The 72,089-nt window shown below is 39.0% G+C and overlaps 1 protein-coding gene across 1 annotated transcript; it reads right to left on the bottom strand.

Annotated features, from left to right (window-relative positions):
• Positions 1–23,403: 23,403 nt before the first annotated feature.
• Positions 23,404–51,219, bottom strand: GPR26 (G protein-coupled receptor 26). Its single transcript, XM_063306152.1, has 3 exons — positions 50,299–51,219; positions 32,591–32,704; positions 23,404–23,832 (listed from the first exon to the last, which is right to left on the bottom strand). The coding sequence occupies exons 1-3, from the start codon at positions 51,015–51,017 to the stop codon at positions 23,601–23,603; spliced, it is 1,065 nt and encodes a 354-aa protein (XP_063162222.1). The 5' UTR covers positions 51,018–51,219; the 3' UTR covers positions 23,404–23,600.
• Positions 51,220–72,089: the final 20,870 nt, after the last annotated feature.

Below are 72,089 nucleotides of genomic sequence, written 5' to 3'. Positions count from 1 at the left end.
GCTTGGGCAGCTTTTGGTCTAACCAAACATTAAAGGAATTTGTTTCTTCATACAATGATAATAATAAAATCCTGAGTCAGTGTGCATATACATACTGCTAGTCATTTTGATCCAGTTAGGGAAAATACATATGTAGGAACAGTAGAATCAAATTTTCATTATAATTTACTTTATAAATTTACCAAATTTATAAAGTAGTTACTTTTTTTGTTTCTTGGCAGTGTCTCGAAATAAAGGCTAAATATTAAGGAACAATGAATAAATAAACAAAGGCAGGGTTGGGTGGGTGGGGAATGTTCCTGGACATGATGGAAGACACATGTTCCTAGACATCTGCCACAGTGTTACCCTTGGAATGCAGGATGCAGTTTGCAACACTAATTAGATTAAATTATGTCTGATTTTTTTTAAAAAAATAATGAAATAAGACTAATGTCAATTTAGGACAGAGAAGCAACAGCTACTTTACTTTTGAAAACATACAAGCCAACAGTTGCTTGATCTGCCTTTAACACTTATCAGAACTTGTGGGTCCATTGTAAAGCAGAAAAGAAGAATAAAAATGGTAGTATATAATCCTGATACTACAATCTGAAGAGTAACTCTGGAAGCAAAATGGAGTCATATTATCTGTTCACTGAAGATCTTTTTTTTCCTGCTTTCTTTTGTTCTATATAGAAAGAATTATATCAGCATTATATCACATGCTGAATTGCTTACATTTTTCCTCACCACATTGACAGGAAACAGGGTTTCATCTAGTAGCTATTATTGGACTCACCTATGTCATGTTTGGCAGAAGTTGTAAAAGTCTTTACTTGCAGACCTCAGATGTACGTAGGTCTGGTTTACATGGCTCCTGGATATTTGCTAATGCAAATGAAATGTTTATAGCCATAGATTTCTCCCTGCTGGATCACAAGTGTGTGTGGGCAGGGCAATCAGCCAGAGGCAGATTCCTTTCTGCTCTCCACTTGTACAATTGTTCAGGCTGTAAAAAAACAATTATATAATATAATTTTTAAGGGTATTGGCTTGGGTGAAATTATTTTTAAGAATATTTCACTAGTCCTATTCAAAGCTACTCACACAGGGAAATTAATCCCAAGAAGTGCAATCAAAAAATGAGTACAATGAATAATTTGGCTGCAGATCCACTTAGCTAACCTGATTGGACAGATCCCATATGTTTTTTACCTTCCTATCCATCCAATGTTTAAATGAATTAGAGCTCAAAGGCAAAAAGAGGTGAATTTTAAAAGCATTATTATGCTACAATTTTCTGTAGAATAAAATCGAGATTCAGTTCAAATCCATGAAGATTTTCATTGCTTTCATTAGAGCTGAATTTCTTCCAGCTAAGTCTGATCTGCTATGAAAGCCAAGAGATGTAATCTTTAGCACTTGAATAGAAATTAGTTTTAATATAAAAAGAAAATGTGTTGGGGGGGAAGATCTTACCTCAAGGGCAAAAACTGAAGAATACCATGCCATAGCAGTTTTAATTAGGAAGGAATGGGATCCATCAAATGTAAATACATTGCATGCAAATGCAGATGTTAAAAAAAATAAAATATGCAAAATTAATTTGCAGATACTTAAGTAAGCTCTAATGATGGCATCTATATGAATATTCACCAGGAAAGCCTTTGTCAGCATTTAAATTTACATAAGGGATGGCAAATTCAGTGACAGTAATGTTTTTCTAGGAAAGATAAAAACATCATCATGGGATGAAAGGAGTTATGATCCTTCTGTCAATCAATAGACAAGGAATTAAAAGGGCAATTAGGTAAAATGTGATCAAAATGAATCCCAAAGGGTTTAAAATCTTCAGATCACATCTGACAATTCTTGACATAAGGTTTCAGGCTTCGTAGCGAAGCTAGGATTTGGACCTGGGATCCTTATGTCTGGAATGATGACTCTAGCCACTGTATTTCAAATGGATGGCAGCACAAATTATGCAGGAGAAATTTCCATAGCTACAATCCAGTGTTATCATAGGCATGCTTAAGACTACCTAGGAAAAAGGGTAAACCACACATGTGTGTAAACTTTTATTGGATCTGTCTGCACAATTCATTGATTCCTATGAGATTTCATGTAGGTGTTGAATCATAGAGGACCTTCATTGCTCAAAAAAAAAAAAAAATGCCAGAAAGAAAGTGCTGTTATTGCACTGCAAGAAGGGATAGATGAAGAAATTATATACTGCCAGTAGTAAAAGCAAATGTTTTTTTCCCAGATGTCCATATTTAGAATATCATCATTTTTGGCCTCAGAATGTTTTTGTCCATATATAGCTAACCATTTATTATCCTATCCTGGGACAATAGGTAGGGAGGATATCAATTCAGTGTGATTGTTTTTTTGTTGGATACCCTTGGTGGAGTTTTTCTATCCATTCTATTGTGTTTTATATTTTATGGTAGTTACTTGTTTTATTTTATATATCATACAATCAGTCAATCTATTGTGAGGTAACAAAGTTGCAACAGTATGTGATGATTAAGCTAAGTGGAAGATGAGTGATTGATTCTAACATTCTGTAGATATCACTTGAAGTTTAAAATGATGTAGCCTAGCATGTAAGCCAAGATAAAGCCCAGATGAGTAATCATTCCCACATACAGTACATAATCCTTTCCTTGATAGCATTGTTATTTAGCCATGTTTCCTGATGCATTTGGCTAGTTCCTTTAAATTATGGCAAAATGTAAACAAATGAGTTCATACAAAATGAAAACAAATACTTACATACAATATCTATGATATCATGAGTGGAATAGTGCTCTTTTTTCTAAGGTCCTTCCCAGCAGCATCTGCAGGGTGTGTGTGTGTGTCAAAAAGTCAGGATGGCAGTTGCAGCCACCATCTTAACTTTTTTGAGCTTCCTTGTGGCTATCTCTGGTCTTTGTCATGACTCTTCTTTTATCATATTTCACAAGGAATGTGTGTCTTTCACTTGTCAAAGGCATCTCCATATTGTGATGAGCAGAATATTTAATGTATTTTAATCATTTTTTTTACTCAAGGATCAGCTGATAAAGTGCTAAACATGAATAAGCATTTGTTTACTGCCAGATAATTAATTCTGATTTCATTTTCTAATGTTATCTGTCACTGGAGTTGGGTGTTGAGAGAAAGACAGAGAGAGGTATTAAATGAAAAGAAATACAAATTGTTGTGAATCAGGAAGAAAATGCAGAAATCTATATGTATGTGGAGCAGGACAGAGAGAAGCATTACGGTAGCCTCTGATTTTCACAGGTAAAACTAAAAGTACCGGTCACACTGTGTATACTTAATTCTGACAGGTATTGTTCAAAACAGGTATCCACCAATTTATTGTGCCACCCAGCAATATTCCAAGAAATGGGTTTTACGTAACCTGCAGCCTTAGGAGTGAATCAGTTGGAGGCATTTGAAGTGTTATGTTCTTGTCTTTGTGCAAGAAGACATACTGATAATGTCGTGGTGATGTTCTCATCAGAATGGGAATCATTAGCAGGCAGAAACTTTGGACTATCGATTAGTTTGCTCTCCCTGGGCCTGGCTGGATTTGTGAGCTGGATAACATGGTTAGGATATACTCTTGATACAGCAACTTCCTTTTGTCCTCTTTTCTCATCTAGGCCCTCAGATAGCACAGAATGAAACAAATTGTCATTATTTGAAACAGAATAAGATGGAATCAGTTTGGGCTGTTTTAGAATAGAAGGACACATGGGCTTGCTGGGGTATAGGTTATTTTCCTTCTTTGGCAGAGTTGTTTGATTACAGGATTCAGGGACTTTATAATAATTTTCTGTGGAGTTGCTGTCAAATGAAAAGTCCAAAGGTACCAAGTCAATTAAAGGTTTGGCCACTGCTCTAGTTAGCAGCAGTGTTTGTTTCAATTCACACAATAGTCTCAGTATTTCTTCTTGTTTGCAGTTTGGTAAGGCTTCAAAAGAGTTAATTGATCCTGTTTCTAGAGCTTCATCAGTGCCAAATTATTCTTGCATCACCTCAGTATGATTATTTGAACAGTATCTTGTCAAACAAGCAATGCACGGAAGTGGAAGAAGACAATAGAATAGGAAGGACAAGAGACCTCTTCCAGAAAATTAGAAACTTCGGAAGTAAATTCCAGGCAAAAATGGGTATGATCAAAAACAAAGATGGCAAGGACCTAACAGAAGAAGAAGAGATCAAGAAAAGGTGGCAAGAATATACAGAAGACCTGTATAGGAAGGATAACAATATTGGGGATAGCTTTGACGGTGTGGTCAGTGAGCTAGAGCCAGACATCCTGAAGAGTGAGGTTGAATGGGCCTTAAGAAGCATTGCTAACAACAAGGCAGCAGGAGATGACAGCATCCCAGCTGAACTGTTCAAAATCTTGCAAGATGATGCTGTCAAGGTAATGCATGCTATATGCCAGTAAATTTGGAAAACACAAGAATGGCCATCAGACTGGAAAAAATCAACTTATATCTCCATACCAAAAAAGAGAAACACTAAAGAATGTTCAAACTATCGAACAGTGGCACTCATTTCACATGCCAGTAAGGTAATGCTCAAGATCCTGCAAGGTAGACTTCAGCAATTCATGGAGCGAGAATTGACAGATGTACAACCTGGGTTTAGAAAAGGCAAAGGGACTAGGGACCAAATTGCCAACATCTGCTGGATAATGGAAAAAGCCAGGGAGTTTCCGAAAAACATCTATTTCTGTTTTATTGACTATTCTAAAGCCTTTGACTGTGTGGACCATAACAAATTGTGGCAAGTTCTTAGTGGTATAGGGATACCAAGTCATCTTGTCTGCCTCCTGAAGAATCTGTATAACAACCAAGTAGCAACAGTAAGAACAGACCACGGAACAATGGACTGGTTTAAGACTGGGAAAGGAGTACGGCAGGGCTGTATACTCTCACCCTACTTATTCAACTTGTATGCAGAACACATCATGTGACATGCTGGGCTTGAGGAATCCAAGGCTGGAGTTAAAATCGCTGGAGGAAACATTAACCATCTCAGATATGCAGATGATACCACTTTGATGGCTGAAAGCGAAGAGGAACTGAGGAGCCTTATGATGAAGGTGAAAGAAGAAAGTGCAAAAGCTGGCTTGCAGCTAAACCTCAAAAAAACCAAGATGATGGCAACTAGCTTGATTGATAACTGGCAAATAGAGAGAGAAAATGTAGAAGCAGTGAAAGGCTTTGTATTTCTAGGTGCGAAGATTACTGCAGATGCTGACTGCAGTCAGGAAATCAGAAGATGCTTAATCCTTGGGAGAAGAGCAATGACCAATCTCGATAAAATAGTTAAGAGCAGAGACATCACACTGACAACAAAGGCCCACATAGTTAAAGCAATGGTGTTCCCCGTAGTAACATATGGCTGCGAGAGCTGGACCATAAGGAAGGCTGAGAGAAGGAAGATCGATGCTTTTGAACTGTGGTGAGGAAAATTCTGAGAGTGCCTTGGACTGCAAGAAGATCCAACCAGTCCATCCTCCAGGAAATAAAGCCAGACTGCTCACTTGAGGGAATGATATTAAAGGCAAAACTGAAATACTTTGGCCACATAATGAGAAGACAGGACACCCTGGAGAAGATGCTGATGCTACAGAGAGCGGAAGGCAAAAGGAAGAGGGGCCGACCAAGGGCAAGGTGGATGGATGATATTCTAGAGGTGACGGACTCGTCCCTGGGGGAGCTGGGGGTGTTGACCAACAGGAAGCTCTGGCATGGGCTGGTCCATGAAGTCACAAAGAGTAGGAAGCGACTAAACAAATAAACCACAAACAACAATCTTGTCAAGGACGCTAAAGGTGCTAGTTTGCTGTGGGTTTTATCATTTGGCACACTGCCCATGGCATGAAACAGGGGAGTTTGTGTTTGGGATGTTATCTCTGAAGGAAAGTGAGGCTTGTAATTGTGGCTTGTAATTCTGAGCAGTTTTGTTTCCTTTGGTTGTTCCTAAACAGATCCGAATCAGTGCCAATGTTCTGAGTCACTGTAAAAGCTGCTAGTTTATCTGCATAGCTTTGCACAAAAGTTTCAAAGGCTGTTTTTAAGGAGCCCACCTTTGTGTTTATAGAGATTAAATATCCAAAACTTGAAAATACAGTTTTTGCAATTAATAAGCATTGTCTGGCAGCAAAACCTGCTGTGAATTCCTTTGGTGACTGCTCGACCAGCTCTTCCCCCATCAGAGATATATTAACAATGGAGATGGGTAGTAAAGGCAGGGGTTCAATCAGATGGTTTGATTCCTCAGGCAAAGCAGAGGACATGTCTAATAATCATTGTTTTTCCATTTCTGTTTCCAAATTCCAATTCAGGGTCTCATAGCTATTGGAGCTAGGGATGGAATAGGAAGGATTTATTTTGTTATTATTTTTACTCACAGTTTTCTTGCCCATCATGTGGTCATCAACTGTTGGCTGCTTTGTTGGTTTGGGTAGAGTCTGGGAGCCTGGGCTTGTCCTGCTGCATTTCTTTTACTTCCCCATTGCTTCAGTGTCGACATATTATAACTGAAGCCTGCATGCTGTTTTAAGAATTTTGTGTTCAGTTTTAGTATATCTCTTGCAGAGAATGTGCTTATGGAATAAAACTAGATAAATATTAAGAATTATACTTAATTATACTTAATTCATAACTTCTTGCAATATTTTCAACACTGCAGCATTTGACTTTTTCAATGTAATTTTTCTTGACAGTTGTGGTAATACTAATATAAGACATGGGGGAGAAGGTGAACTTAGCAACTTCTTAAGGCTGAGCATTTGTCTGCCTGGGCAGGAGTGGGATGACACATGGAGCTTTTGACAGAAATCTTGGAAGGATTAATTGGAAGATGTTGCCACATGCTTTCAGTTAATTTGTCTAGCATTTGTCAAGACACAATAGGAGCAAGTGGCTTTTCATGGGAATGGCTCTTGAAAGGTACCCAAAGATGTTCAAACATTCCAACCACTGGAATTTTTCCTATATAAATAGTATGGCAGTCGGACAAAGAAGAGTTGCCAGCGTTCATGATAAAGGTATTGACTTTCTGATGGGAATCTAACTACTTTGAAATACATGATCCTCCTTTTCTATGCAGCATCAGATCCCATTAGTAGTCTTGAAGAAAAGCCAGCTGTTTAGAGTTCTACTCACAGTAATTGGAACCTTCAGAAAGTTGATGTTTTGTCTGCTTTAACCTTAGTGAAATGAGAAAACAAAAACAGCATAAAAAGATGTGTATATCTCTTCTTCTCTAGCAGCTGCCAAAGGAGCAGTTCCCAAGATGCAAATTAGCCTTTTGTTAGTTAGTTTATTTACTTTAAACAGGTGATGCAAGGAATGTAGCCAAGGAGAAGAGTATCAATCAGTACAGATGATGGGAACTGAGCCAAGATTCAGACTGGTGAGATGCAGAAAAAGCTTTTAGTCATGCCAGTTGTTAGTGTTTCATAGGAAAGACTATTTTAAACACAAATTTCCCTGTTGTAAATTGTTTGCTTTCTTTTTAACCTAACTACCCTTTATTGTATGCAATATTCAGACACATTTTCACAAACAAATTTGCTTTTTTTTACAAACAAATCTGGATTTAAATGAAATGCAGTGCTGTCAATAATTTTTCAGCTCTGCTCCCATAAAAATTGTGGTAGATTTATTTTATATTCTTAACTCCTCAAATTATTGAAATTATCTTTCAAACTTCTCAAGAAATTGCTCTAAGACTCAAACAACATACTATATCTTTAATGCTTAAAAAGAAATTTGATTGATTTGAAAGCAAAGCAGCTGGAGAACACTACTTAATCTGTAGAAAGAAGCTTCATATATCTAATTTTGTTGGGAGGAACTGTTAGAGAATAGAATGCTAGTTGGGCATTTTCCCCAGAAATAATCACCTTGGCTAACTGGACTACTGAGAATACAAGTCTGCTTTAGATCTTCAGCTGATCCAATCTTAACATAGGTAAAACCATGGAAATGCCAGCACTTGATCTAGTTGTTGATTAATTCTGACATTTCATATATCTGTTATGTGAAAATCTATGGCTATTATACCCTGCAGAGTATTGTTCTATTAAGAATCCATAACAGTGGGGAGATAGAAGCTAATAGTTTGAGTCTGGACATGGCAAATACTACTTGCTCTGTTTCAATAATGGGATCATCAGGCTTTTGAGCCTGAGAAAAATAGTAGTTTATGATTTGAAAGATACTGTAGATAAAACAACATAATCTGTGAAATTTATGACTGCATATATGATATACACACATACATGGATGTACCAATTCTAATGAAAATTGTTCTCTTCATGTTCCTGTTTGCTAGGTGTAAATGGGAGTAGAGTTAATTAAAAAAAAATGAAAATAAGATTTTTCTGTGGGACTTCTCTGTGAGGCTCTGTTAGATAATAATACATTTACTCTTCTTTCGTGTTTGCATATTTTTAAATAGAAGAATTATTAACAAAATATAACAATTCTCAAGTGCTCTTTCTTCTTTCTATAATCTTAAGGATCACAAACATTCTTCATTTTACCTGTCCCAGGTGTAAAGAAGGAAAGAGCAGAATTGCATCTCTCAGATTTCCTCTTGATGCTGTATGCAGGGTTTGATACAAAAGGGGCCCTCTATGACTGAGATTGCCCATTTCACAAACAGCTACTGTATATATCGATAGGTATTCAGGCCTATATGATGCTTTGCATGTTTGTGTGGAAGAGTGGAATGAACACACATCTATGTCAGTTTTCCATAAGCTGGTCTTCCTCAAACCTTGAAATTTAGAGAGTCACCTAAGATCCCATATCTCCAGTGCCGTTTTGGATTTCATAATCAAGAACAGGAAATATCTTTTCAAGAATTGTAGATTCTGGTTCTGTGTTTTTCTTGTTTTAATATTAGCAATTCTGTTCATTTGTTCTTCTCTGTATCCTGATAATCTTTGGATATTCTCTTGATGTTGTTTAATTTTATTATTCCTGATAAAAGGTAGGATTTTGATATTTCTATCATAGACTTTGATTATATCTATGATTTCTATAATAGACTTTGAACTCATGTAATAGAAAAAAATTCCCAAGAAGGGTTCATTGAATCTAAAGACCAGAACATACTTACATTGAAGTATAAATTGTTTCATTAACAATTACAGAACCACAAGGTGTGGTTACAAGTGCTCCTTACTGACACAAGGAAATTGACTCCTCCCTTTGATTTGTTATATTGCAATTACACTTTCAGCTTCAGCTTAGTAGGTCAATACATTATGTTGATAAAATCAGCTTTAATGAGTCCATTTAAACTCATTTTAATACCCTGTTCATGGTGTATTAGCTGAGATCACTCTTCTTCACATAATAGAAGCCTTTACTTTAAATAACAACCCTTTGAATCTACCTTTGATTTGTTACTTTTCCCTAGTCACTATATAAAAATCATTCTCAGTGCTAGCCATTAACAACTCTTGGTTGTCTAATATACTCACAGTGGCTAGTTGGCATTAATACTTTTGCTTATCTCGTTAGTGCCTTTTACTTCAGGCATGGCTGTGAATTCCAGGTGCCTGTTGGCTTCTGCTGAGTCCACAACATGGCCTGCTAAATGGCTTATTAAAATATAACCTTATATTTGGGGGTTCCATTTGAACCCTCAATATTTCTCCTTCACGCACAGTCTTTTTGGAACTCCTTGACTTCTGATTCTTGCTTCTAACAAAATTGCTTGGGTTTGGTCTAAAGTTCTGATCCTTTCCAACTTTTAATAATATATCCCTGTAAAACCAGGTTTAACATGCTAAACCCTCCTGCCATCCAGCCTTTGTATATTTTATTTTCATTCATTAATTAGCAGCGATTAGGATTAGCAGCTATTAGAAAAGGAAGAAGGAATTTAAATGGATCTAACTGTAATTTGCCTGGGAGGGAGTGGGTTGGGGTTGATAATTCCCATTAGTTAAACTTCCTTTTCTATAAATCTGTAGTCCCAGTTCAAATCACCCATCTCAATTGCTTCCACATACTGTGGTTAGTAAAGCCCATTGTTCATAGATAAATTATATGCTAATATTCATGACAGTAGTACCTCATTTATTCTTTAATAATCAAACCTTCTTAAGTCTCACTTTCTCAACAGACTCATATGTTTAGTTAATGTATAATGTATAATAAACAAAACTGAAATAATATGTTTTACTATAAATGTTTACTACATAACTGATTTACTGACTTGGAACCATATTTTTCTATTAGTAAATTTTAACAAAATTAAAGTACACATGCACACAAAAATATGTTATTTCCTGTACCGACCATTTATTGTAAACAATAAAAATATTACAGCACATAATTAATCCAAGTCATTACAAGAAATAGCCAGCCTCTTTTAAAATATATATATTAGTAAATTCACACATCTATAACCGCCAGAATGAACAAACATGAAATCTGAAAAATGATAACAATCAAATTGCCCTAAAATGTATGACCTATAACTGATAATAATTTTGATCGTACAAAGTTTTCTTATTATAGGCAATACAAGAAATAAATGCTGTTCCCTGATATTCAGACTCTGCCATTTTTTTTTCAATTTTATGAAGTTTCTGACCCTTTATAATAGTAGAAAATGGTACTAAAATGTATTCATAGGAAACAAAGGTCTAAGTCTCATAATTTGCCATGTCAGAATTTGTAATTATTAAAACTCAGTTCTCAATGTTTCATTGATGTTACCATTTTAAAATTGTATTGATTACCTAACACGGTTTGAAAATGATGCAATGAAAGCATCACAAAAGTATTCTTGATCAACATGATTTACATGAGGCCCAGACTTTTATTGATACGTTGTTTGAATGCTATGTTTGAGCCTGTATTCTTGATCTTATCTTTTCTACGCAGTATTTTTACTAAAAATATAGGGGGAAAAGCATCTTCCAATGTGATAGTAATTATATGAATTAGCCTGAAGATTTGCTGTTCCATTTACTTTAGGAATATGGAATTTGGGACTTCAGGGTTGTATTTGGCCTTCTCAGAGCCTTCGGTGCGATTTAAGATTCCATACAGAAGTTGCCACTGAATGATAAATTTTATTTTGACATATGGGAGTTATTAGTACATGAGTAGCAATCAGATTAAGTATATTAAATTAAGATGAAAATCAACTTTAATTTTTGTCCTGGATTCTTCCATTTGGGAGTGGTTCTCCAACATCCCACTTAAAGGCCAAGGATGATCCTCCATCTGAGAAATGTGCACCTCTGGTTTCCAGCTATCTTTCCAGAATAGATAAGAAACACTAGAGTATTAGAAAGATATATAAATTGGAAGCCTAATTCCTAGGTTTGGAAGCAGTGAAATAAAAATTAATTATCTGGGATACGTTGTCATCCAAATACTAAATAACATTGGAATGAGCACTTTATTTTGCATTCCTTTGAGAATGACAAGTGACTCAAAGTTATGAGTATTACAGTCTGAAACGATCTTTATAAAACTGCCATAGAGGGGGAAATGCGTAAGTATAGAAATATGCTTTGCAGATTAAGGCACCTGTTCATTACTTCCTTTATTTTCAAGGCAATTTGTAATCAGGTCTTTTCAGTGTTTTCCTACAGGGAAGCCCTCTGTTCATCTTTGCCTATTAATTAGATGTTCTAACCTCAAAAAGTTACATAGGATGTAACTAGTTAGGTTCTCTTAATGTCTGCTATGACACTGGCATTCTAGGGGGATTGAAAAATGTCTAAGTCTGAAGCCAGTTCATCAATCCTCCTTACACCATGGTTCTACTGCAAAAACTCTGTGAGTTACTGCCAGAGCAGAGCCGACTCCTATACATGTTCCCATGCCAGCTTGTAAAATACAAGCTGATCCACTTTGAACAGTGAAATAATAAAATTACATCATTAAATATAGAATGTGCCTTGGAGTTCGTCTAGCTCACTCTGCTTGATATCTGCAATGTAGGATGCAGTTATAACAGTGATGGGAAACCTTTTGGGCTTGCTGTGTCAAAAATTCATAAAATGCCTAACTTGACTCTGCTGGCATGTCTTACACACACACCCTGAACAAAAGAGAAACAATTATTTACATATTCATGTATATTTTTAAAAAATATTGTTATTGCCCCTTCACACAAAGCTGGTTCCTTTGTGCGGAGCCAGCAAAAGCACACCATTTCACTCAAAGGTGCCCCTTCGCGTCTCTTCACACCAAGGCATGCCACTTCATGCTCCTTCAAACATATTGCAAGCAGCTTCTCCAGGAAGCAGCTTTGTGCGAAGGAGCAATAACAATAATAATTATTAGTATTATTAGTATTGCCCCCTCGCACATAGCTGGTTCCAGGAGAAGCCACTTGCAAATTGCAAGTGGCTTCTGCAGGAACCAGCTTTGTGCAAGAGGGAATAAGGGGATGGCCAGGTGAGCTGGGGTGGCGGAGGGCAGGGCAGCGGGGGCTTGGGAGAGGCAAGGGAGACTGCAGCTGCAGCTTCCCAGGACATGGCAAGCAGCCCCAGAGCCATGTGGTTCTGGGGTTGCTTGCCACCCCACAAGGCAGGGTGCAGGGCGGCTAAAAGGGCAGAGATGGGTAGATAGGTGGGGGGGGGGAGTTGCAGTGCCTTTTGTTTGTTCAGTTTCTTTGGTAACTCAAACAGGGAGAATAGTTGTTGGGTGTTGGCGAACACTGGTGTGTCACCCAAAACGTTGTGGCACATCACCTTTGACACGTGTGTCTTAGGTTCACCATCACTGAAGGATATCCTGCTTAAATGGATTGACTTGCAGAGTATTCATTTACCATTCACTCTCTGTTTACATCAGTATTAGGAGTAGCTTTACCTTCTGTTTGATACTGGGGTTTAATGATATATTTTGTATTTTAATTGTTATTAGCCACCTTATAATATTTGTTTGAATAGAAAGGCAGGTTATACATCAAATAAGTAAATGCACAAGTATATTTGAGGAAGCGATATCTAAAAAGGCCGCATATCTTTTCATTTTGCACTGCTGTTGTCAAACTGTGGCAATACTATGACTTGGAAGGACCACAGTGTCCCATGAAATGAAAATATATTATCAAATAGTAAGAGACCATGAAATTTATTTATTTATATATTTGATTTATATGCTGCCCATCTCACTTATAAGTGACTCTAGGTGGCTTACAAGTAAAAAAACAGAGAATAAAAAATCTTACAAAAATTATACAAAGTTAAAAAAGATGGAGAGATCATCCTCAACCCACTAAGTGCCCCCAGGGCTGCATACAACTATAGGGTTCCCAAGCTAGTTGGCAGAGCCAGGTCTTGACGCTCTTCCAGAAGGCTAGAGAGTGGGGGCCAACCTCACCTCAAGGAGCGAGATGTTCCACAGGCTGGTGGCAATGTGAGAAAAGGCTCTCCTCCTAGACCCCACCAGTCAAAATTCTTTAACTGATGGGATTCATAATGTGCCCCTCCTGCCAGACTGGGTGGGATGGGTTGATGTAATTGGGATGACACGGTTTGTCAGGTAACTTGGGCCCATGCCAGGAAGGGCTTGAAGGTCATAACCAACACCTTGAATTGGACCTGGAAGCAAACCGGCACCCAATGCAGCTTGCTCAGCAGAAGTGTTATATGCACAGCCCTAGAGGCAACCATAACTGCAGGCGCCACCGCATTCTGCACCAGTTGCAGCTTCTGGGTACATTTCAAGGGTAGCTCCATGTAGAGCACATTGCAGTAGTCCATACGGCAGACGACCAGGGCATGAGTGACTGAAAGAAGGGCTTTCCAATCCAGGAAAGGGTATAACTGGTGCACAACATGAAGTTGGGCAAAGGCCCTCCTAGCTACAACTGCCACTTACTCCCTGAGCGGTAGTTGTGAGTCCAGGAGGACCCCCGGATTATTCAGTGGGTCTGTCTGGGGCACTGCCACCCCATCTAGGACCAACGATGGTAAAACCCAAGATCCAGAAATGCCTCTTTCTAAGGATTCAATAGCCCTATTCAGGCGTTAACTGGAAAAATCAACATGTGAATGCTAGTTCTCTAACCCGCATATATATAGTATTCAGTTTTATGTGTGCAGGCTTTCTCCTGGCAGACAAGTAATGTCTGCAAGAAGTCAGCTTGATTACAGCCATTGCAGTGGTGGTGGTCTAGGGAGTGGGGAGGCAGGAATAATGTGAGTGTTCCAAGGATGATAATACCTGTACAGGATTAATGAGATATCTGCACAGCATAAGTCATGAATGAATGGTCCAAGCATGTATGTAGAGTAGAATTATCCAGCTTTGAAGAGGTTCCTCATTACACTTCTTTGCAAGTCCTGGCTCCGGGCAGGCCCTTTTGTAACCTTCTTTGGGTATAATAATTTAGTAAGGATGTAGATGTAATTCTGTAAAAACCTCACATCTCAGACATCTGGGAAAGCCTTGTGTAATTGTGCCAAAGGGTGGTTGTCGTTGTTGTTGTTGTTGTTGTTATTTGTTGGCCTAGTTTGCCATTTTTTTCCTGCTGTTCTGACTTAATTGGATTCACTCACCTCTTCACTTCCCATTCTGAGAAGCTCTTTCAGTAATGTGTATAGAATTCAGAACCAGTTGGTAACATGTCCTGAAGGATATTTCAAGCAAAGAAACAATGTGTGTTTTTGCCAAATGAAAACAAGCTGATGGTCACAGCTAAATGTCTGCTTTATATCTGGCCGTGCTTCTTGCACGAAGTGACATCCTCTTGGCGTAGGTTGTATTGATATGGAGAAGCAAGGAGGGACACTGCATACAGTCAGTTCCTGAAAGCACCGAGCTTAGGAAGAGAGATGAATCAGTATATTTTTGAGGTCAGCTAATTAAGCTAGGAAAAGGGGGCGGGGTTTTTTGCAGAATTCTCTCCCTCTCTCTCTCTCTCTCTCTCTCTCTCTCTCTCTCTCTCTCTGTGCGTGGTGGGGGGCACACTGCCATTTCCTCCTCTCAATTTCTTAGAATGCCAATACAGGGCATTGTGGAGATGCAAAATATGGATGAGTTTTCCAGTAAAGCTACGACTTGAAGGAAGGTGAAAAGTAGAGAAGGAGGAAAGAGACGTTCATAGACTGTCTTTGAAACATAGAAAGAAACCTCATTATGGTGAGTCTTATTGCCAAAACACTACTATAGAATTTCTCTAATATTCTGATTCCTGCAATACCCACTCCCTCCAATGTCTCTAGCCCATGAAAAGTGTAGAGTTTTGTGGGGTCATTTGCAGAAAACTCTCATAAGGAGAGAACCTGAAGAAAGATGAACTTTGCCTTGTGGTTTAATGCTGACCTTTTCGAGCGGACCAGCTTGACTTGATCCAAGAGTGCATTATCAAGAGACTTTCTTTTTGTTTTAAAGACCCATGGACCAAAACACACAGAGTAAAAGAAAGCTATTGGTCTGTTAATGGAAGAAAATGAAAGGCTAAATTAAGCAGATCTTTTATAGGTCTCTCTAGCTCTCTCTCTTTCTTATTTTAACAATGTTGCAGTGAGATCAAAGCAGTCTTTATTACTTCAGTGTTCACGTGTTCCAGGAGGAACAGAATAAAACTGAAAACGGAATCAGATTTAAGCTATGTGAAGACAGACAATATTTTTTTCTAGTACTCTGACAAGAATATTGACAAGTTGGTGCTTTTTTACAATTTTTTTTTTTTTTTTTGCCAGGACATAGATCCATAAATGTTGACTCTTTAGTATACTGAAACTAGGTGCAATAACATTTTCTGTCCAAAACAAGAAGAATTGCTTAATTATACAGAATTACCAAACTGGCATGCACAGTGTTATATTTGGGTTATAATAGCAACTGCATATTTGTTTTTCAATAAAGTGCACTTACAGACTATCTAGATGACAACCTGCAATAAATGCATTCATAAGAACCTTTTGCAATTGTAGTTCATTAGATCAATACTCCTTCTTTCTTTTTATTACTTTCATTGTGTTAAAATCTCCAGTCCCTTAATTTATATATACACACACATCCTCTGTAAGGTTAATCGAAATATGCACATCCCTTTAATTTTTTAAAGTTTACAGCTCATCTGCTACAAAATCTGTTTTGTAAATTTATCCCCACCCTTTCTTCCAAAGCACATCCATCAGTAAACATATCGTGTGAGAAAGACTACTCAGACCAGTGCAAATTCAAATCAAATCAGCCAGATCAACCCTGGTGATCAATGGGGTGATAGATGTTGCAGCCAGATCACCCTCACATCCAATACAAATTCTGTTAACAAGCAGTTGGACACGGGAAAGTTAAAGTTAGCTCACTTCCACAGAATATGGAAGTTAGCTCCTCATCTTTGGAATGCACTGCTTTCATGAACTGTATATATCACAACTATGTATAGTAAATGTTAAGACTTTGGACCATCTAATCAAACTTAATCTGGTAGTTTTTGGATTAAATATCTAAGTTATGAAATTGACTTGAAATTTTGTTTTCTGTCTTTTAGGCATTCTTTTGTTTGCATGTTAATATAATCACAAATAGTGCAATAGCACGAACAGAATGATTGGCTTTTGAAACAGTGGAACTCATTGTTTAAAATAAAATGATAGCAATCAATCCCACTGATTAAAAAATCAATCATTTTTAAGTGCTTCTGCACTGTTTGCTATTACATTAACAGGCAAACAAAAGAAGGTACAAAAAATAGAAAATGGGATAGATTCCCCTGAGATTTGGACACCCCAACCCTCGTGGCCTTCAAGAAGGTTGTTCTAGATATGTGTTCCTTTTGTGAAATTGTTGTATAGTGCCTCCATTTTTCTTCTCTGTTCTGGGTTATTTTTAATTTTGGTCCTGAATTTCTAATAATAATAATAATAATAATAATAATAATAATAATAATAATAATAATAATAATTGTAATTGTAATTGATTATTTGCCACTGAGAGTTATGTATTTAAGATGGGCAGTCATATGATTTTTCTAAATAAATAAAATCTCATGTCATGAGATCTAATAGAAACAATTTTACAATTGAAATAATAAATTCTCAAAAATAGTATATTGCCTGCTATTTAAGATTTCTATCTTCCTAGACAAAAAGAAACAAACCAATCCTGCTCCTGCATTGCAAATATTTTCAGGCTTTACACTGCTAGACACTGTGCAGTTTGGAACATTTCGACATAAAGTCTTGGCAGATAGTATCTCGGGACGCGGTGGCGCTGCGGGTTAAACCGCTGAGCTGTCGATTGGAAGGTCGGCGATTCGAAACCGCGCGGCGGGGTGAGCTCCCGTTGTTAATCCCAGCTCCTGCACACCAAGCAGTTCGAAAACATGCAAATGTGAGTAGATTAATTGGTACCGCTTCGGTGGGAAGGTAACGGCGTTCCGTGAGTCATGCCGGCCACATGACCACGGACGGGTCCTTAGGGACAACGCCGGCTCCAAGGCTTAGAAACGGAGATGAGCACCGCCCCCTAGAGTCGGACACGACTGGACTTTACGTCAAGGGAAACCTTTACCTTTACCTAGATAGTATCTACTTGCATGTGACTGTTGAATTCTTTACCTTCTTTTTTAAAAGGTCAAACTAGAATGCTTTTGCTAACAGAAATGTTAAATATCAGATCACTCACCACAGTTTAAAGTATTACAATTCTACAAAAGTTGAACAAGCTAAATCTTCTACTGAAGTATTAGAGCTGAATGTATACTCAAATCAAAAGGAGTATCCACGCTATTGGGAAACTGTTATGCCTGATATTCACCCACAGCTTGGATTGAGAACCTAGGAAAATAAACCTAGTGTATTTAAAATTAATAAGCATCTACAAGTAAGACTGTAGGATTAAGACTAAGATTAAACAATCACATTATGCTTATTGTGTTATGTTATAGGGGCTAATTTTATATTTGTATAGAAAATATAGTGATGGAAATACAAATTATATTGATTGCACAGTGATATATAGAAACCCATTTTGATCTTCTTGCAAAAATGAATATTATACATTTATGAAATTATATATTATAGCAGCTCTATATTTCTGAGGGATTACAGATTATTAAACTATTCATTGTAAATAATGGATTTAATTGGTGTTATAATAAATAATAATAAATCCTGTAATTACCATGAACATAATTTTAATAAAATGTCCACTTATCTTTATGACTAGTTTTTATAGCCCTGAAGGTTAATTCCCATAATGGAAGATTATTGACCAATCACATAATAGCGGGCATCAATTCATTGGTTTCCATGAGTGATTGCCTAAAGATCAAACTAGAAATTCATTGCTGATGTATGTCTCTTACAATCAAAATAAGAGTCCAGGGCCCTGTATTTCTGAATTTATGAAAGATAGATATTCTTCAGGCAGGGGGGCGGTCCTCAAAATTGTTTCATGATTGCTTTTCAGTGTATGATGAAATAGTTAGCGGTATGTCTAATAATACAACTACTCACCTAAAAAAAGTGCTATAGAGGAACAGAATCAGAAATAATATGGATTAAAGATTATGTTCACCAATCTTTTAGATGACCATTTTGAAAATATTTACTATCTTGTATTTCTGCAAAGCATATAACTTGAACTGCAGAACCATGTTAATTTTCTAGCATCTTTCTATGTGTTACCAATGAAATGTTGTACTTTTCCCTAATATAGTGCCTCAGTCTGAGCCCCAGCATGACAAGGCTTGTTTGTCTCAAGTGGCTCTATGAAGAGGGATTATGATAACAGGTTCTTGGGGGAATTTTTTTTTTAAAAAAGTCCTTACTATTAATTCTGGGGGAAAGGCACTCTGAAAGAATTATAACTGTAGGAAAGATTTATTGCTTAAAGTAATATTTGATTACCTAATGAAAGATTGAATGAAATAGCTACATTAGTTCTTGCTTAATGAAGAATTAAGCAACATGCATTCTAAGCAAATGTGCATACCACGCCTGAAATCTGGTCCTTATTTGCTAAAAATGAAACATAAATGGAAACTTATATTAAATGTGGAGAACCTGTGACACCCCCAAAGTTTTTGGACCCTAACGTATATCAGCCTCAATGTGGTGATTCACAGCAAGAAGTCCATAGATTTTCAATCTCAGATTGAAGCAGAGCTTTGGCAATTTGCCCATATTTGTTGGAAAATACCAGATTTGAATGGAAATCTCTACCTAACCAAGTGCTAATTGTGCCATCCATGAAACAGGATAAAGCAAGGACCAGGAAAATCAGTTGGTGGAAGACAAGTGAGCTCCTCACTTAAGAGCAGAATAAAGAACCCTGCAGATGCTGTTAGACTCTAACTTCCATGAGATCCTGGCATTGTGACTATAGTCCAATTAGAAAATTATAGTGCAGTTAGAGGGCCATGCACTCCTCCTGCCTTACAGCTATACAGATATGCAGCATATTCAGGAGTACAGTTGCACGGATAAAATGTTCCCTTCCAACTTGGCTCCAACCTAAATATCTTCTGCTTTGATCTTAATTCTACAGTAAAATACTTCACTGTGCAAAAACAACAACAACAAATCACTTTAAGAATCCAGTGACTCCATAAAGGCCCTCTGGAGAATCTAATATGATTTATGCATTATACTTCTTTACATTGGTCAGTAAAGAATCATGATGGCTTTTCAGCATATAGAATTCCATAGAATGAAGCCCATTTGTAGATTTGAAGAGGATGGTTCAGTCCACATGCAATGGAAAATGAAATGCATCCTTCTTGCTCTGTACTATGCTATGATGCATGGTGCAAAAATGAGAAATTCTGCCTCTCTATATCAGATACCCAGTATGCCTGCTTGTCCTTTCATTTTGTTTTTAATCATGTTAAGTCCTATGGAAGATGAATTCATATAAAGTAGTTGGACCTTGGTGGTGATGATAACTCACTCCTTTGCCAAGTAAAGATGTTGCTTCTCCTCCAGATGTAAGAATTAAGGTTAACATGATAACCAGAAAGTTACCTTGGCTTGTTATAAATCAGATGGCAGAAACCTTCATCAGGGAAATTCTTGTCCGTCCCAGGTCTACAGATGTTCTTAACATGCAGTCAAATGATGAAACAAAGACACTGGCATCAAACAAGCCTATAATATAACTATATCCCATAAAGCTTCAAACAGTAAATGATAGAGATACGATTTATAGCATGGAATGGGAGTTAACAACCAGATTCATGTCACTACTTTCTTTGTCTACACTATTGATTGATATCTTGCTGCTGAGTGAGAACAATCTTATAGTGTGCACATCCTCTTAGATTTCCATTCAACCAAGTCAGATAGACAATTTTATCTTTGAACTACACCCTGAAGACATAACAGACAAACTATGAGGGCAGGATTAGTCCCTTTTGGGGAGAATATTAGGTTATTATATTTGAGCAAATGTTATTTTGGCAACAGATAAATTTACTATTGGCACTAAGGATAAATGCAAAAACAAAACAATTAAAACCAAATAGTTTTTTTTAAAATGTTATAATAGTTATTAACTAGAAATGGCAATACAAATTACCTAAAGAATATTGTGTTTTTATCTTGTTAAATCATTCAAAAAGAAAATAACAATGATATGGAAGTATTCTCATAGAAAATGTAGATTTTGCTGACCTGAAATTAATGTTATTAATAAGTAAGATTAAAGATGGTCAGTGACAATATTTGGAAACTGAACTTGCTATCACATATCAAATCATGTTATTATGAAGTAATATGTCAGGAGGGAGGGAGGGAGGGAGAATGATGCCAACACTGTTTTATATGATTGTGAGAGAATTTTGGATTAGATCCAGATTTAGTTACTCTACTTAATTCATTGTAGGACCATAATATACCACTTATATCTATGGAAGAAGCAGTTCTTTGTGCAAATGAATCTCTCTTTGATATCAAAAAGATCTATAGGGAAAGCATAAATGTGTTTAGATAGACATTGTTATAATATTCCACAGGAGCAGGAACCTCACACTTGGCTGCATATTCCATACATATTTTTCCTTGGGAGGGACTACATTTTTTGGATGCTTGAAGTGGATTTAAATGTGGAAATCATGTATGCAAAATAGTTTTTGAGCACTGACATTTGCATAAGTTGTAAAGTGAGGGAATGGCAGTGAGAGAAGGGTTCATATGCTAAACGATACATTGAGGAGAAAAACATGGTAATGTTTAATGAAAGTTATTTAGATGCTTCAATTCAGATTGGGGGCAAGGGTGGGTGTCATATTAATATGTAAAAATATAGCATTCATTTGGTGTGTGAGCATGTGTAATGCAGTGTCACAGAGAAATACACACACACACACACATACAGTATATATATATATATACACACACACACATATATTTAGCAACTTCAGATAACAAATGTCAGTTCCTTTTTTTATGATTCTAAGTACAGCTGAAATTCTCAAAAGGCATATTTTTTAATCAAAGCTGAGATTTTTCTGTTTCTTGCTCTTTCCCCATTCTAAAAAAAGGATCATTTTGCAGAAACCTTCCTTCCTTCCTTCCTTCCTTCCTTCCTTCCTTCCTTCCTTCCTTCCTTCCTTCCTTCCTTCCTTCCTTCCTTCCTTGCTTCTCTCCGCCTTGTATCTAGGCAAAAGAAAAGAAAGGAAAGGGGGAAAAAAGCTGTTGATATTCCCTATTCCTGTTGGAGAATTTCCCCTTGCTCTGTAGAAATGTATCCATATTTTCTATACCCACAAACAGAGTGATTTTTTTTTTACTTAAAAGGCCATTTTCTTGCAGTTATAATTCTAAGACCCAACTATTTTCTCCCTTCCAGCTGAAACCCAATGATCAGTGCACCAAAGGTTGAAAAATCAATAGGCAGGGTAGAAAGTAAACCTGAACTCTTATATCTTAAAACAAGAATGATATAGTCTAGTATTTGTAGGATAGCTGCTATTCACTAGTTTTAAATATAGTTGTACAGAACAGTGAGAAGGTATCTTTTTCTTAGGTGTTGCATTTTTATTTCATAAATTTGTGCAAAAAGTGTTTAGGACTGGTCCAGCCTTTTTGATGGAACCAATGGGCACAAACAGCACACTGGGTACAGAAGGAATACCAGTAGGTGGAGGGGATTCAGCATCAGTAGGATTCCACTCTCAAGCCCACTCCAACACAACTCACAAAAGAGGAAAGATAAGAATCAGCAAATGGTGAATTATATACCTTTTCATTTGACATTTCTCAATCTGAATCTCTTTTCTTACTATTATTCTAGAAATTTAGTTTTAGTAAATTCCCAAAGTTTCTTCCTGTTTAAGCATTCCAGTCACTGGAAAAAATGTTCTAATGTTGCTCAAATCCATTTGATGGTAGTTTCAGACTTAAATACATCTTTTTCATACATTGTTCTTAACATAAATACTTTCTTAAATGAATAAAATTAGCGCATAGAACTGTCCATATGGAATCTGTGCAAACATTTTGATCCAGTTCTGAGCACTGACAAAGGAGTCCTGTACAACATTTCTGTAGACATCTCTTGAAGCTGCCAGTCAGGGCTTCAGGACCAGACAGAACACAATGTTCACAATGACTCTTATTGTGAAGAAAATTACATTCTAGACCGCCAGCAGCCTGTATTTAGCCAGAGCACTGCAGACTCACGTTAATGCAAAACACTTTAGGTATTTTTTCACAGTCAGAAAACCATTGCAATATGGAAACAATTTGGGTGAAATGCGACACAGCTTTCTTTCTTGTGGCATGTTAGTGTACCACACTCAGTTGTGTGCAACTGAGAAAGACCAGAAGGAAAAGACTAGACCTGTCCTCCAACGGACACATGCAGATTGCAAAATATATTCTCTCATACAATGGTGGTCTTTCTCAACCACTGAGATGGTGGGTCATCAAAGCTTCTTTATCTTGGACTGGAAATAGTGAAGCAGTGTAGTTAATACTTGACATTCACATAATATCTCGCTTTTGATGTGTGAAAGCGTATAATGTGTAAGGGACATGAGCACCACTTTAAAAATATAAGCAGAGTCATGGCCCAATAATACTACCTTTCCTGAATTTGCACATAACAAAAGCAGTACCTCAAACTTAAAATCTCTGGATGAGATACCCTGATTCTGATCCAATCGGTTTATGTGCAATTAAGTATGACCTCATGTGGCCATATCTTAGGAAGAATAGTTATGTCTATTTATAATGGATCATGTAGTTTTCATAGTCACATTTTAGCCGCTGTCAATTTGCTGTCACACATCAAAAGTGTCACAAAGTTGTCCAGTGTTTTTATATTTCAAGGGGATGGTGGGCATGTAAACACCATCCTTTACCATAATCTATACCAAACCCATGTTTAAATAAAGACAAGATTCTGTCTTTGTGGATATGGATGTACAAATTTCATGATGCTGAAGGAGATCTTGTAGACTATATTGTATATCAGAATTAAAAGGCATCCAACTTTGCTTTGAAATTAATTACCTAAATTGCTGAAGACTTAACAGGCAGGCTTTCCAAACTATTGTCAGCTGATGATCCCAGAGATGCCAGCCTACCATTCTTCAGCTTTTGTCCACCAGCATTTGCTACATTTCATAAATAGTTCATCTTTGCCTCTTCATTCGTTCCCTTGCAAAAAATTTCGACTTTGTGATTCACTTGTGAGAGCTGATGAATTTATTGAGCCTCTTTTCAGCATCTTATTTATTATGTCTTTCCATGTCTTCTTATACTGATGTCGTAACAAAGAATAAACAAAGGGATCTGAAACAGCTTTGCTATAGGCCAGACACTTGGAAATAACTCCCCAGTGAGCATTGATGGGAACTATTGATGACAATTCTACTAATCTGCCAAGAAAAGAGAGAGAAAAAAAACATTAATGTCAGATAAAAATATCAAGCATCTGAATGTTCCATATTAGATCAGCTTTCAAGAACTCTACCAGTCATAGCCTCTGAGAAATTTATATGAATGAGAAAGTGATAGGCTACTACTGGACATAAATAAAACTGCCATTTGGTTTATGCACATTCTCCAATCAATAGGCATAGTCTCCAAGAAACATACCATGACTTTTATATCTAAATGAGGTGGGTAACCTGATTCTTGAAATTGTATGGAATCCAGTGGGTTTATGCAATTAATGGATACACTTTCCACTGAGCTGCAGAAAAGCAGAAGAAAGGGGGTTTGATGGCAGTCTTTTTTTTCAGCTGATTAATAGGGATGATTTTTGTCAAAATTATTGGGGCAAAGAAGAGGGCTATATTTCCCTCCTGTAACCCTCCTAGTACTGCCTAGATGATCAGCAAGAGAATGAAAAGGCTGCAGGTACCTCTTTTTTCCTAGTGAATAAGTGATGGTTAGTCTGAGGACAATAGATATTATAACAGTAAATCAGAACAAAAAACCAAGGTCATTTTTCTTGGAAACCATCATACTAACTGCAGAATGTCTATACTGCTGATTGAATGTATAGTGCAGAAATAAAGCACCCCCAGGACTTGTTAAAGATTATGCATAATGTCTAGGAAGTGTGTGTGTGTGTGTGTGTGTGTGTACCTCCTATCAGAATTATACTGATGAGAAAATATATTGAATTCTCTGGTCATGGACAGACTATTTGCACAGTCTCAATGAGCAATGATGAATGTGCACAGTGGCCCACAGTATGCATATTAATAATTCAGCACTTATTATTTGTAGTATTTAACAAAAATCCAGAACAACCTTTTCCTACATAAATTCTGGAGTATATATACTTTTAGTCCCTGTCCTGTCCTGGTGCGTTGCCTGAGTGTACAGTTTCCGTATAAAAGGATGCGAGGGGAAGAGAGATCAAGCAGGACACTGAATTCAGCAAAAGCATTTTTGCCTGGCTCAAGACAACAAACATACCATTTGCTGAGGACATGTCTGCACAACACAGCATCCATCTTGGTACTAGCCCATTCTGAGGCAGGTTGAAGCTAGATCAAGTGGATCTATCATGAAACTGGTGTTTTCCATCAGAAAACAGAAAAAAGTTCTTTTATGCAAAAATTCCATGTTGCACAGAGGAGGAATCTGTGAAGGGTCAATGACTTGCTGGGCTCCAACTGGCCTGCTTCAGGGCTGCCTCTCCTATCCAGCCACAGGGCACTGTTTTGGCTACTACTGTAGAGAGAACAGAGATTCATTCAATAACAATTTCCTTTGGGGAAGGGGGCAGAAAGGAGAATATTGACCTCCTGGAAGACCTTTCATTTAAATTCATCTAAATGAAGAAGGTGATGTGAGCTTTCTCCTCCTCTTTCTCCTCTAGCTGAAATGAAGACATTGATTCCAGCCTAATCCTGAGAGGAAAAGTACAAAGAGGCATTGGAAGAAAGTGGGCTGGGAATGGTAACTTCAAAGAAAAGCAAGCTTCTCCCTACTCCACTGAGGTATTAGGTTTGAGTTTCTGCTGGGTGGAACCTCATTAGCTCCTCTGGTTTTTGGTTCATGTCCTGGTCATGTTCACAAATGCTCTTTCTGGGTAAATGTGCACACTAAATTTATGAGTTGTAGTCTGGCTTTTGAGACAGAAAGGAAAGGTTCCCAAGATCCCATGCCTCACCCCCACTGCACTCTGTCATCAAAGGATGAGTGATAGCAGTGGCAGGAACAGCAATCTGCTGCCCTTATGTGAGGGCCACAATTCTACTGGCCTCATTCCTGAGGTGAAGTGAGAGGAGTGCTGTGGGCAGTGGTTGCCAGAGCATCATGGTTTCCTTTGGTCCTCCCATCTCAAGGACCAAAGGAAAGCACATTGTTGGGGATGTGTAGATGAGCTCACCATTAGGTCTTGTGGAAATCTTCCTTCATAAAGGGCTTTACCTGTGCAGTAAAAGAACATGCCTAGGTAAGCATCAGACCTTGGAAACATCACAACTGTTACCGCAGAGGCAAACTGAAATGAACTAATGCACCAAGAATATTTATGAGTACTGCTATATAGGTAGCATTGGAAGCTGTAGCATGCCATTACCTTCAAGTGAACAATTAGTTCCACTTTCTTATAATTACTTTCTGTCAAACTGTCAGTTTCAGGATTTTCTATCCCATGCAGTCAGTGCCACTCTTATCTGTAAGATCTCCATTAAGAAACATTTAAGTGTATGAAGGCCATTTTGTGGTTTTCCTCAGAAGGCTTTTATTGTTATCACAGAGAATGAACAAGAGAACTTGGAGGAGAAGCTAAAGTGGTTTGCCATAGGAAAAATATAATTCATACACTAATGCCAACTGAACTGATTTATCTTTAAATTATACACACACACTGTATATAGACAGATATAGATGTAATACATACATACATACATACATACATACATACATGCAATTAGTTTTGAAAAAAAATTGATATGAGCCAATGGGGACTCATTACATGCATACTGAAATGAATCTTTCAATGCACATTGAAAATAATGAGTAATGACCTTTGCATAGCTTGTGACTTCTGCTAGGAAGTCAAGCAAGTATGCTTTATGTCCAATTATGACTTGAACTTTGAAAGGCTGAATGTAACTCCCTCCCTCTTTTTTGGGTGGGGGTAAAAAAAGAATATATAAACTATGTAGAGAAGACAGCAAAAGATAACTTTAACCCAATATTCTAAGAGACAAACTATATGAAAGGTGAAAGGGCCCCTGTGCAAGCACTGAGTCATGTCTGACCCTTTGGGGGAACGCCACTTTCGCGACATTTTCTTGGCAGACTATATTGGAGTGGTTTGCCATTGCCTTCCCCAGTCGTCACCTTCCCCAGCAAGCTGGGGAAACTATATAGCTGTTACCATTATATGATCCAGCCCTTCTGAATCCAGACCAGTGTTTCTCAACCTTGGCAACTTTAAGATGTGTGGACTTCAACTCCCAGAATTCCCAGCCAGCATGTTGGGTGTTGAATTCTGGAATTTGACTACACATCTTAAAGTTGCCAAGGTTGAGAAACACTGGTCTAGAACATTTCTTGCTCCAGGTATGGGATAACAAGTTTCAATAGTTTCAATAGTCTCAAAGAGATCCTTGCATCTGGAATTCATCAGGGCTATAGAATATCCCAACTCCCTGGCATGCTCGCTTTCTAAAACAAGAAATTATTTTAGCAAAGGGAAAATACTAACCATACATTAGTCATAAAAGCTCTCAGAATAGTATATACAGTCCACCTGATCGTCAGTGTAACTATTAATCATACACTCATTAATCATATAAATATTAATCAATATATTCATAGACCTGGTACAAAAAAGGCTGTATGACATAAATTTTTAGAATGTATAGTTTAAATTGATGATAGAATCAGGCTTCATATTATCCTTCTTGTTGAGTCTTTAAAAGAAAGAATCAATGTTTACTACTATGATATTAAAAAGCTATAAAGAGTCTTTTGGCAGTACTTGATCCAATTATTTTTCCAATTGTTTTTCCAATGATTTTTTAAAAGGATAATCTGCTTTTTTATTTGCTGAGTGTTTAGACTACTAAGCAATTTTGGATAAATTAGCCATTGATTTTTATGCTACAGAAAACAAGCCCCAATAAATCCTGCTATTTCTTGCTGTATTGTTAAGTACTAGATACTGGTTTGGAGGAGTATTGGGGAAAATATCCTCAGTGGGTCCACATCATCTTTTTTTGTTTGAGCATAATCACAATCTGAAGAAAGCAGAATGGGGGCATCTGTTTCTCCTTACTCCTGCCACATTTATCTTGCTTAGAGAGAACTGTGTCCAAGAAAAAAACAATTGGGGTCAGGAGTCTGTAGAAACTCTGCTGGTATATGGACTTTGACATGTGTCTAATGATGCCATTGACTTTCTCTATGTTAGTGCTACATTATTTTTGTCCTTAAGAATGTCCATTCTGATCCCTCAATTTTGCTGGGTAGAAGAAAACAAGGGGATTAGCATTCAAGTGTGCTCTTACAAAGTACAGTCTATTATTATTACTACTACTACTACTATTATTACTACCACTAGTACCAGTACCAGTACTATCAGATATCCTGTGGCTTTCAAAGACAAAAAAGATCCATAGGTTGCTAAAAAAAAATTGGGCTATTGATTGCTCTCTTTCCTCAGCTCATGTTTGTGGTTTCACTTCTAATACTTCTACACTGATGCTACATTAGGACTGGGGTCAACTTCTTATATCATGTTTTTACAAGTTGGCATTAGGCATCTTGGCTTCTTTATAGGAAGGAGTGCTTGAACTTACTGGCATATCAATTGGAATCAATCTTGCCATCTCAAAAGCATTTAAAAAGTCAGCATATATCCTTTATATGTTCCAGCCATTGGATATAACACAACATAAAACAGAAGACAAAAAATATGTGCATACAAATAAGACTAGCAAAATACTGCAATTTAATATTAACAGACACTCAAATCTATGAGTACTGTATAAGTAAATTTATATATTTTCAGAAATTACAGACCACTCCAATCAGGTGACTCTGGGTGGCATGCAACTCCCCAATACATAGTTAGGATTAAAACAATAGAAATCAAATTTAAAAACAAACTTTACAATAAATATATATTAAATCCTGGAGAAAATCCATGTAGTTGTTAAGAGTTGTCACTGACTTGATGGCACATAATCAATAACACAAAACTGAGACATATATTTAGATTTAAAAAAAAAAAACAATTTCTCCTCAGGAAAGTAGTGGTAGTGAACCATCTTTCAGTACTGATAGCCTATATGCTATTTAAATGTGGTTATATTTGATAAAGTTAAGCACATTTAGCATTAGCCGGTCAGTACTGGTATCACTTAATAGGGTGATTCAAGTATCAGCCTATTACAAGCTTACAGAAAGAGACTAAGCATGAAACACATATGCTAGACACTGATTGAAATAGGCAATAGTTGTCATGAGTAAGGATGGCGAGCAGGGGGCTCCCATCCAGGCTGTAAAGCGCATGCGTAGTACTGAGGAATTAGGTAGCCATTCAAAGAGACACAGATCAGGCCCGCCTTAACCTTTGGGGTTTATATGTCTGGGTTTTTCCCACGCTTCTTCAGTTTGTTAGGATTTTCTGTTATGTAGCAGTAATAAAACACTAGAGACCTATCCTTGTCTCAGCATGGTTCCTGGCTGTTAGGACAATAGTCAACCCCTGCAAGACTCCATGGGCTAAAAATTATTTAGAAGAGCTTCAGGACATGTGGGGGCACAAGCACAGCACTGCTTTAAAGCAGTTGCTTCTTTGTTTCAGGTTCCCATCTGAGCTTTAAGCGTTCCGTAAATGTAGAAACACAAAGCTGCCTTACATTGATTCCAGTGGCTATTTAGAAATGGCAAAGATCAAACCTAGTACTTGTTGCTTGCAAAGCATAAATTCTTGGGTGGATTTATACATTTATTCACTGAATATGTGTCATGAGTACTGATGGCGAGCAGGAGGGGGCCTCTATCTAGGGGGGAAAATGCATGCGTAGTACTGAGGAATTAAGCAGCCGTTCAGAGAGACACAGATCAGACCCGCCTTAACTTTTGGGGTTTATCTGTCTGGGTTTTCCCATGCTTCTTCAGTTTGTTAGGATTCTGTCTTATGTAGCAGCAATAAACACTAGAGACCTACTCCTCATCTCAGCATGATTCCTGACTGTTAGGACAATATGTATGTTTACTTTAGATGGTATTAAATTCTATTTGTCATTTTGAACTGATCCATCAGAATCCATCCATCCATCCATATCTAATCTATCTACCTATCTGTCATCTATCTATCTTTACTTTATAAACAATTTTAATGATCAGGCAGAAGAGGTTTTTGTTTTTTAAGGCTGTCCTTAACCATCTTACTTGATTATATAGGCCCAGCTACTTAATGGTGAATCATCCTAATCCTAATCCTAATCTATCTACCTGTCATCTACCTATCTTTACCTGATGCCAAAAACTAGATGCTATGGGCATGAGTCTAAGCTGTAGTGGGAGAATATTTCACAATCAATATGTCAACACTAAGAAATTCCACCATCTGGACTTAGCCTAGTGATGGGGTAGCCAGAAATGCTTCCACAGCACAACTGCCAATTACTGAGTAATATTCCATCACTGTTAGTCTCTGGAGTGGACTGTGGCAATAGGGAGGAACCATTTTGATACAATGCCTCAGTTTTAAAAGACAAAGGAAAATTGGCCTTCACTGTGCAAGTAATCAAGTGACCAAAGCTATTTCATTTTCAAAACTGGACTTTGATTTAACATGTTTTAATCAGCCTTCCTGATGTCAGTGTCTCCAAATGTGTTGGTAATACAACACCCAGAATTCTCAGTAGGCATGACCACAGACTACTACATCTGGAAGTTTTGGAAATTTAAAGTATTTGAAATCCACCAATATGGAGGTGGCAAGGGTGGATAAATAATTTATTCTAAGGACACTTGAAGCTGGATAGAGGCTATTACATGTATCATATAAACATTTCAGTTTGTGAGTCAAAATATATAAGCAGAAGATAAGTGCTCTTTTTGATAAACTCCCACAGTTTGGACATATGTACATGAATTATTAGCACCAGGAAACTAACATCACTATGCATACTGCTTTAAGTTTCATGTGTGTGCCAAGATATTCTCATTTTTTCCATCAACTATTTTGTTAAAAATAAATCTACACATTCCAAATGTTCATAGAAGCTAACATAACCTTTTAGATTTTCCCCTCTTGTGCTGTTTCTGAAGCACACCAATGAACATTTCAATAATTTATTTCTACTAGAACAATTTTAAATGATGTTTTTGAATACAGTTTTCCCCTCAGTTTTTATACCTTTTCACAGTAACAGTGAACTATTCTGATCATAGTGGTAGATTTGAGTTTTTTGTGACCTTGTGTTAGCATATGTAAACTGTACACTCTTATTCATTAATAATTCCATTACAGGTAGTCCTCGCTTATCAACTGCCTCATTTAGTGACTGTTTGAAGTTGTTGTTGTTGTTTATTCGTTTAGTCGCTTCCGACTCTTCGTGACTTCATGGACCAGCCCACGCCAGAGCTTCCTGTCCGTCGTCAACACCCCCAGCTCCCCCAGGGACGAGTCCGTCACCTCTAGAATATCATCCATCCATCTTGCCCTTGGTCGGCCCCTCTTCCTTTTGCCTTCCACTCTCCCTAGCATCAGCATCTTCTCCAGGGTGTCCTGTCTTCTCATTATGTGGCCAAAGTATTTCAGTTTTGCCTTTAATATCATTCCCTCAAGTGAGCAGTCTGGCTTGATTTCCTGGAGGATGGACTGGTTTGATCTTCTTGCAGTCCAAGGCACTCTCAGAATTTTCCTCCAACACCACAGTTCAAAAGCATCGATCTTCCTTCTCTCCGCCTTCCTTATGGTCCAGCTCTCGCAGCCATATGTTACTACAGGGAACACCATTGCTTTAACTATGCGGGCCTTTGTTGTCAGTGTGATGTCTCTGCTCTTAACTATTTTATCGAGATTGGTCATTGCTCTTCTCCCAAGGATTAAGCGTCTTCTGATTTCCTGACTGCAGTCAGCATCTGCAGTAATCTTTGCACCTAGGAATACAAAGTCTTTCACTGCTTCTACAGTATAAAAAAACCAGCTTTGTGACCAATCCTCACATTTACAACCATCACAGTGTCCTGCGGTTACATGATTGCCATTTGCATGCTTCCCAACTGGCTTGTGACGAGCAGAGTTAATGGAGAATGTGGAAGTAAAATCACAAATCACATTCATGTGATGTTTTGCTTAATGACCACAGTGACTTGCTTAATGACCAAATGAGAAGTGAGGTCATAAGTCTCTCGTGTTCATGTGAGTTTCTGCTTAGTGATGGTGGCACTTAGTGACAGAGTTGCCGGTCCCAATTGTGGTTGCTAAGTGAGCACTACCTATATATCTATTTAGATCGTATACTCCTTCCCTGTCTTGTTACTATTACAACAAGCATTCTTCTATATCTTCTTGAATTTATTTAGCAGTGATAACTTATATCTGAAGTTCCAAGGTGATAAAGCTGGGCTATTACTAATCATCACCATGTGGAGGCCACTTCAAATGTTTCTTTACAGTGATATCTAAATGTTTGCAATGTGGAACAGACAGAGATGTCACTAGAAATAGCTCAAGGGAGCAAAGAAAGATGAGGAAAATATTCAAGGTTAAATGGCCAAAATGCTGAGTGTTATTAAATAAAAACATCATAAAACACCAGTCCATAAACATTATAAAAATATATGACATGACATCTTCCTCAACATGTTTGCTATGGCTTGAAATATCTGTACACAAATAAATGTGTACACGTATATATGTATCATGCAGCATAACAGCTGTGCATTTTATGGTCAACCTTCTAAATCCTGTCTGATCTTTTTCAGTGAGAATCCGATTCTATTCTTCCCAGCATTTACTAGAATATTTATAATGCAAGAAACAAAAAGCAAGCAGTAGATGGCAACAATTGTCAGTGCCGTGAAAAAAAACAGTCCTGAGCAAAATGTTGCCAAGTGGATATTTTAGTATCTGCTGAGATGTATAACATTAATGCCTTGTATAACTTTGCTTGGAGGGGACTGAGATGGTGCAAAACTTACCTTGTGATTACATATGGCGCAAAACAAAGTATAAAAGTGCCAATAAACGTACTGATCTTCTTGGTTGCTCGTTGTCTCCGTCTCTTCTGTTCTTCTAGACATCGCTCTCTTACACTGTATAGTGTTTGACACAAACAAGAAAGTCAATAAGAAATTGAGGTAGTATTTCACATAATGCAGAATATAAGACCGATAGAATACAAGTCTATCTTGAAAAATTAATAATAATTTAAAAAAAAAAAATTAATTTAGGTAGTATTTCCACTTTTTTACTTAGCCATTTCAATGTGCAATTTTTCCAAGAGGCATTCAAATTATGTAGAATGATTTTTCTGGGTCTTAATATTCCTTAATAAAAAGTTATTATAACAAATCATATTATAACAAGTGGAGATCCTATATGAGTAGATATAAGTTAATTTACCCCATGTTGCTTACACTTATGTTGGAAAAATAAAGTTTGTTTGTGTATGTGTGTGTGTGTATATACACATATGTATAAAATCTATAGAGGGTTGCACTTTTAGTTTTCAGATCTCCATACCTTGCAGATTTGCAGAAAAGAAATAGCAATAGCAATCCACAAAAAGTCTGAAGGCTACAATCTGACAGAGACTTGTGTTCTTAAGTCTAAAGTGAAATGAGAAAAAAAACCCAAGGTTTATCAAGATGAGAAGAAGGAATGAAGGAAATAATACAGCAATAGAAGAGAATATCTGTAGCTCAGGGTTGAAATGTGGAGTCCTTGGTGCCCTCTGAGCTTGGCTGTTTGCTTGCAGACATTTCATTACCCAACTAGGTAACATTATCAGTGCTAGTGAGTGTGGGGTTTGCTCCCTGTTTATATAGAGTAGCTTGCCCTGCCCATGTTGGTGGGGGTGTGGTTTTCTCCTTGGTAGTTCCTTGATTGGGGTATTGTTTTCTGCTTGATTGATAACATAGGATTCAGAAGTGAATATAAATCAAGAGCAAAGAGGATAGAGCATGTTGGGATTTTTCTCAGTTCACTTATTTATATCCTGTAACTATGACCATATCTGCGCTTACCATTTAAGCTGTTTCTGACCCTAAGCCAGTTCAAGAAAATCCCATTCAGACTGAGAAATTTTGTCAACAACTTCCAGAGGATTCAGTCTGGACAGAGACCAGTAAGTCCTCCTATTGGACAATTCCTCTCTAGTCTGCATCCCACCTTCTGTTCTGAAAAAACTAATTGCCAATGTTTTACTTCATGTAGGTGGGTCTTCATGGACATATTTTTATATGTCTGACTGTCTACCTATCTCTCCCCCCAAGTTAAGTTTATAGATTTATATATTCAAGTTAAAGCATCAACAGAGTGGAAATCTTCAGGGTGTATAAACAGGCACAACAACCACTGTTAAAGTAAAAATTTCTTTCTTGCCATCCTGTTACACTTTAATAGCTTCTATGTCCCCTTTTTCCAACATTGCTGAAATAACTCAATGGCTATGTTCTTTGCCTCAAATATAGAAATTTACCAATTCAGAACTTGGTAGGAATGTTTTGTTATTTTAATTATATTTTTTTTATTTTTCTGAGTCAGCTAGTTTGTCATTTAAAAAAAAAATGACTGAAGAAACAATGAAATGGTGCAGCCTTGAACTTATTTTTATCAAAAAACAAACAAACAAAATGGGGGGGAAAGCTAGCTAGCTCAAGAAAAGTGAAATTGCAATTTTAAAAAATTCTGCTGACTTTCAAATCAGCATGTACTGTAGGCTCAGCAAAGATCATAGCCACTGTGCTATTTCAGTACCATGATTAAAAGGAAACTCTAGAAAAACTAGAAATTAGGGTAACTATTGTCTCATTTTAGCACACATTTCTTCCTCTTGGAGTTAGCCTGTAAAGAAGTAAAGCACCACAGCTAAAACAGATTGCGCCATTCAGAACATAAAGGAAAAATAGTTTTTTTAAAACCTTGGCAATAAAATGCACCTGGAGGTCATTTTCATGATGAGTAGAATACACAATGATATTGTCCATTTCTGCCTTCCAGTAATGGTTGCTGGTGCATTCTGGCAACAAGGCAACAAGCAGTGTGGATAAGCCATAGTGTGTGCGGGGAAATAAAAAGTGCTAGAATCCACTCTATTATTTCAAATCACAGTGGGTTGAATTGCTTCAGAAATGTCAGGCAAAACTAGTTTTGCCTTGTTGAAAGCAGTCTGTCTTCAGGAAATGAACAACGTTGTATGTTTCTTCACTGATGATATTGCAGAAATCAAAACATGGTTATATTAAAATAAACAATTCAGATTATAAAATCTTTCTGGCAATACTTCATCTGCAACCTTGTAGTTGCTCACTCAACCATCAAGGCAGTAGTAGAGTTCCTACAGAGAACCTGAAAATGCCGATCTGCTGATGGAAAGGTCTATCTGGATATATTTATTGCTTGCGGTGTTTCATAAGTGATGACAGAAGAAAAGGGAGGTTTTCAGAGTATAGCACAGGCAGATGAAGGAAGGAAAGAGGGAGGGAGGGAGGAAGGAAGGAGAGAAATGTAATAATAAGAAAAGAACTCTCATCCCCATCTTCAGTTCTAAGCAGCAGGACCCAAGTGACAGCTCTTCCTGTCCCACCTCATTTTCATTTTATTTCTTCCCTTTGGTTTGTCATACCAAATAGTACTTGCATATTCAATTATAACAATAAGCAATCTGACAATGACCTGAAAAGTTGATGTAAGAGACAGATCATATATTGAGCAATTACTGATTCAGGCCAGTAACAAAAGTTTAACTAAGGTTAATGCAATAGTTTTGAAATACTAATCTTATAAGCCTGCAGGCCAGGGGAGCAGAAGATCTAGAAAGAGGGATACCACAAGAAGTTGGTTCTTGGTTGCTTCATAATGCATCTTAAAAATTAATTTCACTTTATGGAAAATACAGCTTCTATTAAATGCAGCTCTAGTGACACCTATGGGCACCTTCTCTTTTGGGCTAACAGCAGCTTCAGGGCAATGAAGTTTGTCTGCACCATGATTATGCAGTCCAGTCTGGATCTTCTCTATTCCATTGCTACTGTGGAAAACTTCACATGGAATGCACATTAATTTTTCACATCATTCCCTTTGACCTGCACATTAAACAATCACAAGTTATGTGTGACTCAGTATGAGAATATAGTTTGTTGGTCCTATTATGTAATCTGCCAAAATCTGAAAGATTATCCTGTTCTGGCAGTCCAGATAAGATGCAAACATTTATGAAGTTTATCAAGTTCTCTTGGAATATCATAAATGACTTGAAAGCTGAGATCCGGCTGGTGGATTCAAAGTTGCTCAGACCTGATAAAATTAAAACTGATTCTACACAGAACACAATGTAATTCGAATTCACCCATACAATGTTAATATTATATAATGTTAATATATTCAAATAAACTGTTCTATGGTTTTTTTTAAAAAAAAACTATTTTTGTTAAATATATGTGTTAACAATTGTTAAATCAAAGCAACAAATATATGGCTTCTTTTCTTCTAGCTTTTGGAGAATAATGAGGAGCCAGCAAGTGGAGAATAATAAGAACCAGTTTAGTGGTTAAAGCATCAGGCTAGAAACTGGGAGACTGTGAGTTCTAGTCCTGCCTTAGGCACAAAGGCAGCTGGGTGACCTTGTTTTGCTCTCTCAGCCCCAGGAAGGAGGCAATGGTAAACCACTTCCGAAATCTTGCCAAGAAAACTGCAGGGACTTCTCCAGGCAGTTGCCAGAAGACTGACTTGAAGGCATAAACACACACACACGCACGCACACACACAGCAAAAATGTCTTGTAAGCTGTCTGGCAAACCTAGGGGTTTGGGGATGGGTTAGGGCAGGAGATGAACAAACCTGCATGAGAGGCAGTTGGATTACAGTGGCTCACAAATTTGAACCAATTCTGGGCTTTTTTCAGCTATGTGAAAAGCCATCAGTTTCCTAAAATAACCATGAGAGGCTGATAAAACAGTGATGGTATTTTTTGTATAAAGTCTAGAAAAGTAACTGGTGAGAATCAAGCTTTTTATTTTAGGTTGCTTTTGACATTCACATCAGGTTAAATGCATACTGTCATTTACTTCCTAAGTCAGCCATCCTTCTAGGGTGGCTTTCTAACAGTTTGTGAGCTGTTCCTTTTAGAACCAGGATGCAGTAAATTCAGAGCCAGCTTACTTATTTTATACTGTATTACATATTACTAATGCAAGTTAGTTCTCTTATACCAGCAGTTCTCAGAAAAGCATACGGTAATAACAGCTAAAAATGAAATAATCAATTGAGAAAGATAAAGACAGTAGAGATAAAGATGGGTAACAGAATTCATTGCTAAAGAGAAAATAAAAATGGAAAGTTCCAGTGTAATAAAAAAAAATGCTTTTATCTCTTGCACTGACAAGACAACAGAGCTTGTACCAAGACTACTTACCTGGGAGTGCATTCGAGAAAGGGCCCTTGCCCAGGGCATGACTGCTGAAAGCTATTATGGTGAAGGCTCATTTCCAAGTTACTGTCATCTGCACTTGAGGGTACTTAGAACAGGGACTCCATAAATGACCAGAACATTCACCTAGGAATATGCTATTTATAGATAAATTTTGGTGGAATATAATTTATGTTTGTACAATTTGTTTGTCTACTTTGATGTGAAGCCAAGTCACTGTGGAGTGGGGCAATCTGGGGAACTTTTTAACCCACCTGAGATAGGATGGAACACCATAAGTCACCATAAACCTAAATATTTTGCCATGCTTCAAAGGTTTTAAAGATATTATCTGATTAAAAGTAATAACACCATTTTAAAATAGGAATTACCCTACAGAGTTAATTTCTGAAGAGGGTTGGAGTCCAATTTTAATTTTTTTGCAATAGGAACCGAATATGTCTAATCACCTCCAGTGCTGAAAAAATAACCAAATTCCTAATGTTAACATCAGTAATGTATTAGAATAAAAAGGGCATTGATGACTGCTGCAGATTTAACTGTACCTGTAAAGTCCTAGCAAGTTCTTCAGACCGAGGAACTTGCTAGGACTTTACAGGTATAGTTAAATCTGCAGCAGTCATCAATGCCCTTTTTATTCTAATACATTACTAACGTTAACAAGCATGCTCAATTATATTCTTTAAAAGCAGGAAAATAAAACAACCTGGATTGTATGAAAGCCATAGCTTTGAAAAAAAGATCCTGAATATTTGTTCCTTTCATAAAACATTAAACATTAACTTGTCAACCTGCTTTAAATATTTAAGTGGAACTAACATTGGTATTGCTCTTGAAATACAGCATATAACAATCTGGATGCAATGTTCTTGGTGCAATATTTTCCATATTACCAGAAAATCATTACTCTTTACTAATAGGCTGTCTGAGAAGAAATCAACAATCTTGTGAATGTTGGTTGGTATCACAACAGGAACTTTAGCTTGGCCACAGATGAAACAAAAAAGGAAAAAGGAAAAGGAAAAGGAAAAGGAAAAGGAAAGAAGGAAGGAAGGAAGGAAGGAAAGAAGGAAGGAAGGAAGGAAGGAAGGAAAGAAAGAAAGAAAAGAAAGAAAGAAAGAAAGAAAGAAAGAAAGAAAAAGAAAGAAAGAAAGAAAGAAAGAAAGAAAGAAAGAAAGAAAGAAAGAAAGAAAGAAAGAAAAAGAAAGAAACGGAGGGAGGGATGTAAAATATTTCAAATTTGAAATATTTTGAACATGAAACATTCTGTTTTGAGTTTGAAATGAGTTGTTCTGTCCATTCTGGAAGTGCTTTGTGTTCCAAGGTATGTTTTTAGTTTGAAATTATTTGTATACCCTTAAACCATTCAAATACTGAATGAAAGGAAGAAAGACATAGAAGAACCTCAGTGGATGCCGTTTTGATTATAAGGAATTGTTGATTGCTTTTTAGGACCAATTATTCAATTTATTCATTATTGTATTCATTAAATTAATACATTCAGCTTTAATTCAATAGAATAGTAAGCAGCTATTTTCAAAGAGAGCTTTTGTGTATTTTTAAGTCCTTTGAATGGAGTGCTCTAAAATTTGCGACAGAAGTAAGATAATGGGAAGGGTTAATGCAAAGGCTTAAAATAGGTTAATATAAAGGCTTAAAATCTGAAAACTCAGATAAGTGAAGTTAAGGAGGTGAAAAGGTATTGGCAAATTAGCAACTGTGTTCTGATGCTCAGATTGACTCTGAACATAATCTAGTGATAGCAGATATTTCTTTCCATTCATACAAGTATTAATTAGAGAACCAGGGTCCTGTAGGTGACTACTGATATAACATCTTATTTATGGCAGAAGCAGTTTTAATAGAGTAGGCAGAGGAGGAAAAGTTAGGGCAAATGATAAAACATGTGTCGCAATATTGCAATGCAAATTTTACTCATTCATTATTGCATTGTGATATTGGAGACAAATACCTAAGGGACAGAACTTATTGTCATGACATCATGACCCATGTTTTTCATTTGGACAAAAGATAAATTTACTGAAATCTACCATTTTATTTAGTTATTTATTTATTTATTTATAAATTTATTCACCGCCCATCTCTCCCCAACAGGGGGACTCTGGGCAGCTTACAATAAAACAATACTGTATATATATTTTTGCTCTGAGGTACTGTAATGCACAGTAGGCGGCTTTGCCCTGAAGGTGGTTTGGAAACCATTGTTTCAAATTCAGCTGTTATATTACAACTGGAACCAAGGTTTATTAACTATTGTGGTTCAGCTCAATTTCTAGCCTTCCAGGCCTAATTCAAAGCAATGGTTCTGAGCATTTAAAAAAGGGTAGCTTTCAGGTTTTCAAAAAGATTGTGAACTGTTGAGCATGGTAAAAACAACCATCTCATTCCTGGGGTCCTTCAAATCTATTTATTATCAATTCTTTCAGGGGTGACACAGTACAACTGAACAGCATCTCACTGAGAAAACTGGACCAAAAGATGAAAAAGACATTTTATGACAAAAAGGCTATATGTGGATGCTATGTCTCTAGCTAGTTTGTCTGTGAGACATCATTCCCTTCTAGTTTCATGATACTGTGGCATTCAGCCATCAGGGAGACCAATTTAGTATGCTGTCCCGATATAAAGGGCCTTTGGGAATTGTTTGTTTGTTTGTTTTTTGGAAATTTTCCCAGTCCTAAATTTGCAATATACAAACAGTACAGTAGTGTAAAAATATGAGTGCCAAAATCAAAAGGCTGATGTAACCCATACTGAATTTTCCAGCATGTACCAATCTTATCACAATAAGATGTCAGCCTATATTACCCCTTAATGTGTTGTCAGACTGTGACATGAACTTTGGCGCTATAAGAGGAGTATTAGTTATAGCTGGGCTATTTAATTCTTTTCAAGCAAGGACTGATCTAGCCTTTATGCAATGAGTCAAGGACAAAATTCCAAAGGTAGATGGAACAAAGACAAAAAGAGGAAAAAAGCAAAGATGACAATTAGACAAATTCAGTTTAAATGTAATACCTTTAGTTCAATCACAATTGATAAGTTTACTCTGCATATTTTCTCCTTGTGTCCCACTAAAAATTATAATTTGATGGCACCTTTTGGAGGCATTTTGGGGCCACATATTGCCATTGTGAATGTTGCAGGTCTATTGATTCATTCTCATATGGAATGTATATCCCACCTTTGTGTTTGAATAAACGATCAAGGCAAATTATGGCATTTTTTAAGAATGCCAAATATCAAACATAAGTGTAAAATAAAAATTTAAAATTAAGATCAAGGTCAATAAAATAATTAACAGTTAAGAGCTAGGTGACAGATGAATGTTGGCAATTTTCCTCAATACTGAGAGAGAAGAGGCTGCACCTCCTTGGGGAGAATGCCCTCTCCCACATACTAGATAGCTGAGCTTCTGACCATGGAGGCATCTTCAGAAGGGCTTTGCCTGTTGATCTAAGTTACCACTAGTTCATAGCAGGAAAGGCAATCTCTCAGACAGGCAAGTCCAAAGTGGTTTAGCACTTAAAGCTGTGTCCAGCAGAATAGCAGGTGGGAGCATTAGGTATATATGCTGCCTTGAGTTCACAAAAATTAAAGGCAGGATGAATCCAATTAATTCATTCAGATTTTTCACTTGCATCATTGCTGTACTTGCATACTCCTCATTATACCACTACAAATACAGTGACAGCCAGGTATGTAGGAGCACTCCCAAAATGTAAACCTGTTTTTTCATAGAGGCTTCACCTCAATCCCCAGATTCCCGCCCCCCCCCCAAATACTCCCAAATACCAATATTGTCTCGTTGAAACATCAGCTTGTTACATCTCAGCCAGCACATTATTTAGATTAGACAACATTCAAGAGTACTGATTGCGTCCTTGAAGTTGGATGGAAAGGATAACTTCAAATCACTTCAAATCTCCAAGTGACCTCTACAGCAGTTTCATGTACAGGGGAATTAAACGTTTTGAAAATAGGTGGTGGCATGTCCTCTCCTTAAAAGGTCTTCTTTAGATTCAACCATTTTAGCCATGTCAGGCCTAGCCCAAGAACAACAAAGAATCAATCCAGCCAAGTTTGGTTCTTTATTTGCTCCCAGCGTATAGACAGAATCTTGCCAGACTAAAGCTACTCTACCTAAGCTAAAAGGAAATAACCTGGAAGGCTCTAGGGCAGGGCTACTCTGACTATCTTTGTCTTCCCATATTCCAGCTCCAGGCTGTGTTGTCTCTTGTCTTGCCCCCTCCTTGGAATGTGCTTTCTCCTTTCTGAGAACCAGCTGCATTTCTGTAGTCCATCACAAATCAAGTTTCATACAGTCTCCAGCCTTCAATTTTTAGGGAAATTTGAGAAGGTGGTAGGAAATCAGCTACAGAGGATTCTAGATGACACAGATTATCTGGATTTTTTTCAGTCAGCATTTAGTCCCTCCATTGTTTGATCCACTTCAGTTTGCTTACCGGCAGAACTGCTCTGTAGAGGATGCAGTCTCCTCTGTTCTTCATTTGAGTTTGGCACATCTAGAGGAGAAGAACAGCTATGTGTGATTGCTGTTTGTTGATTTCAGCTCAGCATTCAGGACGATTGTTCCTCAGCATTTGGTAGACAAATTGGGGTCTCTGGGTTTTAGTACTCCTTTGTGTAACTGGCTACTTGACTTCCTCATCGATAGGTCGCAGTCAGTGCAAGTTGGAAACAATATCTCCAAGCCTATTTCTCTGAGCATCGGTTCTCCTCAGGGCTGTGTCCTGAGCCCATTGCTGTTCACCCTGATGACCCATGACCGTTGTCCCAGGTTTACCACCAACTCCATTGTGAAGTATGCGGATGATACGGCGGTGGTGGGTCTTATCAGGGATGACAATGAGTGGGCTTATAGGGAGGAGGTGAAGGGTTTGGTGGAGCGGTGTAATATAAATGGCTTGGTTCTAAATGTTGAAAAAACTAAGGAGATTATCATCGATTTTAGAAAGAACCGGCCCAGCCATACACCACTCTTTATTAATGAAATAGCTGTGGAGTCAGTTAGTAGCGTTAGGTTCCTGGGGTTGCAGATAACGAATAGTTTGACTTGGTCTCTTAATACTGCATCCTTGGTAAAAGGGCACAACAGCGTTTGCATTTTCTGCACCGGACGAGGAAAGCACATCTTCCACCTCCCGTCCTCCTTACTTTCTATAGAAGCATTATAGAGAGTGTATTGACCAACCACCCGGAGTCCCTCTTTTGGGGGAGATGACGGTAACAAAATTTGAATAATAAATAAATAAACTGTATTTCTATTTGGTTTGGAAACTGTAGTGCCTTGGATAAGAAGTTTGTGCAGAGGGTGGTGAGGGTAGCAGAGGGGTTAATTGGGATTTCACTTCCTCCTGTTCAGGATACAGCGTACACGATGTCTGTCTAGAGCCCAAAATATTGTCAGTGACCCCTCCCACCCTCATTATGGCTTGTTCTCCTTGTTACCTTCTGGGAAAAGGTTCTGCTGCATTCGGTGCAGAACAGCTAGATTAGGTAATAGTTTTGTCCCCTGGGCTGTTAGACTCCTGAACTCTTAATAATCCCCTCTTACTTCATGGCGGTACATGTTGTATGTAGGACTGTGATATTCATTAGGGATAATGATTAGGGGAGTGGAATGGTAAAGGATATGTATTATATATTATAGTGATTATTTTTTGTGAGCCAACTGCAATGCAATTTCATTTTAATGTGCACCTTGGTGTATAGTGGAATGACAATAAAAGTTTGTTCTGTTCTGTTCTGTCCAGTTCTATTCATGGGACAGAAACAGCACTGCTGGATAACCTTCTTTAGAACCTAGATGGGCCATGTATGCCTCTGTTTGTCCCTCTAGACTTCTCAGCAGCATTCATTACCATTGATCATGGTATCCTTCTGGCTCACCTGCAAGGGCTGGGAGTGACATGCACTCTTTGGACTAGTTCAGCTCCTACCTGAGAGGGAAGTTCCAGTCGGAGTGCTGGGGGAGAAGCTCAGGGCTCTTCCTTATGCTGTTTGACGTATATCTGAAGCTACCAGGGGAGTTAATTCATCAGTTTGGGGTGAGGTGTCACTAATATAATGATGACATCCAGTTATGCATTGCCACTCTGGACTGAGCTGGTGATGCACTGGAAGTCTTGAACTGGTGCTTAGAGTCTGTGAAGATCTGGATTGGGCAAACTAGCTTAAAATAAATCCCTCCAATATGGAGCTGCTGTTTGTCAATAGATAGTATGGCTCCTGAATAACATCAGTCCCAGTAATTACTCTGGACAGGGTTGCACTTCATCTGAAGTTCATCCATGATTCTGGCATCTTCCTGGACTCACAGCTCCTGCTGAAAGAGCAGATGAAAACTATGGCTAAGGAAGAGGCTTCATCTAGCTTTAGCTAGTTCACCAGTTACTGCCTTACTTGGATACAGATGCCCTGGCAATAGTAACTCCTTAATCACCCCTTGGTTGGATTCTTGCAATTATGCTCCATGTGGGCCACCTTCAGAGACAACTGGTAAAAGATGCAGTGGCCAAAGCACATTACCAGTGAGCTTTGAGACTAATTCAAAGTACTGGTTGTTACCTTTAAATCACTGAATGGGTTACATCAGAAAATGTTTTATCATAATAGAATCTGCCTGCCCAGTTTGAGCATTGTGTGAGGCCTGCTGAGAGTCCCCCTTTCTGAGTGTGGACAAGACTCCTTCTAAGCAGGAGCTCTCATTTTCTCATCTTCCTGCAGATATGTGTGAAATCCCCACACTTCCAGCTTTTTTAAGCAAATAAAATAATCTTATTCCATTGTGCTTTTGATCATCGCTGAATAAGGACACTGATTTTTATTTTTTTGCATTTTTGTAATGGTTTTTACAGGAATTCTGTTGGATTTTCTATTTTACTGCTAATGATACTTTTTTACTGTTTATTGCCCAGAGTCCATTAGGAGTGGTGAAACCTAGAAATGCCATAAAAAAAGCAGATAAAGGACAGAAAGTACAAGGGTGCATCACACTCAGCCTCATAGATTATTCTATGTGGAATATCCCATACACAGCCAAACATCAGCAGACCTGTTTACAAAAAGGAAAGCTTCATGCCTTAATTGAATTTGACAAGTTAAAGTGGTATCTGGCAGATGGAAGGATCAGGGGAAAGGATTTTAAGAAATATAGTGATATTTTTGGAGAGATATAAGACAGTAAGAAAAGAGAACACAATATTCTAAAATACCATACTAATAAAATGGGGTATTTATGTGATTAAAGAATGAGAGTATTTACCTACAGATAATGGTATTAAAGGTAAAGAAAACATAGTTACTAATTGATAAAAATTTCTGGTGATTTCAAGGACATATCTATAATTTCCATATATGTAATTTCCACCTCCAACCATATGGAGGTGGTTTACTACAGTCTTTTTCCAGTCTGCAGACTTAAATAATATATTGAACTATGCTTTACCAAGGCCTAACTATTTCAATTTTAAAATACTTTCTCTCTTTGTTTGGTTACAGTATTATCAGAGGTTATTTGTCTGGTCGGAAGAAACGTTACTGGTTACCAAGATGAGATGGTTGGCATTTTAGCTCAGGCTAAAAATTAACAGTTTTTTTTTTAATATCAAAGTATTAATACTTAGGCTTTCACTTGTTATATAGCTCAGTCAGTAGTCTAATAGATTTACACAGCAGTTCTCTACATTCAGTAGAACTTATTCCCAGGATATCTTAACCAGAATGTTTACAAAACTCTAAGATTAATGTATTTTGATATATAAATACAGTAGAATTCCTATTATTAGACCAAAGAGAAACAAAATATTAGACTTCATGCTGCATCATTTGTATATTTTTTCTACCAGCCACATTATATATGTACAGAAATCTTTTTATGTATGAATCCTCATGTTAATATGTAATTAATCCTCCTATTTAGAAAAAAAGAGTAATTTTTAATGTCTCCTGTTTATCTAAGCAATGATCCAAACTTTTTGACACATCTAATTTTATAAACTAGTTTCTGCTTCATCAGTTTTTCCACTAATAGTTTTTGTTATCACATTTCTTGCAATTGGGAATTTAAATGTGGTTATTGTAGATATTCCACAGAAGATGAAATCTATGCCAGCACATAGCTAGCAAAAGTAATCTTGCTGCTTAACTTTGACTTAGGCTTCCCACCCAGCTATGAGTGGGGGAAAACTAGGGACATGTTGCTAAAGCCAACTTGTTGTAATTTGCTAGTTAGCACTGGAAAGCAAAGTAATACTAATGAAAGAGCAATATTTCAAAAATAACACATATAATTTCATGTATAATGGAGATTTTGCTTTGAATTTGCAGTGCAGCTTTTGACATGATGTTCAAAAAAGATGTGATGGAGGAATTTAATCAGAACAGCAGTGCCTAAGTCAGAGACATCTAAGTTTACAAGATTGCTTTCATGTGGAGGTAGATAATCTATAATCAAAATCATGTTCAGTACTGTATAGTTTACACTCAAAAAGCAGATGAGATCAAGAAAATGTAGGCTGAACCAAAAGGGCAAATGGGATTAGAGCAAAAAATCCTGGGTATAATTTTTCATGTAATTAATTCATTTTTAATCATTGAAATTAATTATCAATATAAATTATCAAGTTAAGCTTCACCAATGAAATATATAGATAATGATAACTATTCTCTTTCTAACCATAGCCAATGAAGTATTCACAAGAGACCTAAAACTTCAGCAGATACCACAATCTCAGGTATACATTTCTCAATATAGTTTTTTTCTTAAAATTGCAGCTAGAAGGCAAAGATGTCATCAAAGTTAAGCTTCATTCTCAATACTAATAGCAAGAGTGCCATTTTCTGACATTGTTATTTGTTTCTTATTTGTTATTGTCTCCTTCCTTTTCTTCTTCTCAGTCTAACCAACTCACATCCAAGCACTAATCAGGGCTGACCCTGTTTAATTCTTAAATTAACCAAGCTAGGTGCTGTCAGTTGTTGAGGCAAAGTAAAATTTAACTGTTTTAAATCAGCTGTATGTGAAAGCAAACACAGTGATGCCCACCTTTGGCTTTAGAAGGTTTCAATTTCTTCCTTAAGTCCTTGAACAAAAATCAACAAATAGGTGTTTTAAACCATCCTCAAAGGATTTATGGCCATTCCACTTTTTTTTTTTTACTAGTAGTGGCAGATCTTCTTTGACCATTCAAGTGTGAAACACCAGTGACTCTGCCCTTCCTACTTAAAATAGTACAACTGCCATTCTGAGTCCTTTTAGCCACTAATGGAAGCCACTAACTCACTGTAAGTGAGTTTACAATGTGCTACATAGCAAATCCAGAAAATTTGATATGGTCACTTAGCATCATTCCTTTCAAATGCCCAGATTTAGTCCATGTTTCTGTAATAAGCATCACATTCAGGAGGAAGGATTTAAATCTTTATCTTATTAATTGTAAAGTAGGCAGTGTGATACTCTAGAAATATTATAATAGGGGTATTTATAGTGTTGTATCCTATATTAGTCTCTCATGTCACAAAAAGAGAAATACAATTGATGATAGTTGTTGGAATTAGCTGTGGTTCCTGGAAGTCACCTTAGCTATAGGATCGCTATAATTTTAAGGTCAATTGACACCAGACAGATGTAGACATAGATGTAGATATGTAGATATGTGGATATATAGATATGTAGATATATTTTTTCAGAGTGTGGCTTTTTTTTTCTCTGAACTATTCACTTACATTTTAACACTTGATTAATCACCAACAATTAGACATATTTTCAAATAAAATCAAATATCAAATATTACATACTAAACTCACTCTCTCATCCTAGGAACAGTCAATCTACTTGAAGGGCATATGCAAAAAAATAGTTAATGGCACGTGGGAAAATCTGGTTTCCAGTCTTGTTTAATGCATTACGATGAATATCAGCTGTTAATTATCAGTTTCAGTATCAGAGGACAGATACATGATTTCAGCAGGAAAAAAAAGACTGAAAAATTCCTGGAAAGAAAATGAAGAGGTACTGTAAAACCATATCATTCCTAATTGTTACTCCTAAGTGTATAAGATAAATGAGTAAGAAAAATCTGGCTGATGTCAGATGCTGATCAAGCATTTCATTAAGAGGCCTGCCAATATGCTCATTACGTCTATGAAAATAAACCATGCAATGGGATTAAACCATGGTGATGGTCTTCATAATCAAGGGTTCCTTCTAATCTTCTCATCCTCTGGCAGTATTGGAAGATGTTTGGAAGCTTTCTGTTCCATTTTAGTTTAAGCCCATTTAAATATTACATCAGAACCTGAGACACTTAGGTAACTTATGATCAATTAAAGGAAACCAAATCCAAGCCATTGTTTGTGAACTGGTTTGCTTCAACTTTGTAGTAATGGTCAACTTCAATTTAGCATTTGGATGCGACTTTCAGCAGCAGGTCAGGAAGAAATGAGAAAAATGTGCATGAATCAGACTCCTGTACATATTTGTTGTTCCTGAATGAAGCCAATATCTTATTCCCATCTTCTGAGCCATTTTTTTTTCATGCTAACCATAATAATAAAAGGCCACTTTGGTGTTCATGTAATTGGTTTCAAATCTTGGCTTTGTATTGGATTCATAATGGTCAGGTTTATAATTTGTCCAAAATCTTATTATCACTTTGGAAATGAAAGCAATCCCCCCCCTAACAAACTAACCTCAGACATGGTGTCTGATGATGAGCACTGAGAAAATTATTTATGGGACTCTGCATCTATTAAAGTGTTTATCCCATAATACTTTGGCCTCTAACTGAAAAACATCTCCCTATGATGCAACCTTTTGTAACCAAATGGAGTTCTAATTCCAGCACTAGCATTACTTGCTTTCCAAATCTCTACTATCATGGGTTCTACATCCTTGTTAGACATCTTCTAAAAACGTATAGTATCCTTGTTCCCAATTCACAAAATCTTCATTCCGTTTCAGTGGAAATTCCATTTTACTCTGAAAACTCATTCAAAATAATTTACCTTAAAATAGCTCAAATTTGAATGAGTTGTGATATGTGAGACTTCTTAAAGTTGTCTCAGGAATCTAGGTTAGTCTGGAACCACAATATTGAAAGAGAGTGATTTAAATGTATTCCAGATAGGCCTTTTTCTAATTTTAATTGCACTACAGTTGATGCTATCTATTCAATTACTGTGATTTAGAGAATGATGCAACTGGAATGGGTTCACCAGCACGAATGCTGCAACCTCAGTCTAAATTACCGTCCTGCAGTTATTTTAAAATGTGAAAGTGTATATTCAGACATCTAATCATAACTTTCTAATGTCTTGTGTAGTTTGCTCTTAAGTGGTCTTAAGATGTCAAGCAGTTGATTAGGGACATTAATCTGAATCTCATTTATTCACCAGCTCCTGTAGTAACCTTAGACCCTTTCTTCCAGTCTCATGGGAAGTTTGCCTATGGTGAGTTTTTTGTTTTGTTTTCTGGGGGGATACTTATCTTGGCAACCCCCCAGGTTCCCAGTTCCATACACCTTATTTTCTTTTATTTTATTTTTGAGCACCTTTAATTAAAAAATGGGAAGCTGGACTAATAATAAAGCAAAGCACTAGTCTCCAGCATAATTTTCCTTTCCTATGGATCCCATAAGTCATCTTAGAATGTAAGAAGGATTAGCAACTGTGACTGTATGCTTTAAGTATTCCCACCTGCCAAAAGAAAGGGCAAGGCCTTTAAGAACATTTTAAGGGAGGGGATTAGGGTGATTGGCAGGTAGCATTCCAGTAAATTAGTGTTTTCTGAGTGGTTATGCCCCCTATGGCAACCATTTTGTGAGTAGGTAAGTCCCCAAGCAGCCATTTTGTGAGAACACCCACAGCATGGTCTCAAAATTAAAAATACCAGCCCCCCAAAAGTAGAGACCCTTTATAAAAACCCGTAATATTCCTGAATTTTATTTTTCTTTCTTTTGCATAATCGTCTATTGTTTTCTTGTATTCCATATTATTAATATTACTTTGGTTTCAGTAATCTTAAATTAACTTTTTCTTGTTAGAGATGACAAACTACTAGAATACATTACTTCTGCTTCATTTATTCAGATGTGATAAATGCCACTTGGGACCTTGTCTCCACTTATATTTATTTCTTCCAGTGACATTTTTGCAATCAATTTGCATATTGTCCATCCCATGGTTCCTTGTTTTCTGATGATCCCTCTCTCTTTCCCTCTCCCCCCCCCCCTCTCTCTCTCACACACACACATACCCCTATACATATGCACACATACTTTGAAATCTCATTAAATGGATTGCTCTGTGTTTTGCCTCTTTGGATGTTTCTTCATCTCCCTTCAGCAAAATCTACTCTAGCTAAGATAGTTAGATGAATTTTCCCCATTGAATCCTCTCGTTTCTCATTTCTAAGTCTCTTTTATAGATCTACTAGTTATATTTCCTCATTCTCTACCCTCCTTTTTCTACCTTCCTGCTGTTTATGCTTTCTTATCATGGTGATTCCTTCTTTCGCCCCCTGCTCTAGCTTGAGACTCATCTTCCTATGCATAGAAAATGGGGGTTGATTTAAGGACTCTTGAGTACACTTAACTCAACTTTCTTTACTTGTCAGAATGAATTTGAATCTTAATGCTATTTTGGATGTATTTGTACTAGTTGGTTGCTTGTGTTTATTTTGGGAAAAAATATGTCTCTGGGCATCCTTCCTTAAAGGAAAGTTATTGACTTTACAGTGACATTCTAACATTCACAAAAAAAACAGAATGGCATGTAGTATGCTATTTTCCCACTGACAAATCTTAAGGGATATCAGGAATTTCAATTTTATTCTGTTCATACAGCATGCATGAACATTACTGATCAACATTAATTAATAGGCATGGATCTGTTCACTCTAGGTGACAATAGCAAAATTGTTGAAACACATCACCCTAAAGGAAATGCATTCATATGTAAACTTTTAGATTCCAGTACAACCTTCAAAACACATTCCAAGATAACTTTTCTTTCTCTCACACTCTGCAAGCCATTTTCAAGATATTATTAGCCATCAGTTCCATCGCTACAGTGGGAATAGAAACATGCAGAAGAAAAGCAGGAAAGAGCTACATTTTAAAGTAATTAGATACTGAGAGATGATAATTTTGTCTGATATGAATTCTCAGTAGTGTGTGCCCTTGCTAGTCAAGGATGCAGGTATCTTCTTACCTGGGATGGATGTCCACAAGTAGCACAAGGGTCTGCATAGTAATCACGTCAATCCTTTTACAGTGAAAGCGTGCCACCTTCAGCACTTTTAGATATGTGAAACACAAGACTATGAGAGAGAGGACGAAGCTGAAGGAATGAAAGATTCCTGTGAAAATCATAAACTGGGTCCTGTCCTCCAGTCTCTTGTTGTACAGGGTGCAGGAGGCATAAAGGTGGTGGAATCCCACCCAAGAAAGAGAAGTTGCCACAATTGGGAAGGACACTGAGTGTAACCACGTGTAGCTCAGTATGAGGGCAGCATCTTTGTAGCGCATCTTGGAATGATAGTTTAGAGGAAACACCACTGCTATCCACCGGTCAATGCTGAGAGCTGCCATGCTCAGCATGGAGTTGGTAGTCAAAAAAGTCTCTAAAAAACCCACCGTGTGGCAAAGCTGGTCTCCTCCTGGTGGATTCTTGTAAATGATCCCAGCCAGAGTGAGGGGCATATTCAGAGCAGTCATCAACAAGTTGCAGAAGGTCAGGTTGAGGATAAACAATCCTGGGACTTGCTTGCGAATATCTGCACTATACAGAAAGCAGATCAGCACCAACACATTGGACAGCAACGACACAAGGATGAGCACCACAATCAAGAAAGCCAGGATCACCTCCCAAATGTTCATGGTGCCTCCATTCACAGGAGGAACATTTCCAAAACTGCACCCAGCTGGCATCCAGAAAACATGGTGCGAGGCACTCTCACACCCTCCTCCTCCTCCCCAGCCTGCTCACGCTCCTGCATGCCCTCCGTATTTTTAGAAGAGCTGCAGTCCCCCCCACCCCCTGCTGCTGCTTCTTTCCACGTCAAGGCTTTTTAGAGAGAGGCACAAAAAGCAATGGGAATGCCCATTAAACTACAAAGGGGGGTGTTTAAAAAAAAAAAAAGCAAACAAACCATGTGGATCATCCAGAATCAAGGCATGACTCTTCTAAAGAAAGCAGAATACTCCAAGCAGCAGCTCTTCTGAGATCTCTAATTCTTGGTCCTAATGCTTCTCAGAAATTCAGGCAGTGTATTTATTCTCTTTTCCTCCCTTCCTCTCGGTCTGTCTCTCCCTTGCTCTCACTCTCTTCCCCCCGCCCACCTACAAGCTTTCAGGCTGACTCCAACCTGCTTTTATGATCACAGATATATCCCCCATTAATGGATTAAAGTGTGCACACTGCTGGTGATTCGCTGGCATGATTGATTCTCCATCATTTTCTTATTATTTTCCCTTTCCCTGCTTCCCCCGGGTATATTCATTTCCTATATCAGTTTCATACCTTAGTGATTTTGAAACAACCAATCCCAAAGTTCCACCCTCTTTTTCACCCACTTCCACCTGCTCGTGCATCCCGCAATGAAGTTACTCTTCTTTTATTTATGTTGGCTAACTTGATTCCAGGAATGCCAAAGAACAATATACATTGTCTTTCACTGTCCCAGTTATTTTCAGAAATATATAATCTGCACTGAATTTGAAATTTCTTTAATGAAAGAAAGAATTCGTCTATCATAGGAGGGAGGGAAAAAAGACACCATCCAGACTGTCATAGAGTTTGAGCTAAGAAAATCTTTTGCAGTTGCTTAAGTCATCAGATTAACATGTATTTACACCTATGGGGGTTCCCAAAGAAATCAGAATCCTTTGTATAGGTATGATTATGGGGGAAACTGAGGATGGAGGACAGATGAGAGAAATGAGGAGAGAAAAGGACATAAAGTGGAAGGAACAGCAAAAGAAAGGAGGAGGATATATGAGGCTTGCTGGAGGGCTCCTGTTGATCCAGATTCTAAGTGATGGCCCTATAATTTTGTATAATGATGAGGAACTGGTGGCAAGATTTTAAATCTTTGGCAACTCACATTTTCAAGAACTAAACATGGCAAGCAAAGGCACTCCATCATTCAGAATTTCAAAGGCATAGATCTAATCCCCATTCTAATATCTAGGTTCCTCCCTTCCACCAATTTTCAGCATTGACTTTGAAAGTTTGAACTCCTTCCATGAAAGAGATGTTCAGAAGTTATCTATTCCCCTGTCACACTAATGCCTCATGCACTATTTTGGAACAAAGCAACAACAAAAAATCCTTCAAGGAAGTAACCAGACCTATCTGAATCTAACTATTTCCCCTTTTGAAGTTACAGATAAATGTGGTGGCCAGAGATATCAGGGAGGTTTTTAACAGAAAATAATTATGTAAGGCACAGAAACACAGCAAATGTTGATATGGAGAAATGAGGCTTACAGCTAGGTGATAGACTTAGTTGCCAAAAGGAGAGCCATGAGGACTGCTATTATTATAACAAGAAAGGCTGTTAATAAATCTTACATTAAGGAATATAAGAGAAATATTTCTCAAGTGCGTGTACGAGAGAGAGAGGATGAGCTATGTATAAGAAATGAGATGGTGACTTCTCTTATTCTGAAACAGAAAATAATGTAGGTGTTCAGTGTTTTAGTAAATGGAAGTAGGTTAGGTTCCATAATTAAGTACATGTGTGACAAACAAATGAAGAAGGACATTCTTCTCTGCTATGGAAGAGAGAAATAGGGGGAGAATTGTATGGGGAGGATGAATATTGTGTTATGCATTCCAAAACCATGTACAATGAATGCATCAACTCTGTGGGGAAAGATGAGCCGAAGTGTGTCCTGGGGGTCTGCATTGAGGCTCTGCATATACACAGCAGATGAGGAGATGAGGTTGTGGTCAGGAGAAGAAGGGTAGGGGGAACATAACTATTCTGAGTGTGGAGGGGCAAAGACAGTTTTTATGATTGGCAAGGGAGTTAGGAAGTTCACAGCCAGAAGAAAAGGTATGAGGCACCCCACAAATATTTTTTATGATGAAAATGAATTAGAATTGTGCATCACGAAAGTTGCTTTCCTCCAACATTGTTTCCAACCTTAGAAGAAGTGTTGGTTAAAATGCAGATTAAAGAGTCTTTTTCAGGCAACAACAACAGCAATAACTAATGTCTTCCTTGACTTCAGTTTTTATCTTGAAAATGGGAACAATAATGGCTCACCTCAACCAAAAGCCTTCTATTTTAAAGTGATCTGTCTGCCAAGCTACAAGGCTTTCAGAACACTGTAGCAGTGCTGTTTTCTATACCATATCTTTCAACCTTGTGAATTACTAATGTCTCCATTATCATTTAGGTTAAATAAAGAATGGCTGAAGATGGTTTGCCCTTTTGTTTGTTTGTTTGCTTTTTCTCTTGTCTGAGGACTTTTATGGAAGGCTTGAAAATCAAATTAATCCAACAACAGCAGCTGCCCACACAAATCTTTGACTAGGAAATCTTCTGTGGGTGGATCTGTGGGGGTGGAAAGCAGTGCTCTTTCCTGTGGACAATTTCTGAGCACTGTTGGAGCTTTATTCCATATAATTAATGAAGTATTGAAAGGTGTTCATTTCCAGTTGTGCGATGTACAAACGTAGACTTTCAAAATACAGTCATTGAATAGACATAGATATAAAAACTGTTTCTATCAACACAGTACAGTACAGGTGTCAGGCTTTCGCTTAAGGAGCTGGTATTTAAATGAGAAATTACTTTTCATTGTTGAAAAGGAGAACATGTATAGTTTTATTGCAAAAGGAAATATGATGCTTCCCATGATGTACAGTATTTTTTCCCCTTTCTTCTGCATATTAGTTGCTCAATTTCATACTGCCATCAGGAAAAAGGAGAAGGAGGAGGAGGGGGAGGAGGGCAGGAGGAGGGCAGGAGGAGGAAGATGGTTTTCATATAATTATATCAAAACTACAATTTAGGGCACAAAAAGAGTCAGGCCATAAGATTTGGCAGAATTCTCTATTCCACTGACCAAATGATAAGAAGCCAACATGCCAGCTGGAGGAGAAGAGGATCTGGGTAGGGGGGGGGAAAAATCAAACAGCGGCTGAAAAGGAGGGAGTGGTTAGAAAAATCCAGTTAACTTACACAGGGTTTAATGGACTGATGTATACATGTTCCGTTTGTTTGCTGTTTGGGACATATTTCCAGAGCAGCAACATTTTATTCCATGTACTTACCTAAACTTTATGCGATGCTTGAACACTCTCTTTAATTTAAATTTACTTTATTTTTAAAAAAATAAGAAGCCCAGCATGGCTACAATAATGCTGGACTCCTTGAAAAGCAGGGGATTCTTTTCCAGTACTTCCTGGAAAGTCCATTTGACTGTACAATGTTAAAATTGTAAAGCAAAGGCAGGAAGCGTTTACACAATTTGGGCTTCCTTCTGAAGGCAAGATAGCTGAGGGTTTGGTCTTTTCCTTTTCAGCACCCACAGTCCTGGGATATTGGATGCCTCAATGAATATTCTCTGCACACGAGAAAATAAAACACATCAGAAGTGAAATACGTGCTTCTACGGGCTCTTCCTCATGGCCGTGATAATGTGCTTTCCACCAGTCCTTGAATCAGGAAGTGTGTGGAGGTAAATTGCACTGGCCCATGGCCTTCCTTTACTGTACCTCAGCAACAATCTGTAGATGGCAGCCTTCAGGAAACTGCTTTGCAAGGCTTTCTAGGGATGTTTGATATGCCAAACATCTGTCAAGCAACTCCCTCCCCTTTTCTCCCAACAAGTCTGCCTGAGTGATCTGAAGAGCTTCTTTGAAATACAGCCTGAACCAGGGAGCTTTCAGTTCTTTTGTGCCTCTGGATCTTTTTCTCCTTTTTCCCTCCTGAAGCCAATTTTCCCGATGAATCATTTGTTCAAGCAAAAAACCTCTTCTCTCTCCCACCATATTTCATATCTGAGTATATGTGTATGCTTTCCATATTTTAATCCTCAGCACATACATGTTTGTACATGGAAATACACACACATACACACATGCACACACACACACCCTGTGCACACATGTCAAATAGCAGAACTCCTTGATCAATAGATCTATCATCCTCCTGACAGTTCCATATTCCAAGGTAAAGAGAAGAGGACCAGGTGTTGAGCCTCTCTCACAATCAGAGCCAAAATAGCTATGGAGGAGCAATACCCACCAATCATAGGGAGAGACATTTCTATAGAGACCTGCTGGGACAGTTGCAGTTCAGCAGTTTGCTGAACCGGACTGTGTCATCCATGGGCTTCTCACCAGTGTGCCCTAGAATGTCTGCAGGGGACGTTTTATGTCAGAAGAAGGAGAAAAGCACCATTTTCAAACCAGCTCCAAGATGCCTTGCAGCAAGCTGATGGATGGTGTATCTGTCATGAGTAAGGATGGCGAGCAGGGGGCTCCCACCCAGATTGTCAAGCGCATGCGTAGCACTGAGGAACTGTTCAGCCATTCAAAGAGACACAGATCGGGACCGCCTTAACCTTTGGGGTTTATATGGCTGGGTTTTCCCACGCCTTCTCAGTTTGTTAGGATTCTTGTTAAGTACTACTAATAAATATTAGAGACCAAGTCCTCGTCTCAGTGTGTTTCCTGGTAATCAGGATATCAATCCTAACAAACTCCTACTCCCATCGAAAGAGGGAGGAACAAGCAATTAAACAGATACGTTTAGAAATGGCTTCAGAAAACCAAGAAATGCGGCTCGCCATCCAGCAATTGGCAGCAGCCTTACAGCAACACCAGCAACAAGTAGATCTCCAGATCAACACATTACAAGCTGCCATGCTACAGCAGTTGCAACAACCAGCTCCGATTAACCCACAACCGGCACCACCAGCAGCAGCAGCAGCAGCCCCACCGGTAATGTTGAGATCACAGGGCAGTCTACCAGAGAAATTTGGAGGAGAAGCAGGACAGCTGAGAATCTTTCTCACACAGTGTACTATGTTCTTCGACAGCAGACCCGCAGAGTTTCCCACAGACAGAACCAGAGTCACCTTCATCCTAGGCCTGCTGAAGGGACCAGCGGCCAAATGGGCTATTCCCATGGTGGAGAACAACGATCCAATTCTCAACGACTACCAGAACTTTTTGGCAGGCTTCCGAGCACATTTTGACGACCCCATCAGAGAGGCCACGGCCAGCCGGGAGATTCGGAGGCTCAAGCAAGGTAACAAGAGGGTGGGACTCTACATTGCTGATTTCAGGTTGTTAGCAGGAGATCTGGACTGGAATGAGAGTGCATTAAAAGATCAATTCAAACAGGGGCTGGATGAGGAGATTAAGAATGAACTGGTGCGCCAGGGAACACCAGCCACGTTAGAAGCCCTATATCAGCTATCGGTGGTCATAGATGCCAGGCTAGAGGAGCTTAGGCAGATGCAGCCGGGGAGAAGCAAGACCCTCCGAGCGTTTTCAGGATTCCCAACTCCCCTTGTAGCAGCCTCTCACTCAGCACGAGAGGAGCCAATGCAGATTGGGGCAAGCAGGAGACTGATTTCCGAGACTGAAAGGCAGAGAAGGAGAGAGAGAGCCCTGTGTTTCTACTGCGGAGCCCAGGGGCACATGGTGAGAACTTGCCCTGCGAGAGGCCAAACTGCTCCAGTAAGACCCCCAGGGCAAGCAGCTGAAACAGGACCCATCCCCGCCTCTGTTTCCAATCAGGGAAACTCCGTTGGTCTCCCTCCCAAGAGCTCAGCAGGGAGACCGTAAATCAATTAAGGAGGGCTCATTCCGAAGATTCCAGGCAAGACTTTTACTACTTACCCGTAAAAGTCCAAGTCAACCCAGAGCACCAGGTCAAGCTAGAGGCCCTCGTGGATTCTGGAGCTTCAACTAATTTTATTGATGCACAGACCGTACAAGACTGCAACATACCGACCAGAGAATTGCCATGCCCCATAGAAGTAGAGACCATTGACGGCCAGCCCCTCAAGGCAGGGCCGATTAGAAGGCTCACAGAACCGGTGCAGCTCACAGTGGGAGACCACACTGAATGGATCCAGCTTTATGTTACTGCAGCGCTAAATGTACCGGTAATCCTAGGCACGCCTTGGCTGAGGATTCACAACCCGTTGATGAACTGGACTACAGGAGCAATCTCCTTCCCAGCTAAGGAATGCCAGCACCACAAGAGTCAAGCCGCTCCACACTCTCCAGCAACCAACGCAGTCACAGTAGCAGGGGGGGTCCACTTGCCAGCCAAGTATGCAGATTTTGCAGATGTTTTCAGCGAGCAAGAGGCCACAGCACTACCCCCCCATAGGGACTGTGACTGCACCATTGAGTTGTTACCAGGAGCCAAGATCCCAGCAAGGAAACAATATCCCATGTCCCCCAAGGAGTTAGCCACCTTAAAGGATTACTTGGACTCCAATCTCCAGAAGGGCTTCATCCGACCATCTACGTCCCCAGCGTCTGCTCCTACCTTCTTCGTACCAAAGAAGCCCGACCCGTTGGCACCTGCAACCCAGGAGACACCCTTGAGAGTGGTCCACGACTTCAGTTTCTTAAATAAACAAGCAAAGAGAGAATCCTATCCTCTACCCTTAATCTCGGAGCTGCTAGATCGCTTGCAGAAGGCACGCATGTTTACCAGGTTGGATCTCAGGAGTGCGTACAATCTGATCCGGGTGAAAGAGGGGCACGAATACCTGACTGCCTTCGACACCAGGTTTGGCAAATTTGAGTACCTTGTTATGCCCTTTGGCTTGTCTAATGCAGGAGCCATATTTTCCAGATTTATGAATCACGTTTTTGCTGATTTACTAGACAAATACATGGTCGTTTATCTAGATGACATATTAATTTTCTCTGAGGATGCCACAACTCACGTAACCCATGTACGTAATGTTTTGCAAAGACTGAGAGAGAACAGGCTGTTCGCCAAGCTAGAGAAGTGTGCCTTTGATTTAACTGAAGTACATTTCCTGGGCTATATAGTATCCACAGAAGGCATATCCATGGATCCTGCTAAGGTCCAGGCAATTCTCTCTTGGCCACCTCCCCGAAATGTTAAAGATGTACAAAAATGGTTAGGATTCTGTAATTTTTATCGCCGTTTTGCCCCGGCCTATAGCCATCGGACCAGACCATTCACACAGCTCTTGAAGAAAGGCTCAAGATTCGTATGGGGGGAGAGGGAGCAAGCAGCGTTCCAGGAGTTGAAGCAGCTTTTTGCTTCCCAACCGCTCTTAAGGCACCCTGACCCCACGAAGCCATTCATAATGTACTCAGATGCTTCAGACGTTGCCATTGGGGCAGTGTTATTGCAATATACAAACAGGGCAGAGAATACATTGCTTCCTTGTGCCTTTTTCTCACGCCTACTCTCACCAGCAGAGAGAAACTATGATGTGTTTAACAGAGAGTTGCTGGCAATTAAAGCAGCATTCCAAGAGTGGAGGCACTGGCTAGAAGGGGCAACCTTTCCGGTGAAAGTTTGCACCGATCACAAGAATTTACAGCTTCTACAAAACACCAGATCCCTCACCCCACGCCAGATCAGATGGAGCCAGTTTTTCTCCCGTTTCAATTTTGTCGTTTCTTATGTGCCCGGGGCGCAAAACTGCTTGGCAGACGCCCTGTCTCGATCCTTTCGGGCAGACCCCCCCACTCACCAGGAAGTACAGGCTGCTATATTACAACCTCACAACTTTGATCAGCCGATGAGGGGGAGCCAAACGGAGAGTTTAGCAGCAGGCAGCCAAGTAGAGGACCTATTTGCAAGAGCCAGAGCTCAGCAGCAACAGGACCCGTATGCCAGGGCCAGGATGGATGACCTCCAGAGGGCCCCGCAAGACACTGCCTCCCCTTTCAATGTGGAGGCAGGAATCCTCTGGCATAGTGGGCGATTGTATATTCCCCCTTCATTGAGGGAAGAAGTACTGAGACTGTGTCATGACCACCAAACAGCAGGCCACGGAGGCGTTTTCAAAACTCTCCATAGAGCTCTGAGAGACTACTGGTGGCCTAAGATGGTTGCAGACATTAAGGGCTACGTTGCTTCTTGTCACACCTGCAGACGAGCCAAGCCTCTCCCAGGGAAGCCCACAGGACTCTTGCAGCCCCTACCCACCCCCAGTAGGCCTTGGGATACGATCTCCATGGATTTCATCACTGATTTACCCCCGGTCCAGGGCCTGACTTCCATACTGGTGGTGGTGGACCTTTTCACAAAGATGGCACATTTTATTCCTTGCAAGGGCCTCCCATCTGCACCAGCCACCGCGCAGTTGTTCATAGACCACGTTTTTAGGTATAGAGGCATGGTGAATCACTTGGTGAGTGACAGAGGCCCTCAGTTCACTTCCAGGTTCTGGAGGGCCCTTTTCCAGTCATTAGGGGTCCAGATCCACCTGTCATCAGCGCATCACCCTGCCAGTAATGGGCAGGCCGAAAAAATTAACCAGTGGTTACAGCAGTATCTCAGGTGTTACACCACGTATCGGCAAGACAATTGGCCAGCCCTGTTGCCCATGGCAGAATTCACTTATAACAACTCTGTGCAGTCATCTACCCAGATGTCTCCGTTCCAAGCGCTCTACGGGGTTAACCCTCAGGTGTTGCCCACCTCCTCCCAGCAGGGAACTGTTCCAGCCGCAGCTGATTTTCTTAAAGAGCAACAAGCCGCACAGGAGTTGTTAAAGGAGCAGCTGAACAGGGCAAAGAGTGCTTACAAAAGGGCGGCAGACGCTCACAGGCAGGAGGGGCCAGCGATTGCAGTAGGAGACAAAGTGTGGCTCTCTACCAAGTTCTTGATCTCTACCAGACCCTCCAAGAAATTGGACTCTAAGTTCGTCGGCCCTTTCACTGTGGTGCAGCAGATAAATCCAGTAGCTTATCGTTTACAGCTCCCACCATCCATGAAGATCCATCCAGTGTTTCACAGAGCCTTGCTCGCCAAAGACCCTCCCCCAAGTAACTTGCGATCGCACCTACCCCCACCACCTCCAGTAATTGTGGAGGGAGAGGAGGAGTACGAAGTGGAAGAGATTCTGGACTCTAGGAGGAGGGGAAGGGGCATCCAATATTTCATACACTGGAAAGGGTACCCTGAGGAGGAGCGCACGTGGGAGAATGCCAGAGATGTACATGCTCCAGCACTGGTTCATCGATTCCATCAGCTTTTCCCTCACAAACCCAAGCCTCGCATTTTACCCGAGATTCCTCTTTCGCCTGAGCAGGCCGAAGAAGCCCAAGCTGAGGAGTTCGTGAGTGTGTATTTCCCCCCGCCCCTGCCTGAAGCCTCGACTCCAGTTACAGAGGAGGTGGGGGAACCACAGCCCTCAACCTCGGGCTTGCATTTCCCAGGGGGGAGGGGGGCTGACCCTGCTAACTCTCTAGATGTTTTTCAGCAGCAGCCACCTGGCTCGGAGGTGTTATCGGATTGGGAGGGCAGCACCGCTTCGTCCGTGGAGGAGTTGTCCTTTGAAGAATTGCCTTCTTTGCCAAGTTCTCATGAGACTTTACAAGCAGACAACATATCTTATCAAGACTCTGGAGGGGAGGGGGCTGAAATGGAATATCAATCTGGAAGGGAGGGTGATGTCATGAGTAAGGATGGCGAGCAGGGGGCTCCCACCCAGATTGTCAAGCGCATGCGTAGCACTGAGGAACTGTTCAGCCATTCAAAGAGACACAGATCGGGACCGCCTTAACCTTTGGGGTTTATATGGCTGGGTTTTCCCACGCCTTCTCAGTTTGTTAGGATTCTTGTTAAGTACTACTAATAAATATTAGAGACCAAGTCCTCGTCTCAGTGTGTTTCCTGGTAATCAGGACAGTATCCCTCAAAATGGCTAATAAAGCCCCTTCATCCCATGGCAAAGATGAGCCCCCTATTTTTCAAGTTTCCATGGATACATTTGATATCAACAGCCTATTAGTCTAGATTACCCTGAGACATTTTGTAGGCCACTGACAACTAGGAACCAGTTAAACTTCATAAACTGACTTTTCTCACCCCAAAGCTGTGATGAGTCTTTTCAAAGTTGTCTAGGAATTGAGAAAGGGCTCCCCAAACCTGTGCTGCCTTACTGGTGTATGAAAAGGTAAAATAGACAAAGATGAAATAATTTCTTTAATACAACCTCCTGGCCATGTAACATAAAGATGTGTGATTAGAGGTTTTATCCCTTTAATCCTTTCAAAATAGACCAATCTCATAAGAGATAAACAAAACCAACCTTTATTTTTAAAAAAGATGGCATGCAATATAAAAATTATTCTTCATAAAACAGACAATCAATGCTGAAAAAGATGATATGGCAACGGAGTTCTCGCTTCTGTGCTGAATAGCAATATTCTTAATGTAGTTAAATTTCATAATATAGTTAGGGATATAGATTGTCTTAATAGTTTCTAAGACAGGCATCTTGCACAACAGGAAGGTATCTTAATCAAGTCCAATTCAGCCTTATTCTGCTATACCTCAACTAGAAGCAATTCCTTCCCATATCCAGAACTTCAGTGATGTAGTTAGGCAATTTCAGACTCTGAACTTAATATCTTTTAGATTTAAAGTTTTATCTGGAACTGACTGTATATTTTAAAATAATATACAGTCAGTTCCAGATAAAACTTGAAGTCTTAAATGTGGGAGGTCAGGTCCTGCTACATTTGGAACTCCTGTTGTTTTTTTTCTGATGTGTGGGGCCACAAATACATGATACATTTGTGCCACAGTGCATCTTGGGAATTACAGTGCTAACATGTATTTCCTGTATACAGTGCTAACATACAAATAAAGTAGTCTTCAAGACCTCAACTTATGGCACACAATGACCTTCTTGACCATGAATTGGATTTACTACTGCTAGAACTTGACTTAATTTATCTCCTAAACCAAATTTCTCCCACTGTATTCCATGACAGCTCCTTGAATTTCCATTTAGCTAGAATTTCCCCCATGTTAATTCTACTGCAGATTCCTGCCAGTGCATAGAGAACTACATTTTTTTCCCAAAAAACTTCTTGTTCTGATCAACACATTCAAGATACTGAACCTAACTTGTTAGAAACCATTGATTTTGGAAGATTTACACAACCTGCTCAATTTAAAAAAGAAGAAAAAGGCTAAGAGATAGAGTTCTGGATTTTCAATGATCTTGTAATTATCTGTGTGAGGAACCAGAGACAACAAATGTTGTGCATCTAGAATTTAGTTTCAGAATTTTATCTTTGCTTTTCCACTCTTCTCTACCATATCTGCTGGTTCAGATTGGAGAGCTCCCTATTAATCTTATATATATTTGCGTATAATTCCTGCTAAATAAAGTTTAACTGTCATGTAACTATTCAGAAGATCACAACCAACCCTATAGTACAATATTATACTTCCAACGTGTATAAGTTGAAACTCAACGCTTGCTGTTCCATGCCTATAGGGAGCTTTTTTGTTGTTTATTCATTTAGTCGCTTCCGACTCTTCGTGACTTCATGGACCAGCCCACGCCAGAGCTTCCTGTCGGTCGTCAACACCCCCAGCTCCCCCAGGGACGAGTCCGTCACCTCTAGAATATCATCCATCCATCTTGCCCTTGGTCGGCCCCTCTTCCTTTTGCCTTCCACTCTCCCTAGCATCAGCATCTTCTCCAGGGTGTCCTGTCTTCTCATTATGTGGCCAAAGTATTTCAGTTTTGCCTTTAATATCATTCCCTCAAGTGAGCAGTCTGGCTTTATTTCCTGGAGGATGGACTGGTTTGATCTTCTTGCAGTCCAAGGCACTCTCAGAATTTTCCTCCAACACCACAGTTCAAAAGCATTGATCTTCCTTCGCTCAGCCTTCCTTATGGTCCAGCTCTCGCAGCCATATGTTACTACAGGGAACACCATTGCTTTAACTATGCGGGCCTTTGCTGTCAGTGTGATGTCTCTGCTCTTAACTATTTTATCGAGATTTGTCATTGCTCTTCTTCCAAGGATTAAGCGTCTTCTGATTTCCTGACTGCAGTCAGCATCTGCAGTAATCTTTGCACCTAGGAATACAAAGTCTTTCACTGCTTCTACATTTTCTCCCTCTATTTGCCAGTTATCAATCAAGCTGGTTGCCATAATCTTGGTTTTTTTGAGGTTTAGCTGCAAACCAGCTTTTGCACTTTCTTCTTTCACCTTCATCATAAGGCTCCTCAGTTCCTCTTCACTTTCAGCCATCAAAGTGGTATCATCTGCATATCTGAGATTGTTAATATTTCTTCCAGCGATTTTAACTCCAGCCTTGGATTCCTCAAGCCCAGCTTGTCGCATGATGTGTTCTGCATACAAGTTGAATAGGTAGGGTGAGAGTATACAGCCCTGCCGTACTCCTTTCCCAATCTTAAACCAGTCTGTTGTTCCGTGGTCTGTTCTTACTGTTGCTACTTGGTCGTTATACAGATTCTTCAGGAGGCAGACAAGATGACCTGGTATCCCCATACCACTAAGATCTCAGAAATCTTGTCAGAAGAAAATAGTATTCTGGAAGATATCACCAGATATGCTATAATGATATGTGAACCAAGCACTTAGTACAGCATTTTCTTTAATAGCAGCAGGCCATGTGTTGGATCAATTGGGGAAGCTCTGCTTGTGGCCTTGCTTCTGGGAATGACCCATACTGTAGTATGGTGTATTATGTGAATTCTTCTATATGCTGGGAAGTTGTCGTTCATCTAGAAGATAACCACGAACATCAATTATTCAAATTTGGATAGTTTATTAATATTAGATAAACTATTTTATTGGAAACAAAACCCCTCCTCACAAACACACTTTTTAACAAATTGTTCTTGAAATATAGCTGCAGCCAGTAACTGGGTGAAGCAGTTTCATTCATTTCTGATTCACATACCTGAATAGGAACTTGGAACTATCTTATAAGCTTTCTATAACTCAAAGTGTTAAATGTGTGTTAGGGGGTATGAGTTTAGGAAACATAAGCAACTATAAATGGGGAAGTAGAATAGCAAATAAAAAAGTCAAAGAATGCAATTGTGCCTGCAACATCTGGAGTTTAAGTTTGGCTTCAAGTCCCTTTTTTTTAAAAGACCAAATGAGAAGTGATAAACAAAACAAAAAAAGACCAAAAAAAAAAAAGAGCATGCTTTCTACTTCAAAGTATTGTAAAGAAAGATCAAGGAGGACAAATGCCAGTTGGATAAACAGTTCAGCTTTAGAGCACTTCAAAGAGTTACAATTACAGTAGAAATGTGGAATTTTGAGACCCCAAAAAAGGCATTTGGGAAAGCTGTGTTTTTCTAAAAGTTTTAATAGCAATTATAAATATCTATAAATACACATATCAAGGGTACCGACTTACATGCAGATAAATCTCAGTAAATTGGGCTGACCCAGTGAAAACTGTGGAAAAGATTATAGCTAGATTTTTTTTCCCCAAACGAACAGACTTTCTTAAAATAGCCATAATGGGAGAAAATGACTAATCTGTGTTTTGCTCTTTCTTTTTCTCTGTGTGGCTATATTTATCACTTGCATTACATGGTTACTTCCTTTGTGATGAACAGAGAAAGATGGAAAGAGAGGGGGAGAGAAATGCAACAGCAGGAATAAATGGGACATCCTCTATCTTCACACAAAAATGAAATGTATATTAAACACATCTTATAGCAATTCAGTTTAAAACACTATTAACTGAAACTGATGGATACAAATATTTTTTTTCTGTTTTCTCTGAAAAGTTGTTTTCTGCAAATTCAAAATAATATAGGATATATTTGTCCCCATAAATATGTTATATTAACTCCACCACAAGACACATAGACCTTTTGCTTTTATTTGATAGATTATTTATATCTTCTACTATATTTCTGTAGAGGGATTTTAGTATATGATGGTAGTTAGACAACTCTTTTAAACTTACATTTCAATATTAAATCACACTTACTCACAAGCAAAACTGAATGAGCTAAACTGGCATCACCTTCTTATAGGACAGGTCAACATCCAACACAGCACTGTTTACACTCTATGTGTACCCTCCAATCCCACAACTTACCTTAAATCATTTTCACTTCTACTAGCCTTCCAACACTGAGAACAGGCAGCTGATCAGTTCTTCCTCCAGCTGACCAACAGGAGAATTCAAACCACAGGACTCACTGCTTGAGTTGCTACAACTTCTGAAATTAAAGAACAGAAATGTGCCCCTACTCTAAGAAAACAAAACAAATAGCTAGCATATATGTTTAACTGTCCCCATAAACTGTCCCCTGTTCCCAGGACCATACTCATAGAGTTTCCAGAACCACTGTCTGTCTGTCATGTTCACTGTTTCAATGTACAGTATACATCGTAACGTTTCACATGCCATGGCGCTGACACACATTGCTACAGCACCCCGATCCTGAACGCCCCTTTGTGGTCCAAGTTGATGCTTCTGACTCCTCAGTTGGGGCTATTTTGTTACAGAGAGATTCTGAAAACCACTTAAAACCCTGCGCTTATCTGTCCAGAAAATTTTCTGAAACCGAATGCCGGTGGCATGTTTGGGAAAAGGAGGCATTTGCTGTAAAAGCCACTTTGGAAGCCTGGTGTCACCTCCTTGAAGGTGCTAAATGCCCTTTCGAGATTTGGACCGATCACAGGAATTTGGAAGCCCTCCACAACCCCCAGTGTCTCAGTCCTAAACAAATTCGCTGGGCTCAGTTTTTCAGTCATTTCAACTTCCAGTTAAAATTTATCCAAGGAAAGAAAAACTTTCTGGCCGATGCTTTGTCGTGTTTACCTCAGGATTTTGATGAAGGGGCAGATGTGGTTGGGACTGTTCTCACTGAACCACAACTGGGTTGGGTTGCTGTCACTCGGAGCCAGACCCGTGTGCAGGCAACCCTGCCCCCAGCCCAGTCTGGGAAGCAGAAAGTGCAAGTTCCTTGTCAGTTACAGAAGGACTTTCTCCAGGCACTGAAATCTGACACTTGGTTGCTAGCTAATAAAGACACTGTTTCTTTTGAAAACGGTCTGGCATGGGTGGAACACCACCTTTATGTACCCGAAACTTTAAGAGCTGAGATTTTACAGCATTCCCATGATGATAAACTTGCTGGGCACTTTGGTTTTGTCAAAACATTGCATTTGGTTCATCGTCAATTCTGGTGGCCTACCTTGAGACGCGATGTAAAAGACTATGTTGCTTCCTGTCCTGTTTGTGCAATGTCAAAACATAAGGGGGGGGGGGAACCACAGGGGCTTCTACAGCCAGTGGCCAGCCCGTCCCATCCCTGGGATGAGATTTCTATGGATTTTATTGTGGATCTTCCTCGCAGTCAGAATAAAACTGTCATTTGGGTTGTAAAAGATTTTTTTTCCAAACAAGCACATTTCATTCCATGTGCATCCATCCCGTCAGCCCCGCAACTGGCATGCCCACATCTACTGCCTCACGGTAGCCCCTCCCATTTGTTCAGTGATTGCGGGACACAGTTTACTTCCCAGTTTTGGAAATCATTTTTAAAATTGATTGGCACCAAACAAGCGCTATCCACGTCTTCCCATCCTGAGACTGACGGTTCTACTGAGATTTTAAACTCCACTCTTGAACAGTTTCTTAGAGCATACATTAACTACCATCAAGACAATTGGGTGGAGTTACTGCCTTTTGCTGAAGTGGCTTACAACAATGCTGTGCATCAAAGTACCGGGCAAACCCCTTTTCGTGTGGTTTCTGGTCATGACTTTGTTCCCATCCCTGAACTGCCACAACCCCCTTCCCAAACATTCTCTGCCTCTGACTGGGCTATTAAGCTGGCTGATTCCTGGCTGGTGATTCAACAAGCTTTGGCTGATGCCCAGGCTGCTTACAAGTTTCCAGCTGATAAGCATCGTTCCTTGCAACACAACTTCAAGATTGGGGATCAGGTGTATCTATCTACCAAATTTATCAAGTCACCACAACCTTCTAAAAAACTTGCTCCCAAGTTCATTGGTCCTTTCCCTATTGTTGGTCTTATCAATCCAGTGACTGTTAAATTGGACCTGCCTCACAACTTGAAACACTTGCACCCTGTTTTCCACTGCAGCTTGCTCAAGCCTGTCCACCACTCCTGCTGGCATCCTCAACCTCCTCCTCCTGCTCCGATCATGATTGATGGCCAACAGCACTTTGAGGTCAAGGAGGTTGTTGATTCTCGCAAGCTTTGAGGCACCCCCCAGTATCTGGTCCGATGGAAAGACTTTCCTCATCCTGAATGGGTGTCTGTCCACCATGTTAATGCTCCTGATTTAGTTTGCCGTTTCCACCTTGCTTACCCTTTGAAGCCTGCTGCTTAGTGTTTTCTTTCTTTTGGGGGGGGGGAATTATGTCAGGTTCACTGTTTCAATGTACAGTATACATCGTAATGTTTCACATGCCATGGCGCTGACGCGCGTTGCTGTTTGGGAGGGAGCTGCTGTGAAACCTTGTACCAAGCTCTGTATCTGTGTTCATTACAATGGAATGTGTTTGGGTTATGTTCTCTGTTCAAGGACTTTTCTCGCAGACCATCAGAAACCGTTAGGAGCACCTGGGATTGTGAACTTGGGAAGATTTTATGGGGGGAGGGATTTCATTTGCACCGAGGGTTTTTAGTTTGCATTTGGCACGCTTTTATCATTCTCAGCTTTCTCTGTGATCCTGCATACTATTCTTTAATAAATCAGATATCTTTGAATTCCTGCTCATGAGTCTGATAGTGTTTTAGAATAGGCAACAGTTACAGTCTGACTGTCTATCTGTATCTTTCTCTCTGTGTCTCTTACAGACCAGAACCAGCATTTGGTTTTGGTCCACATTTATGAAGGAGAAGTCAATTGTTACCCCCATATTTCAATCCCATGTCTGAATTCATTACAAAGGCCTGACATTTCTGGCAAATTTACAAGGCTGCACAGAATAAGTAGGTATTACTATAAATAATTAAATGGGCATATATGCTTGCATGTTGATAACCCAGATTAATTTGCCTACAAAGCGAGTGTCAAGAAGCCTGCTATACTGTATTTATTGTGAAGTTTTGTTTAAAAGTCATTTTAACTAGCGCTCTTAAGTGGAGAACATGAAAGTTCCCTATTTGTTTCTTATTTCTATTTTTTTCAAAGTGTATTTTTCTTTATTTTGTATGCTACCTTGGGCAGATATAAGTCTATCTTGCTACATATCTGAATGCTTATGTAAATCCTGATAATAAAATAATGACTATTATTGATACATTTCATATAATCCCTTACAGCCTACTTTTCTAGGCCATAAAACAATTTACATTTTTGTGGGGACTGGAGGTTGAGGAGCCAAGGAATAAAAAAAGAAGTGCTATACATTTGATGCAATTATATCCAGGCTTTGACCTTTTCCCCCATGAAACCCTGTCAACAATAATCTATTCTGCAGATCTTTATAATAGCTATTTAATGGATATAATTTCTGGAAACATTAAACCACAGGTGTGCTATAGAAGTTTTCCCAGAGGCAGCCAGCTGATGATTAGCTGCAGTCAGCCAGATGACTTGCAAAGCAGGAATGGGGTTTGACAGAAGCAAGAGAGGTAAGTCACCCAGCAGTAGTGGGTGGCACCACAGAGATGGGCTTTTTTCAAGGTCCACATTTTTTAGAGTCACAGGAAGGAAGCAAAAATCTAAGGAAGGCTCCTTTCTTATCAATCATGGGCATCCACAAGAACAGAAGGGGGCAGTTTCCCCCTCATATAAATTGCTTATCCCCAAATGCTCAGGTCTCATTAAAATAAATAAATAATAAAATAAAATATTGAAATAACAAGGCAAACTATGTAGCCATATGTAGCCACTATTCTATTCTGTTTAGGAAAAACAGCTTGCTTTTGAGAGTGACATCTGATGAATGAAATGACCTATGATGACTGGTATGCACATAAAACCTTTTTAAATCAACCTCCCTCCCTCCCTCCTGATAGAAAATGAATACTATCTCCTAAAATTAATTTTAAAATCCAGGTCATTGGACAGTACCATTCCTACTCAAACACAAAAGTTTATTAATATTGCTAACTCAGGTCATACTGTCTGTCTGTCTGTCTGTCTATCATGTATATCTGTGTGTACAGTATGTGTATGTATATATGTATATGTAAGTTTCTAAACTTTTAAATAAGTGACCGAGTCAATGTATGCAAATAATGCCTATCAGTGTTGTAGATATGTAGACCTGTGTTGCAAAAAGATGTTGGCAAAGCCAGGATGCAACTAGATTTGTTTTAATTTAATTTTAATTGAAATTAATTAGAACAGTTGATATAATTAGTCTCCATATGTGTTATAAATTTTTCTTTCTGACATACTAAAAACCACAATTTGATGCAATTTTTGGAATGGCTGACGGGCCACATCTAAAGCTTTCTGGGCTCATATATAGCTCTGTGCTTTATATTTTCCATGCATGGGCTAAAGCTTTCCAATAATTTTGGATTCGTGTTGAGTGAATTTTCATATTTATAACATTATATTACATTAAAAAATCCTAGTCCTTATCCCTATACATTTCTTTTTCCTTTTTCTTCTTCTTGTGTCCTGACTAGGAAGAGAGAGGAAAAAAAAAACTTCAGAGTTTTTTATCTATTGTGCATAGACTGTAGAATCTGAGTTTACATTCAGGGCCGCAACTAGGTGGGAGCAAGTGGGGCATGTACCCTGGGCACCACGCTGGAGGGGGCACCAAAATGAGTGCTAGGGGGGCACCAAAATGGGCATGGAATCCATGTTTGCCCCGGGTGACACAGACCCTAGTTGTGGGCTTGTTTACATTAATCTTGTGATTTTGCCACACCAGCTTCTTTGCCATGTGATTCTAGTGCTGTTTTGAACATGACAGATCCATAATTCTGCTACATTACAGTATTAACACACTTAAAAAGATAATATACTTAATATAATATTGCCTACTATACTGGGCAATTTTCGCCCTGTCTCCTACCTTCCCTTTTTGGGAAAGGTGGTTGAGAAAGTGGTTGCTTTGCAGCTCCAGAGGATTCTGGAGGAAACGGATTATCTGGACCCCTTTCAGTCAGGTTTCAGGCTGGGATATGGGACAGAGACTGCATTGGTTGCACTTATGGATGATCCCAATTGGTGGTGATAGGAGAGGAGAAATCTGTCCCTCGACCCCTCCATTGCGGGGTGCCGCAGGGTTTGGTTCTCTCTCCTCTCCTATTCAACATCTACATGAAACTGCTGGGCGAGATCATCCGTCACCACGGGATGAGGTATCATCAATATGCCAATGATACTCAGTTATATATTTCCATCCCAGGTGAGGTAAGTGATGCGGTAGCTGCCCTCTCCAAGTGCCTGGGGGCTGTGGGGGTCTGGATGGGGAACAACAGGCTTCAACTGAACCCTGGTAAGATGGAGTGGCTTCATTCTTGATGGTTCCTCTGTGTCCAGGAAGTTATCACCTTTAGTTCTGGATTGGGTTGCACTGCCCCATTCAGACCCGGTGCATAATCTGGGGGTCCTCCTGGACTCACAACTCCTGCTCGATGAGCAGGTTGCAGTCATAGCCAGAAGGGCCTTCACGCAACTTCGTGTTGTGCACCAGTTACACCCTTTCCTGGATCGAGAGGCCCTCTGAACAGTCACTCATGCCCTGGTCATCTCCCATATAGACTATTGTAATGCGCTCTACATGGGGCTACCCTTGAAGAGTATCCGGAAGCTTCAACTGATCCAGAATGCAGCTGCACAAGCAGTTTTTGGTGCCCCAAGATCGGCACATGTGACACCACTGCTGCGCAAGCTGCACTGGGTACCAGTTTGCTTCCAGGTCCAATTCAAGGTGTTGGTTATGACCTTTAAAGCCCTACATGGCATGGGGCCAGGTTACCTGAGGGACCACCTCATCCCCATAACATCGACCCGCCCCACCCAGTCATGCAGAGAAGGCATGCTACGAACCCCGCCGATAAAGGAATTCCACCTGGCGGGGTCCAGGAGGCGGGCCTTCTCTGCAGTGGCACCTGCCCTCTGGAACATTCTGCCCCCGGAGCTGAGACAGGCCCATTCGCTCCCAGACTTCCGGAAGAACCTAAAAACCTGGTTCTGCTGCCTCGCTTGGGGTGGGAGGGTGACAAGATCTTCGCTGCTGGATTTTATATTTTCTATTGTATATTTATTTGATTTTATAGAGTATTTATATTGTAACTTATGTGTTTTAACTTTGATTGTAAACCACCCAGAGTCCCCTTTTTGGGGGAGATGGGCAGTGATGGAAATTTGAAATATAAATAAATAAAATAAATAAATATGAGATACAGTAATTAATACAGTCTTCTGCTGATAAACTCTAAATTTTGACATCACCATTGTCTGATGACCAATGAAAAATATTGTCTGCCAGTTAATGGCAATTGAGTTGGTGCTTTTGACAAACACTAGTCCCTGCTGAATACTGCAAAGGACTATTCTAGTCAATTTACATCTACTCTCATATATGGCTTTCCAAGTATTTATTATATACATATGTGATATAGTATCAGAGATCTTGAGAACTGGAGTTGACATGATTTTAAAGTATAAAAGCTCAATAGCTCTAGGGAAAAAAATATGTATACTTTGTGATACTTTTAGCTTAGCAATAAAACTTTGGGTTTTGGAGTGAAACTTCTTGGTCCATCCACAAAAATGGTGTGTTGAGGCATAGGACAGCAGAAGGTAACATCAACATCTGCTTCCTTCATCTTGCAAATGTTTCTGAAGCCATGATCAAGGAAGAGGGACAGGTTAGGATATTCTTACAATTAAATGAGGCAATTAAATGATCCTGCAGTTAGGCTATTTAACAAAAATCATTCTGCAGTTTCTTAGAGAAACTGTAATTCTAGAACTAGCTTTCTTCCATTAGTGGTAAGGAGATCCAAGACAAATATTTTTCAGAAACTCAGAATTCTGGCCGGGTTCAC

The sequence above is a fragment of the Candoia aspera genome, chromosome 6 (assembly GCF_035149785.1).
Source record: "Candoia aspera isolate rCanAsp1 chromosome 6, rCanAsp1.hap2, whole genome shotgun sequence".
Lineage (NCBI taxonomy): Eukaryota > Metazoa > Chordata > Lepidosauria > Squamata > Boidae > Candoia > Candoia aspera.
The sequence above is the reverse complement of the archived record's forward strand: the minus strand, read 5'-3'. Positions and strand labels throughout refer to the sequence as shown.

Coding starts and splice junctions, on each gene's coding strand:
- GPR26 (XM_063306152.1), bottom strand. CDS start 51,017: ATGCCAGCTGGGTGCAGTTTTGGAAATGTTCCTCCTGTGAATGGAGGC. Junction 32,705..50,298: donor CTTGTGGACATCCATCCCAG/GTAAGAAGATAC, acceptor AACACTATACAG/TGTAAGAGAGCGATGTCTAG. Junction 23,833..32,590: donor GCGCCATATGTAATCACAAG/GTAAGTTTTGCA, acceptor TTTTCTTGGCAG/ATTAGTAGAATTGTCATCAA.